At 42.3% G+C, this 72089-nt stretch overlaps 1 protein-coding gene across 1 annotated transcript; it reads right to left on the bottom strand.

The window, feature by feature from the left end:
• Positions 1 to 41721: 41721 nt before the first annotated feature.
• On the bottom strand, positions 41722 to 56714 carry ISOC1 (isochorismatase domain containing 1). The gene is made up of 5 exons (XM_073344872.2): positions 55714 to 56714; positions 49025 to 49144; positions 48644 to 48847; positions 48179 to 48295; positions 41722 to 43253 (listed from the first exon to the last, which is right to left on the bottom strand). The coding sequence occupies exons 1-5, from the start codon at positions 56011 to 56013 to the stop codon at positions 43107 to 43109; spliced, it is 888 nt and encodes a 295-aa protein (XP_073200973.1). The 5' UTR covers positions 56014 to 56714; the 3' UTR covers positions 41722 to 43106.
• Between the last annotated feature and the right edge of the window lie 15375 nt (positions 56715 to 72089).

The following is a 72089-nucleotide window of genomic DNA, read 5'->3' as shown; positions in this document are numbered from 1 at the left end:
CACTCGTAACCCCAAAAAGGCTGGGCCCAGGATTCCTGGGGGCTTGACCCCCAACCCTGCTGTGGTCACCTAGGACAGGTGCTAGGGTGTCCCCACTCCGGGGTACTCTCTCCACACTGGGCACTTCTCTGACCCACTGACCATTACATTCAATTTAAAGCAAATACAAGTTATTTAATCAACAATTAATTTTAAAAAGAATAAGGAAACATGGGAAAGGTTAAAGGAAACACATCAACCCGCTCTGTGGCAGGGAACATCACAAACAGTGTCTCTGGAACGTCAGGGCAGTTCACAGTCTGTTCCTTGTATGTCCCAGGCCTTCTTCTCAGGCCCTGGCTGCATGGATGCTGTGGGTTGGACACTTACTCTGGTGGTGGCCACACACTCTCAGGCTCTAAGTGGTAGGACCCTTCTTCCAAGTGTCGCCCTCGCCCTGTCGGGGTTACAATCCAAGCCTGGCCTGCAGAGCCCCTCAGCTGAGGCGTCTCCCTGAGCTGGGCTTGCTGCCCAGGGTCCCCCGCACTCTCCCTAGCTGCTCACCGCACCCAGCTCCGGACTGCTCCAGCCCCAGCTCCACCACTCTGTCTCTGCACTGCTGCTGCTGCTGCTCTGCCTCCAGCTCCCTGGGCTGCTTCTCTGGCCCCTCTGGCTCTGGCTGCTGCAGCTCTGATCCCAGGGCAAGTCTGCTCTCTCTGGCCTGTGCCTCTGGCTTTGGGGCTGCAGCTCTGCTCCCAGGACAGGGTCTGCGCTCTCTCTGGGCTGCTTTTCTGGTCCCTCTGGATCTGGCACAGCTCTGCTCCGCAGCTCTGCTTGGGCCCCTGCTTTCTCCTTAGCTGGGCCCCACTCTGTCTGACCTAGGCCAATCCAGCTCAAACGGAAGATGGGAGCTCCCTGGCCTCCTGACTCCCTGATTAGCCTGCTTGCCCTGTCATTCAGGCTGAACTGGAGCATTGGCCTCTCCCCATTGTTCCTGGGGACTCAGTCTCAGGGTCCTGATTTCCCATAGACCCATCCCCTTTTAGTACTGGGAGCTAGCCAACCAAAACACCCCCACTGGATGTTAGTAAGGGGGCAACAGTCCCCTTACATTAGTATCCTTTTAAATTGTGAGCCCTCTTGTTGTCCTCACTATCTTCCATATTTCACAAGCCACTAGAACACTGCCTCACCTACGTACTTGTAGCTAGGCCTTTCATGTTTATGTATTGAGTAAAGATGGTTCTTTGGACTCCATTGTGCGATGTCATTCCTTCATATTGTGTATGTTGTGTAAAGATTATTAACTCCAGAGCAAAACAAAAATTACCTGAACTTTTAGACAAAAGCTTTTTGAGGTCTTTCAGGAATCAGAGACAAATAAAAAAAAAATCAGAATATTTTGTTCAGTGAAAGATTTCAAAATATCAAACTTTTCATCTTGATTTGGGACCAAAAAAAACAAAAAATTGAAATACTCTAATTCCAGGGAGCTGAAATTCTGAATTTTGTTCAGCTGTACATTCAGGCAAGAGATTTTAAGGCTCTGATTCACAGTTGTTTACAACAAAGGATTGTAAATTTTCTATTGGGCTATGAGAATGCAGGAGATGCTACTACATGGGCATAGACTACTGGGGTCCTGAAAGGGGGGCTTTAGCCCCACTCCCCTGAAGTAGGGGCTTAATAAATAAAGGCAACACTGAGTTTGGACCAGAAGCTCATTTATCTCACTTGAATAAAAGTGGACAAATTTAGTCATGGTACAAAACTACTCATTAAAGTGATATTCAATAGCTATTTTTTCTTTACTTCTAACTTCCCCAAACAACAAATTGTCTATGACCCTGTAGAGAGGGTTCGTTGGGCTTCATCCCTCTCCGGGGCGACGGGGAATCACACCGCCTCCTTTAGTCCTTGCACGGCCCCTTGGGGAATTGGTTGGGCCGTAGGAGTCCTGGCTCAAGCCGTCTGGCAGGGGGCTGAGCAAACACAGGGAACAATTAGCAGTTAATTAGCAGGCCCTGGGTCAGGGCAGGGCAGTGATGAGTTCAGGGCTCAGGTCCTTAGGCAGGGGCTGAGCAGCAGTTTATATAGTCAACAGGCCTAGGCCTTGAGTCAGGGCAGAGCAGCAGAGTCACAGCTCAGGCCGGGGCTGAGCAAACGTAGGTAACTAGTACACCCAGGCTTCAGGCTCTGAGGGCCTGAGAGAGGGGAGACTGCCACCCACACGTTGGGTGGGGGGGACGCAGGACCTCCCACACCACTGTGTCCCAGCCTGGGGCCCTAGCAGCAGCCAAAGGCCCGCTGCTGTGTCAGTGGAGATCTTAGCTGCAACAAACTAACATGGGTTCCGGCAGTGCTGCAGCCAGACTCTGATCGGCTGCCCCCAGGCTACTTCCCAACTCCCCCTCTGGAGGTACCTGAGTCAAGATGGCGTCCTCAGGCGGGTTGATCACCATTGGATCCTCGGGGTAGCTGGCAAGGGGTAGGCTCCACGACTCTCCCACACGCTGATCCGTGATGAGTACTGGCCAGTCGGGCCAGTCTCCAGGTCCACCGCTGGTTGTTGTAGTCTCCCCAGTGGGAGCTGGGCCGGAGGCATCTGGCCTCTCCAGCAGCTGCCTCTCGAGAGAGCTCTGAGGTTGGGCTCTTATACTTCCTGTCCGGCCTCTGACCCTCTGGGGGTGGGCTTGGAGTGCTCTGGCTCCGCCCACTCTGGTGTCTGGTGGAGCTTGTCCCTCTCCAGGGCACCGGGGAACCACACCACCTCCTTACAGACCCTGTGCTACAAATCAGATGCCAGCAACATTGTTTATGGGAAAAGGTTTCTCCTGGATTTGTTAAATCCAAATCTATAGAGACATGTTCTTAAGACACAGTGTGAGCAAATGACAACAAATAGTTGCACCTTACTGATGTACCTTACTCAAGTTGCAGTGGGGGAGGTTTAGATTGGATATTAGGAAAAACTTTTTCACTAAGAGGGTGGTGAAACACTGGAATGCGTTACCTAGGGAGGTGGTAGAATCTCCTTCCTTAGAGGTTTTTAAGGTCAGGCTTGACAAAGCCCTGGCTGGGATGATTTAACTGGGAATTGGTCCTGCTTCGAGCAGGGGGTTGGATTAGATGACCTTCTGGGGTCCCTTCCAACCCTGATATTCTATTATTCTATGATTCTATGTGGAAGAAAAAAGTCTTAATAACTAAACTACCAAGATAGTCGAGAAAGGGTCTGAAGTAAATAGGATGAAATTCAATAAGGACAAATGCAAAGTACTCCACTTAGGAAGGAACAATCATTGGGCACACACAAAATGGGAAATGACTACTTAGGAAGGAATACTACGGAGAGGAATCTGGCAGTCATAGTAGATCACAAGCTAAATATGAGTCAACAGTCTAACATTGTTGCAAAAAAGAAAACATCATTCTGGGATGTATAAGCAAGAGTGTGGTAAGCAAGACACAAGTAGTAATTCTTCTGCTCTACTTCACGCTGATTAGGCCTCAACTGGAGTATTGTGTCCAGTTCTGGATGGCACATTCAGGAAAGATGTGGACAAATTGGAGAAAGTCCAGAGAAGAGCAACAAAAAATGATTAACGGTCTAGAAAACATGAGCTATGAGGAAAGATTGAAAAAATTGGGTTTGTTTAATCTGGAGAAGAGGAGACTGAGAGGGGACATAACGACAGTTTTCAAGTACATAAAAGGTTGTTATAAGGAGGAGGCAGAAAAATTGTTCTCCTTAACCTCTGAGGATAGGACAAGCAGCAATGGGCTTAAATTGCAGCAAAGGTGGTTTCAGCTGGACATTAGGAAAAACTTCCTGTCAGGTTGGTTAGGCACTGGAATAAATTGCCCAGAGAGGTTGAGGAATCTCCATCATTGGAGATTTCTAAGAGCAAACCACCCATCAGGGATGGTCTAGATAATACTTAGTCCTACCATGAGTTCAGGGGACTGGACTAGATGACCTCTCAAGGTCCCTGCCAGTCCTGTGATTCTATAAGGTGGAGAGACAGGACAGACAAGTTGGATGAAACAGAGTTTTTGTTGGTGTTTTTGAAATACTGGACCCCTAGTTAGTTACAAGCACATGCTTTGGCTGGCAAGTCAACCATGACACCTGCTGGTTGGACCCTGATTCACATACTGGTCAGATATGCCATCTGGTTGGATACTTTCTCCTTATACTATGTTCATCCAAACCTGCCTTGTCTAATTGATTTCAGGATGCAATGAAATGAGAGATAGGAGAGGAGGGGAAAGAGAAGAAAGTGACACAACAAGGGCTGGGAAAACAAACAGGATCTTATTTGTCTGTGTGATGTGGGCAATTAGCTAACCCCACTGATGGGCTGAGGACTGGATGCAGTGGTTCTCAATGCAGTGGTTCTCAAACTAGGGCCGCCGCTTGTTCAGGGAAAGCCCCTGGCAGGCCGGGCTGGTTTATTTACCGGCTGTGTCTGCAGGTTCGGGCAATCGCAGCTCCCCTGGCCGCTGTTCACCACTCCAGGCCAATGGGGACTGCAGAAAGGGTGGCCAGCACATCCCTCAGCCCACGCCGCTTCCCGCAGCCCCCATTGGCCCGGAGCAGTGAACCGCAGCCAGTGGGAGCCATGATAAGCCGAATCTGCAGATGCGGCAGGTAAACAAACTGGTCCGGTCTGCCAGGGGCTTTCCCTGAACAAGCAGCGGCCCTAGTTTGAGATCCACTGTGCTAATGTAATGACTTTCAGTACTGATAGGTGAAAACAAAGTTCATAAAATGAGAGCAAGGCCAGCCAGCCTTCCTTTTGGGAAGGAAGTCCCTTAGCATGGTCTGCTCATTCTGAAATGAGGTTGAGGAAGCTGAGATGAGTCCAGATTAGTTACAGTGTTGGGCAGTCAGAAGATGAGCTGGGCAATGGGGATTATTCTTTCCTCCCCCTCCAAGTCTCTTTTTAAGACCTCCAAAACAGAGTAAAAGTGAGTGGCAATTTTATCCTTATTTTGTTCTCCAATTAAATCCATTTCCACAAGGTCAAGCTTGGCATAGGTAACTTTGTTCTCACATTTTCTTGTTTACCAAGTATGATCTCACCATAGTCCTTGAGCTATATCAGTAGGCCATTTTTGTTTGGACTAATTCAGTTTGTGTCTGGTTTTCTTGCACCTGTTCATAACATGACCTATTTTCCATGGTGATTTTTCAAGCAGGCAAAAAGTCATAGGTTATTGTGACATGTTATGAACTTTCACATACTTTTCTCAGTTGCTTAGGGCAAACTTTTAGATCCAATAATCATCACAGAACCAACACAGGAAACAAATAAAAATGCATAGCATTTAGCTGAAACAGATGTCTGATAAGTACAGGGTGTAGTACTGCACTTCCTGATTTAAGAGACTTAGATATTAGAGGGAAAGGATCTAAAGAGCTTTCAAGATAGTTCCATTTTTAAGGATTAAGTCTGACTTTCTCCACTTGTATTTGTTTCCAACAGTACAAACTAGGTATTTAGACATTGCCAGGGACCTGGCAATGGGAACTGTAAAAACAGTGTATTAAAACATATTAGTGTGAATTACTGCTTTAAAAAACCCAGTCAGAGGCACTGCATCAAATTTATCACCTATTATGATAATGCTGATTTTTGTATGAATATGAATGTTTATACTCTGAGCTGTGAAACTAATAGTTCTGTCACTAAACGTGTTACCCAGTGTATACACATTTTTGTTTTAAGATGTTAAAAAACCAACAAAGCATCAAATGAACAAATCATGTGTTCACCATTCGAGGCACTGATCCTACAAAGGATTCCATGTGGGTTGGCTCTTATGCCCACACAGAGTCTTGCTGATATCAATAGGACTCCATGTAAATCCACAAGAACAAACTCCTTTGTACGAGTGAGTCCTTTGGGCTCAATCCAGCACCCTGTAAAGTCAAGACTTTCACTGACTTCAAATGGAGTAGGATAAGGCACTAAAAACAGAGTGATAGGCAAATGTTGTTGGACCCTCCCACAAGGAGGAGTATCCCAGAGCTCGGACTCCCAAAGCTCGTGTCCCAGAGTTCTGTATTCTCTGCAATTAAATAACCCCTTAGCCTGAGCCCCATGCGCCTGAATCAGCTAGCACAGGCCAGCTGTGGGATTTTAATAGCTGTGTTGACATACCCAGAGAGACTAGATAGATGAACAGGCTATGGCGCATGCACAGATATTCCATACGTTGAACCAAGAGCTAGCTGACGGAAGCTTTCACATCTGTCAGACCAAACTGAATAATATATTTTAATGTGTTTCAATAGCAATAGAAAAGTAATTCAATGTGCTAAGCTACAGTGCTTTCTGCAAAAGCAAGGAAGGAAACAAAAGGGATGTCATGGGAATTCATACTTGATAGGTATATATTTATAAAATCAAGGGCAAAGTTCAGTCCCACTATAAGAAAGAATAATTCCATTGAAGTCAATGAAGTTGCACCCACTTACACCAAGATATAATTTGGCTGTTAAGATGTAACCCATAAGTAAGTGTTACTTTGGTCATGCAAAAGTGGCATATTTACTGTAGTTATGGTGAGTACTATTTTTAATTCAGTGAGGCTTGGAAAGAATAGCTGCCCTGTAGAAGTAGTTAAATAATGTTGCAAAACAAACTGAATTAAACCAAAGAATTTTTTCTTGTGTTTTTGGGGTGATGTTCTGAATTTACTTGAACTGTATATTATATACATATAATGATGGCATCAACAGCAACTCCATAGTTAAGGCTGTGTAGATATTTGCAGTTTTAGCAGGAATCAAACCCACTGTGTCACATTTTATTGACTGAATATTGTCTTTAGATTTAGCACAGTAACTTCTCAGAGGAGAACTGATTTTCCTATAACTATTTTAGTGAAATCTTTACTACCTTACAGAGGAAACAATTAAATGATCCCTTTTGGCCACTTCCCCGTTTTCCTATAATTTCTTTAGGTTTCCCTAGCTAGACAACTGCAGTTCCCACCAATTCCAACCCTCCCCCCCCCCTACACACACACACACACAGTGATAACATCACAGACAAAGGCCAGTTTCAAACTTTTAAAAATTAAATCACATAAGAAGTTAATTATTCCCCATAACCTAACTGAATTTTGCCAAGATTACCTCATGGGACAGCTCAGATTAATCATATACTTCTGTTTTCCCACTCTGCCAACCTTCCTTTGACTAACAGGTAATATTTTGAAAATTTAAAAAAATAAAACCCAAAACATTAGAAAATCTTGATGAAAAACAGAAAGTAAGCAGCTATATCCTAAACTGACTAGCTATTGTCGACACATACCCTGATGAGGAGAGATGGGGCTCTGGGAACATATGGGGGCTAAGCAGGCCTTTTGGAGGTGTGAATGCTGAGCTGAGCTTGGCATGTGAGAGTTAGGGGAGTTGTGGCTGGACAGACAGTTTGGAGTTGAGAGAAGGAGCTCATTGTCTCTGGGCTGAGTCAGAGACTGAATGCCTCCCTCACTTCTACACTGAGTCCACTATATAGTGTTTGTAGGATTAGCTGTACTGCCCAGACCTGTCCCATCATCTTTATGACAACACACTGGCCCCACCCCAAATCTTAACCCCAAAATATATTTTAATCTCACAGATTTCCAGTATATGCGCTGGCATCTGTAAACAAACTAAGTTGTTAAATCTTGTCCTAACTCAAGAGCAGCTGCGATTACTGCCCTGCCTCTATAAAAAGGGTGTTGCAATTACTCTTCCCTGAGTGCAACTGGGGAACTCTAGTAGATGATCCCATATGGCAGTGCAGAGCTTCCCCAATGCAGGGCTGTAGCTAAATGTCACAATCTAGCCCTTATTCAGCAGCTTTCAGACATACAACACAGCCATCCCTATATGTAATTCGGGGAAGAAACAGTTAACTATGAAGCTAATTTAACCCCAAACCTAAGGCCTAATCCTGCAAGCATTTATTCATGAGAAGCTTTATGAGACCACTCTCCACCACAGAGTTCAACAGGTCTACTCACAAGGGTATATTTACTTGTGTATGTGTTTGTGGCCATCCATAAATTATGTGATTATTAGGGGGTGGGCTGATCTTTAATTTTTCATGTTTGTTTCAGGGTTACAACATGCTACAAAGGGTGGGTGGGTCTTGGGGGGGAAAAAATCACCAAAAATGCCATTGTACAAGGCACTGTTAACGCACACCGCACCCTTGGAATATTGCATACAACTCTGGTCACCCATGTTTAAGAAAGATTAATTCAAACTGGAACAGAGAAGAGCTACTAGGATGATCACAGGAATGTAGGGCCTATTTTATGAGACTGGAAGAGTTTGGCTAGTTTAATAGAGCAAAAAGAAGGCTGAGCAGGGATATGATTGCTCTCTGTACATACATTAAGAGTGTAAACAACAAGGAGGGTAAAGAGCTATTAATGTTGACACAAGAACAAATGGCTATTAACTGCCTATGAACATGTTCAGGTTGGAAACAGAAGGTTTCTAACCATCAGAAAGGTGAGGTTCTGGAACAGCCTTTCAATAGGAATTGCGGTAGCAAACAACTTAACTAGTTTTAGGAGACAGCTAGGCAAATTTATGAGTGATTGTATGATAGGGTTGTTTCTGATATCAGGGTACAGTGCTCAACAGCCCTGGGACTTACTTCTGAGTTCTGTCTTATGTTCCTAAAGCTCATGCGTAATGGTCACTAGCAGGCATCAGGAAGGGATTTCTCCTTGCCCCCTGACCTATCCCCAATGTATTCTGGGAAGGTTTTTTGTTTGTTTGTTTTAAACCTGCTTCCTCTGAAGCATCAAGGATGGCCATGGCTAGAAATGAGACATTGGGCAGGGAGGGCCAAGGCTTTCAGGTGGCACCAAGTATTCTTTTTCCCAGGTGTTTGGTTGGCTGGTTCTTGTTCACATACTTAGGATCTAACTGATCACCATATGCGGTGTCAGGAAGGAATTTTCTCCCAGGTCAGATTTGCAGTGACTTGGGGTAATCAGGATCCCAACAAGGGCAGTCATGGACCAGGGCAAACCTAAGGCTAGGAGAAGCTGATGAGTTCATAATCAGTTCCAGGCCATAGTCGATACTGAGGGTCAGAGTCCAAGTCAGGTTTCAGGGTCCAAGTCAGGAGGTGAAGTCCAAAACAACCCAAGGCCAAGATACATGTTCAAGAGCACAGAACAGGAACAGTCATGAAAGCTACAGAAGAGCCACACCATTACATGGCCACTTCCTGGAATGCCCCTTCGGTTAATATAGGGCAGGGAGCTACTACCTGACAAACAATAGCCTATGGTCTTTGTCCACAGCAGGTCATGGGAAGTGGAGCACAGGCTGGTTATAGTTGTCACTGGGTGGCAACCTGGAGCAGTTAACTGGCTGGTACCTCTGCAGGCCTGTGTTCTAGACCTGTGGGGTCTTACAGATTTGGGGGGTTTTGTCTTCCTCTAAAACAGAGGTGGGCAAACTACGACCCATGGGCCACATCCGGCCCACGGGACCGTCCTCCCTGGCCCCTGAGCTCCCGGCCAGGAGGCTAGCCCCCGGCCTCTCCGCTGGTGTCCCCTGTGAGCTGTAATATTTTGGTCTGATTTCGGTTTTGGGGTTTAGTGTGCAGGTGGTGGTGGCCTGCGATATACAGGAGGTCAGATGAGATGATCTAGTGGTCCCTTCTGGCCTTAATCTCTGTGACTGTAAGACACTTTACAGACATTAAGACTCACAGCACACTTGCAAGGGCATTAAGTATAAATATACCAATTTTACATCTCGTTAAACTACCATGGAAAGGGAAAAAATGACTTATACATGGAATCACACAACAAATCAATGGAAGAACCAGGAATAGAACCCAGGAGTCCTGAATCTTAACGCTGTGCGCTAACTACAAAATAAAACTGATAAACAATCCATGCTGTTCATAACACATTTAATGGGTAGTTATGCATTTACAAAGAAATAAATCAAATTCTAGCAGTAACTAAAGCTGTTTTAGTTTAGAGATTAAATATTCTATTTTATAATTTACACACAGTAGGTAAGGTGCTACAGAGTGATTTTCTAGACCAGAAAAGCACATGGCATTAATATTTTTGAAACTGATCCAAGCTCCAAATGTTTATATAGCGGTTGGTAAACTGTAACAGCTGGCTTACTGAACAGGATACCTGGTCTAGACATTTAGACACAGATGACAGAACCCTAAATTATGTAGTACTAGTGTGTATGTTGCATATTTCATATACCTAAAATAGTAAGCAAAAATAGGTAAGCCCAATACACAACTTTTCCAGAGACAAATATATTCTCCTCTGGAACTGGGGAGTTCAAAAATTATCTTCTGTGTTATCAGGTTTAAGAAAAACTGCCACGTCACAAATTTTACCTTACAAGGTAAATTTCTTATTTTTAATTTTATTATTATTACTATTAATGTTTCAATAGCATCTAGAAGCCTCACCCAAGATTATGGCCCCATTATGCTAGACACTGAACAGCCATATTGTAAGAGACAGTCCTCACTCTGAAGATCTAACAATCTAAATAGGCAAGTCATTAAAAAAGGGGAGGGGGAAACAGTTACAAACAGGTACCTAATGTCACACAGCAGAGACAGTGGCAGAGGCAGGAATAGAGTCCTGGTCAATCAAGTTCCAATCCTGTGCCTTACCCACTTTTCCATGCTGCCTCTCTTATAACACTAATCCTTAAAGAAAAATAAAAGCAACAATCCATTCTCAACGACGGACAGGTAATGTATTATATTTTCTAAACTTTCAGCTTAAATATTCAGAATAATTATATTTATTGGGCTTTTACTTAAATATCAGAGGCCTGGTATTACTCTCACTTACACTGCTTTTAAACAATTGTAATTCCACTATTTCATTGGGGTTACTTCTAATTTATAACCATTGTTCACAAGAGGAGAAATAAGCCATGCTTATATAAAATTGCTGAGTAAATATCTCCAGCAACAAATACCTTCAATAGAGAAGCTAAATGTATCTACAGAAATGAAGTAGAGAAATACAAGGAAAAAATTCATCTTCAGAACTGAGATTTCAATTCGTAGAGTTGCATGGCATCTTTAGATCTGCTCTGGATGTTTAAGCAGTCAGCCTGCATGTGACACATGGCATGCATCTCATTTCCTTTCTTCTCACTCACCACCTTGCCCCATACAGGGAAATCACATATTTGAGGCACACACTAGAGTTAGGGGGAATGTAAACAGCTGCAGGGAGTAAACTTGGGCTTCCAGAAATGCCTTTCACCTTCATGTGTAAATAATTTGCAAATTATTATTATTAGAAATATTATAACCTGTTTATCAGTGGTGTCTGAATATACTGATATAGGGCAGAATACCAAACAAAATATTTATAAATTAATGGATTTATAGATTTTAAGGCCAAAAAGGACCATTATGATTATCTAGTCTGACATAGTCATAGACCCTCACACAGTAGTTTCTGAATCAAGCCCATAATTTCTGTTTGAGATATAAAAGTTCAAATTTCTAAAATGTTTTGTTTCCAAAAGCCAAACTGAAACAAAAATATTGATTCAAGTAAAAATAAAAAAAAGTTTGTTAATTTTTTTTCAGGAAAAAAATCCAAGTCTTTTTGACCAGCTCTACTATTTAATGCCTCATAGAAAGTCTCCTATGTGTCAATTGTTACCTGCAAATGAAATGGCAGTGCACTTACTAGAGCTTCCAAACAGCCTCCAAAGTTATCCCTGGGCATGGCTCTTTACAGTAGTCTCTCTCAAGATTAGAGAGGCATGGATGACTAGAATAAGGTCTGCAGCTTAGAGGAATGGGTGCTATTTCTTGATCAGCTAAAGCAGTGGTTCCCAAACTAGGGGCACTGCTTGTTCAGGGAAAGCCCCTGGCGGGCCGGGCCAGTTTGTTTACCTGCCACATCTGCAGGTTCAGCCAATCGCAGCTCCCACTGACCACAGTTCGCTGTTCTCGGCCAATGGGGACTGCGGGAAGCAGCATGGGCCGAGGGAAGTGCTGGCCGCCCTTCCCACAGCCCCCATTGGCCCGGAGCAGTGAACCGCGGCCAGTAGGAGCTGTGATCAGCCGAACCTGCAGATGCAGCAGGTAAACAAACCGGCTTGGCCTGCCAGAGGCTTTCCCTGAACAAGCGGCACCTCTAATTTGGGAACCATTGAGCTAAAGATTCAAGAAATACGCTTCTGGCCAGTGCTGCTATCTGAGTCTAAGTGCAAAGGGAGTTCTAGCAAGTCCTGAAGACTGCAAACCCCTTTAACAATTTGCAGGGAAGCATCCTCAACATTATAGTCAAGGGGTAAAATCCTGGCTCCATCGAAATCAATGGCAAAAATCCCATGCTCCCAGGATTTGACCCAGGCTCTTTGCCCGTTCTTCAATTGGTTTGTCCCTACTAGCCATGATCAGCATCATCTCCATTTTATCCTGGCTGAGCCTAAGCCATCTGGCTTTTGTTCAGTTTCCTGTCTCCACCAGAGATTGGGAAATCAGGGGAACTGTTCCATCTGGGAGTGCTGAGAAAGAGAAAGAACTAACTGGTATTTGTTAGTCATTGTAGCCCAGACTTAATTTCCTCTAGCAGTTTCACATGCACATTGAATAAGAGAGTGACAGGGATGTATACTGTAGGATGCCACAGCTGAGGGCCCTCTTGGAGAAAGAATAGTGCTGCTAATCACTCTGTGTGATCTTTCAAACAAAAGGGTGAAGTCACTTTAGAGGAATTCAGTCAACCCTGCAAGATTCCTCAGTGGAATTAATAGCATCTCCTACTGATGGAGTCAGAAGCTATTGACATATCTAGTAGACTTTTAACCTTTATCCAAGCAGCTAATCAACCACTAAGATTAACTGTGCTTTTGTGCAGCAACCTAGTGAAGTTCTGAGGGAACAGGGCTCAAAATATCTGAGGTGATCATATGCTGCTGGAGTTGGCTTATGGCTAGAACTGGGAGAATAATGTAACAAGAACCAAACAACTATCTTGTATTTTTATTAAATGAAGTATTTGTGAATCTTTGTATATTCTCCCAGCCATAAACCAATTATTTTATGAAGATTCATTATTTATCTGAAAAATATGAAATTCATCAAATAAATCCATGGACAAATATTATACTCCAGCTCTATTCACTGCCATGCTCCCCACAAAAGGGAAGGTAAAGTCTGGGTGATAACTGAGTCGGTCATTATTGACAAGTGTGGAGAGTTTGGTCAAGGTTCATAACACAGCATGTGATAGTGTTTCTCGCAGCATGTTTTTTTTTAAACAAGAAATTAATGACCTCATCAGTAGGACATCCAGTTATTACCAGATCATTATTACTAGCCATGACAGACCGATTTGATTCTCCGTCATCTAGAACCTCAGATTATGAAACAGGATGAAACACATTCTCTCTGGCCTTGACACTGATCCTGCAAGCTCCAGAGGGATTAATGTGGATCAGCTCAATTTTCTTTGGCAAGCTCCTCACAACAAAAGACACTGAGGCCTGATAAAGGCAGTCCACGCACACTGTTCTGTTTCATCACCACTGTTCGGACTTTGGCTTTGGACCATTTATAGTCTCTGCCATTTTTGCTTCATTTGTTGCAATACACCACTCTCTTGTCAACTAAATTAGTACTATAGCATAGGATGGAGCACAGGTACAATAATGCTGGCTCTGAATAACATGGTATTTAGCAAGCAGGGAGGGGTTCTTGTGTGTGTTTTTTGTTAAATTAAATGTATAACACTCACCATTTTCCCTTTCCTCCTCCTCATTCCTCACACAAGACCAGAATCCCACACATGGGAGACCTCCCAACATCTGCCAGTTTTGATTCATTTCACCTTGATTTGAATCCCTGAGTGACTCCTTCTCTTCCCTCCATGCTGCATACAATTTGTTCAAACATAAAAGAGGTGAAATTTTGCCTCCCCCAACAACCAAATCAATGTCCCATTGACTTCAATGGGGCCAGGATTTCACCTGAGGTGTTCACATGTCACGGAAAAATAAGAAGGAAACTACAGCCAGTCAGCAAACCCAAATGGGTGCCAGCATCTGGGGCAGGAGCTACATATGAACAACAGATACTTCCTGGGGGGGGGGGGGGGGAGAGGAAGAAAAGGAGGGTAAAATGACTAGGTAGATTGACTTTGCTGCTTGCTAGGACATGCCTGTTACAGGCTTTTCCTGCCTAAAAGTTCATCCTGGCTCGTTCCTCAGTGGAGGATGGGAGGAGACTCTCATTGTTATGTACAATTAAGTCACTATACTAATGAGGAAAACTGCAACAGTTTTTATTTTCTATTTGAAATGTGATTTTTTTTCTTCCCCTTCAGCACCATTATTCTTTTAAATGGAGGAAGGATGGTCTTTCAACACTATAGTCAAAAGTACATTAGCATTTGTACTGCACGCTGATTCTTGTTGCATTTAAAATTCTTTTAAATACTTTCTCTTGATTTTGTTCTTCACTAAAAACTGATATCACACGTGCTACCATACCAAGGTCACCTCATTGTGCAGTCCGCAGTGCCAGTCAGGGGGGTGAGATGTGCAGCCCTATACAGCGGGACCCTGTAGGGCAGTAAGATCAGTTTACTATTTACTTGGCACTTTTTAATGTGTCTATACGTTTGAGGAGTATGAACAACAACAAAATACAAAAACTTAAGAAAAGAAATTGCAGTGGACAAATAACCCATTAATACTACCATTAACTACCCCCTAAGCACACAAACACCCCTCTCAAAATGGCATCACAGCATTACCTGAAGGTAAGCAGGTTCTGGTTTATTTGCATCGAGGATGGAAATGAGTTATAGAATTGAGACTCCTGCCTCACTAAACACACCCTGCCAGCACAATTAATCCTGGGGGTAGTTTCCTCAAGTACTTTGAAATCCCATTGGGAGAGGAGCTGTCTTTTTAGAAAAATCAAGGCAAAATCTTGGAAACTTGACTTGATCTCTCCTCTCCCCATCACATGCACCTTACCATGCCACTCAATTTTTGTTTACACTTTAGTGTTGGAGGGGGAGGGGGAAACAGGTTCAAGAGATAAATATGCATGGAACTACAGTGTGAAAACAGATTTTCTATCTTTTTGCACAGCTGCACAAAGCCTATTTTGTCAGTTTTGCTTAATGTGTGGAAGTACTTGCAGCACTTTTACCTTGGTCTGAGGGATACAGCAAGCCACTGTGCCATGCTCTTGATCTGAAAACTACCCCCAAGCACTATTAAGTGGAGATGGAAAGTGGTAGAAAGGTAGCAGTGTCATAATCAACACTTGAGACCATCAGTAGTTGTCTGTAAGAGAGAGAGAAGATTCTTTCCCTTCAGTGACTTAAGATATCACTTTATGCATTTTCCTTTTCATTACATACTCTCTGCTTCAGTGGTTCAACTTGTGTTTTGGCTTGTGTCAATGAGTAAGATCTTTGGCTGAACATTAAGTCTGAATGTTTTGCCTACTTTGTAGGAGATGCAACTGCAATCTACACAAATCACCATCTCAACACAAGGCCAGTGGATGTTGTTTTTTATTGTAAACAAGTTACCTAGCAACTGGGGAGCAATAGGAGTCAGATCTTCTTAATTCTGAAGCTCTTACTTTTTTACTATAACAGCTTCAACAGGAGAGACAGAGAGCCCCACCTCAGAATATCCCATAGGAGAGTGCTCTAACCACTGGTCTAAGAGATGGGAGATCTATGGGCGTGGGAACTAGGGTGCAGTGGGTGCTGCAGCACCTCCAGGTTTTACTCAGGTCTCCGTTCCCGGCCCCCCATGCAGGGTCCCAGCTGCCTGCCCCATGCCGGGGGCTCCGCTCCTGGACCCATGCCCACCCCCAGCTGTAGCCCCAGTCTTGGCCCCCTTACCTCTGTCTAAGTCCCCCCCCCCGCCCTTGAAGAGACACAGCCCTGCTCCTGTTCCAGCTCTGGGGGCGGGGGAGAGCACGGATAGGGGTAAGGGGGCTGGCTTTCAGCACCCCCACTATTAAAAGTGTTCCAGCACCACTCTGGAGATCCCTGTTCAAATCCCTTCTCCCCCTCTGCCCAGAAGAGGGGAATTTTGGCTGGTATGTGGGAGGCCCAAGTTCGTGTGCTGAGCACTGGCCTAGAAGTTTAAGGTAGGCCTTCCTCCTCCTCTGTTTGAGTAGGGCTCAAACAGAGCATGGGAGGGAGGAGGTTATAAATACAGGAATTAGAGACACTGCTGTGGATTCAGCAGCTGATTGACACAGGAGCAAGAGATATATCTGCTATGAGGTCTGGGTCCCAATCCCTATACCACTCTGGCTATAGATCAGTGCTATTTTAGCTTTATTTACTAGGGACACACTCCATTAGAATAACATTTGATCCACCATAATGTGTTTTTATGGACCTAGTACAAGAGCTAGAGGGGACATATGTTACCCCTAGAGGCTATAGTGCCTGTGGAAATAATTGTTGATGAACTAGTGATTTGGTTGGAATTGATGAACACCACAAAAGACAGACTAGATCATGTTTCCCAGTGTACAAAAAAAACCCCAAAATGTTAAACTGCTCAGAAACAAGTGTAATTGAATTAAATGATATTAGTTATGTATGATACCAACCCAGTGACAAAGAGTTCAGTTAGACCCAAGAAAAGTAGAAGCAATTGTACAAAATGAAAGACATCCCCCACATACCACAAAACAAGAAGATCTTAAAAAAATCATGGTCTGCTAAAGTATCATTATTTATCCTTATTTTGGCACAATTGAAGCTCCACTCAGAATGCTTCTTGAGGACATCACAGAATGGCATTGGGGTAATTGGCAGGAGAAATGCTTCTGGGAATTAGAAGTTGTCAGAGTGATGAAATATTTTGAGATTAACACAGAACCTATGATCTCAGTTGATACCAAGGGCTGTCCTGCTACAAGATGAGTTCTCAGTGATAAATGCTTCCAAAACTCTGACTGACTAAAAACACAAGAGAACTCTGCTGAGATTGAAAAAGAAATGCTGGCAATTACTTTTGGTTGTGAGTGGAATTCATTTATGGGCAGAATTAGTCAAAGTTGGAACAAACCATAAACCGTTGGAAGCCATTTTGCAGAAACCATAGTGCAAAGCACGGAATTGACTTTAAAAACTATAAAAAGTTTTTAAAAAGTGAATACAAAAAAAGGGGCATCTTAAATGTGAAATATAAGCCTAGTAAGGAGTTTCTTATAGCAGCCATGCTTTCAACGTTACCTATAAATAGTGAAAGCAGAGAGTCTGAAATAAATGACAATGCAAGTGCACTTACAAGAAGAGTTTAAAATAAATGTGACTCAAGGGCTGTTCATTCCAGAAACAGCATTTACAGCCTCAAATGAGAAATCCAAACTGACCAAACCTTACAGGAGTTTGATAGAGTGATGAATGACCACCAGAAAAAGCCCAGACATTTTCAAGCTTAAAATCATACTGGGATTATTGTTCCTAAACAAGTCCAAGCCGTGCTTCTCCCTGCAGCATTAAAAGAGAGTTACAAGGAAAACCAATGGCATGTGCTCAGAAACTAGTAGGAAACAAGTATAAATCAAATAGCAAGACAAATTGCCATTACCTTTCCCACCCGTGATTCAGAGTGTGTGCATGCTCTTATTATGACAAAGAGGAGGTTTCCAGTATTCATGACGCCAATTTATAAAAAAAATATTGTCTCAGGCCCTGATCCAAACCTTTTTGAAGTCAATAGAAGTCTTTCCATGGACTTCAGTGGGCTCTGAAGTGAGCCCTCAATGGAGCTTTATAAGTAAGTAAAGCTGTGATTAGAGGTAAGAGCCCTAAATGGAATTGATTAGGCTGATCATAGAATCATAGAATATCAGGGTTGGAAGGGACCCCAGAAGGTCATCTAGTCCAACCCCCTGCTCGAAGCAGGACCAATTCCCAGTTAAATCATCCCAGCCAGGGCTTTGTCAAGCCTGACCTTAAAAACCTCTAAGGAAGGAGATTCTACCACCTCCCTAGGTAACGCACTGTAGCGGTGCATTGGATTCTTCCGTCCTAAGTGCAGGACCCTGCACTTATCCTTATTGAACCTCATCAGATTTCTTTTGGCCCAATCCTCCAATTTGTCTAGGTCCTTCTGTATCCTATCCCTCCCCTCCAGCGTATCTACCACTCCTCCCAGTTTAGTATCATCCGCAAATTTGCTGAGAGTGCAATCCACACCATCCTCCAGATCATTTATGAAGATATTGAACAAAACCGGCCCCAGGACCGACCCCTGGGGCACTCCACTTGACACTGGCTGCCAACTAGACATGGAGCCATTGATCACTACCCGTTGAGCCCGACAATCTAGCCAGCTTTCTACCCACCTTATAGTGCATTCATCCAGCCCATACTTCCTTAACTTGCTGACAAGAATACTGTGGGAGACCGTGTCAAAAGCTTTGCTAAAGTCAAGAAACAATACATCCACTGCTTTCCCTTCATCCACAGAACCAGTAATCTCATCATAAAAGGCGATTAGATTAGTCAGGCATGACCTTCCCTTGGTGAATCCATGCTGGCTGTTCCTGATCACTTTCCTCTCATGCAAGTGCATCAGGATTGATTCTTTGAGGACCTGCTCCATGATTTTTCCAGGGACTGAGGTGAGGCTGACTGGCCTGTAGTTCCCAGGATCCTCCTTCTTCCCTTTTTTAAAGATTGGCACTACATTAGCCTTTTTCCAGTCATCCGGGACTTCCCCCGTTCGCCACGAGTTTTCAAAGATAATGGCCAATGGCTCTGCAATCACAGCCGCCAATTCCTTCAGCACTCTCGGATGCAACTCGTCCGGCCCCATGGACTTGTGCACGTCCAGCTTTTCTAAATAGTCCCTAACCACCTCTATCTCCACAGAGGGCTGGCCATCTCTTCCCCATTTTGTGATGCCCAGCGCAGCAGTCTGGGAGCTGACCTAGTTAGTGAAGACAGAGGCAAAAAAAGCATTGAGTACATTAGCTTTTTCCACATCCTCTGTCACTAGGTTGCCTCCCTCATTCAGTAAGGGGCCCACACGTTCCTTGGCTTTCTTCTTGTTGCCAACATACCTGAAGAAACCCTTCTTGTTACTATTGACATCTCTTGCTAGCTGCAGCTCCAGGTGCGATTTGGCCCTCCTGATATCATTCCTAGATGCCCAAGCAATATTTTTATACTCTTCCCTGGTCATATGTCCAACCTTCCACTTCTTGTAAGCTTCTTTTTTATGTTTAAGATCCGCTAGGATTTCACCATTAAGCCAAGCTGGTCGCCTGCCATATTTACTATTCTTTCGACTCATCGGGATGGTTTGTCCCTGTAACCTCAACAGGGATTCCTTGAAATACAGCCAGCTCTCCTGGACTCCTTTCCCCTTCAAGTTAGTCCCCCAGGGGATCCTGGCCATCCGTTCCCTGAGGGAGTCGAAGTCTGCTTTCCTGAAGTCCAGGGTCCGTATCCTGCTGCTTACCTTTCTTCCCTGCGTCAGGATCCTGAACTCAACCAACTCATGGTCACTGCCTCCCAGATTCCCATCCACTTTTGCTTCCCCCACTAATTCTACCCGGTTTGTGAGCAGCAGGTCAAGAAAAGCGCCCCCCCTAGTTGGCTCCTCTAGCACTTGCACCAGGAAATTGTCCCCTACGCTTTCCAAAAACTTCCTGGATTGTCTATGCACTGCTGTATTGCTCTCCCAGCAGATATCAGGAAAATTAAAGTCACCCATGAGAATCAGGACATGCGATCTAGTAGCTTCCGTGAGCTGCCGGAAGAAAGCCTCATCTACCTCATCCCCCTGGTCCGGTGGTCTATAGCAGACTCCCACCACTACATCACTGTTGATGACTATGCCCACTATGCTACACATTTATATAGGAGCACCTTTCTCTAATGGCACCATGTGACTATTCACCTATTACATCTTATCATAGTCCTAGATTATGAGCGCTCTGAGGTAGGGACAGGTTTTTTTTTACTCATTTGTACAGCCATCATTCCTGATTGGGCCCTGTAGGTGCGATTGCAATTTAAATAATGAGTTTCACCATACCGTGCAGTATAAGGTGAGAAGTGTTTGGCATTACCCATAGTGTACACCTGTGTGTTGAGAGTGTAAGATCAGAGCCTGAAATATCCTCTTCAGGTGAGGCATGACAGTTTTGCTCAAAGAGAAAGGAATTTAAATAAGAAATTTGAAAAATTCAGGAAACAGGAAGCAGTTGAGCTGTTGCATGTAACAATACATTGCAAATCTGAAGCCACTTTCTATGGGATTCCAAATGAGTTAACAACAGGCAAAAACCAATAATTCATGAATGTCTCATTTCAGCAACTGTCTTTAATATAGTACTTCAAATATGCCATATTGAACTCTTATTATGAGCAGTCAAATGGTTGGCAGTAAATTCAGTCAAATAGCATATAATCTGAATTTTTAAAAAGCTTTGGGTGGTTCAAGAGGTTCATACTTAGCAACGTTAGACTATCATGACCCACTTCACGAAGCTTTGTTAGAATCAGCTGTTCAGAGACTTAAGGCAGAAGGACAAAACCTTGGTGCCAGCAACTAAGAAGCTTCTTTAACCAAAAAACAATTGACTATGAAGTACTTACAAAATAACTATACATCAGTGTCAAGGTTCCTTCCCCACTCTGAACTCTAGGGTACAGATGTGGGGACCTGCATGAAAGACTCCCTAAGCTTATTCTTACCAGCTTAGGTTAAAAACTTCCTCAAGGTACAAACTTTGCCTTGTCCTTGAACCCTATGCTGCCACCACCAAGCGTGTAAAACAAAGAACAGAGAAAGAGCCCACCTGGAGACATCTTCCCCCCAAAATATCCCCGCAAGCCCTACTCCCCCTTTCCTGGGGAAGGCTTGATAAAAATCCTCACCAATTTGCATAGGTGAACACAGACCCAAACCCTTGGATCTTAAGAACAATGAAAAAGCAATCAGATATTTTAATTAAAGAAAAAGTAAAAGAATCACCTCTGTAAAATCAGGATGGTAAATACCTTACAAGGTAATCAGATTCAAAACATAGAGAATCCCTCTAGGCAAAACCTTAAGTTTCAAAAACAGGAATATACATTCCATTCAGCACAACCTATTTTACCAGCCATTTAACAAAAGGAAATCTAACACATTTCTAGCTAGATTACTTACTAACTTAACAGAAGTTCTGAGGAGTTATGAAGAGCATTCCTGATCTGTTCCCGGCAAAAGCATCACACAGACAGAGAGATCCTTTGTCCCTCCGTCCTCCAGCTTTGAAAGTAACTTGTCTCCTCATTGGTCATTTTGGTCAGGTGCCAGCGAGGTTATCCTAGCTTCTTAACCCTTTACAGGTGAAAGGGTTTTGCCTCTGTATACAGAAAGGTGGTTACCCTTCCCTTTATATTTATGATCATCAGGAAACCAAAAGAAATAATACAAGTTATAACTGGGAGAGAATGTTAGATTCCAAACAAGTGCTTGACAACTTGCTCAGGTAACAGCCATAGCATCTGTGCCAAGGCCATACATCACAGCTACCTTTGAGGGACCAAGGACAACACTGGATCTCAGTTTCCTGATGACTGTAGAATGCTAATGACAGTTTTCATGCATTGACAGAAGTAGCACATGCCCAGTCAGGGGAAAATATATGGGGAAATAGACTGGCATAACTATAGTGGAATAACTACTTTGCAATTATTCCAGAATAAAGTTACTTTTATTCCAGAATAGAGTGTAAACACAGGGGAGTTATACTGGAATAGTTTTAGTGGAATAGCTATTCTGCCTAGCTATGCCTGTCAGTTCCCCTGTATAGGCAAGGCCTCAGCCATGGACAAACAAAATCACCAGGAACACCACAGCAGGCAAGCTTATCATAGCCAAAAGAACTGTTTTGAAAGCAAGTGGCTATTTCATCAAAAAGCCAGCATATTTCAGAGACAATATTTACTGACAAGCAACCAACAAGCAGCAGAAACATCTTCTCATTTGTCATCAGGTTCTGGTCAACTCTCCTGACTACCAATCCCCAATATTTCCACTTGCATGTTTTATCATTTGGCTGTATTAGTTTACAGTTGTTTTTAGCTGCTATTAAGTTATTAAATCATTCTCTACTCACTCTAACAACTTTTTCTGCCTTACTTCTTCTCGGATAAGTTTCCTCTCTTCTTATTTCCTATTTCTAGTGCTTAAATTAGAAAAGGAACAGATACTGCTGATTGGGGGAGTAGGGGAGGGAAGAAAAAGTTCTGCATATCATCACTTTTTTACAGGATGGGGAATATTATAACTTGACTTTCTATATCCTACACTCATTATACTACAATTGTCATCTTCCCCATTGTTGAAATATTCTACTTGTGAGAGATATTAAAATGGAAGATACAGCTGGAATCAGTGTTTCAGAACTAAAGAAACTTTTGACCACTGTATCATGAAGTTTACACTATGGCCAATATGCTTTGTTGCTATGGCCACTATGCTAAATTGTCTTGCTAATATTTACAAGGATGTTGCTGATTGATGAAACAATCCAGCTGAGAAGTACTAAATGCAACCTTTTAAAACCCTTAGATTTAGGGGAGATCTAGGTTCTGTCCTCCAATTAAGACTTGGTGAAACCTGATTACATACTCCAGTAATTTAAGCATGATTTATATTTTAATTAATATTCTCATTGGATCATTAATGTCGGGATTATCCAGTGCTGCATGAGACTACTTTTTTGTTTATTTAACACACACACGATCACCTATTAAAACATTACTTTTTATTCCATCACAGTGTTGGTATGCCCCCTGCTTTTCTTTTTTGACAGGAAATTGGCCCACTTGGGCATCCTTTTGAACTAAACCTGGCCATGTTGGACATTATCAATTGGGACCACATGGTTCACACCTTTAAACCTTCCTTCAATACAAATGTCGTCCTTCATTTCAAATCCAAATTTACTTTCATGCCACACTAACCTAAAGTTCTTATTTTTAATCACTTAATTATTAATCTCAGATGTGTAAAATAATGTAAATAAATTGGTGGAAATGGTGCTTCCACCTACTGTGCACTTTAAGAGTACAATGAAGGAAACTCATTAAAGCCAGAGGACAGGAATAAAGTAGAGATGGGTCTAAAGCAAAACCTCTAATATAAACTCCACCAAACTTTGGACATCTCTAAAATCAGATCCAGGTTTAGCAAATGGAGTCTCTCTCTAGGTTAGAAGGAAAAGTTGGGGTGTGGAAAGAATTAAAAATACAATTTTAAAAAAACAACAACAGTGAGTGACTCTGCTAAATCTGAATTTAGTTCAATTTCAGCCAATAATTCATCCAAAGCTAAAAACACCAAGCCACATTCTGCCACTTTAGGATAGGGTTACACTACACAACAGTGGCACATAGAGTATGTGTAGCTTCATGCCACAGTAAAAAGCAAGCTGGGTCCGCACTGCAGCATGTAACTACACATCTCAGTGAAAGTCTCTGGCAGGGGTGAGGCAGAGGAAAGGCTTCAGCAGCTCCTGGCTGCCAGATCCTTTCACTGTAGCAAGGAAAGACTCTGGCAGGGAGGAGGCAGCAGGGAAAGACTGAGCTGGCAGAGCCTTTTCCCCACTGCCAGAATCTTGACCTACAGCTGGGAAAGGCTCAAGCACTGGGGAGCTGCTGGAATCTTTCCCTCCAATGAGTAAATGCTCCAGCACCAGGGAGCTGGCAGAGCCTTTCCCCACTGCTTAAGTCTTTTTCTGCAGTGTCTCTAGCAACTGGGAGGCAGTGAGACACTCCATGGCTAAAAATACCAGTGTATATAGGAAGGTACAGCTTGGGTGAGTATAGAGCAATGTAGGGTATGTACTTGGGTATATATAGACACCCTTCAGGTGTGTCTGTACTCTACTCACCTAAGCCATGCCTCATCATCAACACTGCTACTTAATCCCATGTGGGGGGGGGGGGGCAACCCAAGTACATACTCTACATACCACTGAAAGAAGCATGCAGTGTAAAGATAGCCTTACTTAGGCGAAGCAGTCTCTTACTTGTGAGTAGTGCCAGTGATCTCACAAAGTAAGTCACTACTCAGCAAGTGTAAACATGGCAATATTTGCCCCATGGAAGTAATCTCTTACAGGCAGTGAACATGCATTATCTGTGTTCTGTCAAATAACAAGCACATTTATGCTGCACCATCAGTTATAGACTAGTTCTGTATTTGTTAAACACTGCTACCACCTGCTGGTTAATTCATTGTGTGATAATTGCTACACTAGTCTAACAAGGAAGGAGAAAAGAAAAAAAAACAATACTAGACAATGTTGTTCAGAGTGAAGTGTCTAGCAAAGCCAGCTGATCTAAATAAATTCGCAAATCCCCTCCTTTCTATTGCCATTTGAAAGGCAGCATTAATATGACAGATACTTCTATTTATGACAGGTTTCAGAGTAGCAGCCGTGTTAGTCTGTATCCGCAAAAAGAAAAGGAGGACTTGTGGCACCTTAGAGACTAACAAATTTATTTGAGCATAAGCTTTCGTGAGTTACAGCTCACTTCATTGGATGCATTCAGTGGAAAATACAGTGGGGAGATTTATATACACAGAGAACATGAAACAATGGGTGTTACCATACACATTGTAAGGAGAGTGATCGGGTAAGGTGAGCTATTACCAGCAGGAGAGCGGGCGGGTGGTGGGAAGAACCTTTTGTAGTGATACTCAAGGTGGGCCATTTCCAGCAGTTGACAAGAACGTCTGAGGAACAGCAGCCGGGGGGGAGATAAACATGGGGAAATAGTTTTACTTTGTGTAATGACCCATCCACCCCCAGTCTTTATTCAAGCCTAAATTAATTGTATCCAATTTGCAAATTATTTCCAATTCAGCAGTCTCTCGTTGGAGTCGGGTTTTGAAGTTTTTTTGTTGAAGAATTGCCACTTTTAGGTCTGTAATCAAGTGACCAAAGAGATTGAAGTGTTCTCCAACTGGTTTTTGAATGTTATAATTCTTGACGTCTGATTTGTGTCCCATTCATTCTTTTACGCAGAGACTGTCCAGTTTGGCCAATGTACATGGCAGAGGGGCATTGCTGGCACATGATGTAATATATCACATTGGTAGTGTGCAAGTGAACGAGCCTCTGATAGCATGGCTGGTGTGATTAGGCCCTATGATGGTGTCCCCTGAATAGATATGTGGACACAGTTGGCAACGGGCTTTGTTGCAAGGGTAGGTTCCTGGGTTAGTGATTCTGTTGTGTGGTGTGTGATTGCTGGTGAGTATTTGCTTCGGGTTGGGGGGCTGTCTGTAAGCAAGGACTGGCCTGTCTCCCAAGATCTATTTATGGAGCTATTCAGGTGGGAGTCAGGTAGAGATTATTGCAAGCAGGAGGGAGTGGCCTGTAGTATTACTTTCCTTTTTTACTTATTATACTACCATTTATAACTAGGTCACTCTTGCCTACTTTCTAGCCTCTTCTAAGCTGGAAGAGGGAAACTATGCAAATACCATATATTATTGCTTTAGCAGCCAAGATGGTGTTGAATCCACTTTTATAGTGTGTCATTTATACAGGAAGCCAAAAATCAAAACAAACAAATCAACTGCTTGTCTTGTGGAAAGCTGTACAAAAATGTCTGAAATAAGTGCTCTCTATTAAAAAGTTATACATCCAGTAGTTGCTATGGAAACTGAAGCTTTAAGAGTCATAGCAAAGAAAAATGTCTTACACCACAATGTTACAATGGATTAATTAATAAATTAAATGTATATCAAAAGAACTGACTACAGTTGCTAGGGAAAGTATTGTGTCCAAATAACCAATATACAAAACTGTGTTATGGAGGTGCTCTGTTAAAGAACAATACATAAGCAACAGAAATCTTGACTAAACGATCTGCTTGGAAAACATTAGAGCAGCCGTGTCTAGCAGTTTAATTCCAATGGACAGGCACCAAAGATCGATCCAAGCCGGGAAGTTTGGATCAAGATCTACATTACCTCGTGGTATAGGTGTTTTCAAATCTAGGGTTATAATTTGTCCCAGTGTATATATAGGGCCCAAACTTGAAGTTTGGATTTGGACTTCCTCAAAGATCATGTGCATTTAGATCTGGGGTATTAGTCTATCACTAGCCAGTACCAAAAGGAGTAGTAGGCTAAAGATTAGTAAACTTGACATGATTGGCTCAAGGATGCTGCTGCATTGTTTGTCTCATTCTTCCTGTTTATGTGATAGGGTCATTGACCAACACAAGCTGGTCAAAACAGCAGGCCCCAACTTGATTAATTATACCTGGGGAGGGGCACTACATTGCCCTCCCCCTGCTCTCATAGACCAGGCATTTAATTGGTTCCAGTGTGGGTTACAGGGCTCCGACCATGAACCAAACAATAACTTGGGGTAGAACCTTCCCATGGACTCAGCTCAGCTGTGAAAACACTACACCCTCAACCATCCTAGGTAAGGGGGTGTAGAATGACAGAGGCCAGAAAACTGGGTGGGAAGACCCTCCTACCCCCAGGGAGTGCAAAGTCTAGCTACACGATCCCAGGTCTCATTTACCTGTGGGAGTTTGCCCTTTAAGCTTTGACCTGTACTGGATGCCAGCTGCAGGTTGCAACAAGTCAACAATCATAACAGCATTATATGAGCTTCAAATCTTGCTTCTAACCCATCTGTGCAACCAGGAAACTGCAAGGAAGGGAACAAAACCCACCCAACTACATGCCAGTTTGGCCCAATGGGAAAAATTCCTTCCTGACCCCTAAAAACGAGCAATCGGTTAAATCCATAACATCATAAGTGGCAGAACTCCTAATCTACAAAAAAGGGAAGGATAGTTAACATGACAGTAAGGGTTCTGAAAAGCTGGACATAGCTTAAGAAGGCAAGGAGTTAGGGACCCGGCAGCCAGTCAGCTGGCCCCACCCGCTTTGCCCAGCCAAGAGAACTGAAGGGGAAGAAAGGCACCCCCTACCCTGCCACACATGTATTTTGAATTTTTGATTCCCTGCTGTCCAGTTAAAGGAGCTTCATGCTAAAGATGGTAAGAGGGTACTGCAAACAATAGCTGACCTTTAAAGTAAATACTGTAAGCAGAGTGTAGTGTTCAGACAAACTTCTTGAATCAAGTTTTTTGGAGTGGTGGACTCTGGCATCACTCTGGTGATGGACTTATCCCAGGAGCGTGATCATGACGTGGCCTGACTTTTGTGCCCCTTTTCTCTATCTTCTTGCCATACTAACTTGCAGGAGATAAACTGTTCTGTGCCAAATTCTGCTCTCATTTTCTCCAGTGTAAATCCACTGATTTTAATGGAGTTACTCCCGCTTTAGACTTGTGTGAATGTAGAATTTGGCCCTTTCAGGGTTCACTCCCCACTCTGAACTCTGGGGTACAGATGTGGGGACCCGCATGAAAGATCCCCTATGCTTATTTCTACCATCTTAGGTTAAAAACTTCCCCAAGGCACAAATCCTTCCTTGTCCTGGGACAGTACTGCTGCCACCATCAAGTGAGTTAGACAAAGATTCAGGAAAAGAACCACTTGGAGTTCCTGTTTCCTCCAAAATATTCACCCCCCCCCCAAGCCCCTTCACCCCCTTTCCTGGGGAGGCTTGAGAATAATATACCAACCAAATAGGTAAAGAAGGTGAGCATAGATCAGACCGTTGGGTTTTTAGGACACTAAAAACCAATCAGGTTCTTAAAAGTAGAGTTTTATTATAAAGAAAAACATAAAAGAAGCACCTCTGTAAAATCAGGATGGAAGGTAATTTTACAGGGTAATAAGATTTAAAACAACAGAGGATTCCCCTCTTGGCAAAACTTCAAAGTTACAAAAAACAGGAATAAACCTCCTTCTTAGCACAGGGAAAATTCACAAGCTAAAACAAAACATAATCTAACGCCTTTCCTGGCTTTACTTACAATTTTTAGAGTAACAGCCGTGTTAGTCTGTATTCGCAAAAAGAAAAGGAGTACTTGTGGCACCTTAGAGACTAACCAATTTATTTGAGCATGAGCTTTCGTGAGCTACAGCTCACTTCATCGGATGCATCCGATGAAGTGAGCTGTAGCTCACGAAAGCTCATGCTCAAATAAATTGGTTAGTCTCTAAGGTGCCACAAGTACTCCTTTTCTTCTTACAATTTTTGTAATCTTAGATGCTTATTTCAGGCAGGGTTTTAGGAAATGTTTTTTTCCTACCCTAGCCCCTCTCTGTCCCAAGAGAGAACTAAAACAAAGAGCACAAACAAAACTCCCCCACTTGCCCCCGCCCCCAGATTTGAAAGTATCTTCTTTCCCCTTTGGTCCTTCTGGTCAGATGCCAACTAGGTTAATGGAACTGATTAACTCCTTACAGGTAAAGGAGAGATTTTATGCTACCCTTAGCTGTATGTTTATGACAGGCCCCCAATTTTATTTTATTTTCAGTCTGTAAAATTGTGAGGTTGCATTATATTGTGGGTACATGAACAAGTTCAGATAAGAACAGATCTGAAGAAAATTTCATCCAAACTTTCAAGATTCAAAAATGTTTAGTGTTTCCTGGTTTCTGTGTTTCCTGGTTTCAGCTGGAAAAGGAATTATTGGCCAAATAAATAAATAAATGTGTTTGTAAGGGTATGATGTCGTGGTCATTCCAGTTGGGCTAAAAATCAAGGTGCAATTGGCAATCTCACACATTCCTCCCTCTGATCTGAAGAAGCCACTGCAAAGAGGTTAGTTATATGGGTGAAAAGAAAACAGCTCAAGTAACAATGGGTTCTTAGGGCTCATAGCAGGGTTGGAGAAGAGATTCCGACCACAAAAAACAACAACAGAGTGAGGGTAAGATTTTCAAAAGTGCTCTGCTTTGGCCTAACTCTGCTTTGATTGACTTCAGTGGGAACAGTGAAAAGCCAGTTCTCAGTGCTTTTGTAAAAATCCCTTAAAGATTCCAATAAACTTTTAAGATTGTACCTAAAGCTAATTGTATTGTCCTCCATTTAAGGCAATTCCAAAACAATGGTTTAAAGAAGTAATTGAGGTCACTATTCAATTAGCATATGAAAAATACTTTTGCTGTGATTTCATTCTCTGTAGTCTTGACTGGCACATGCTGATTCTGAAATGAGAAGCTGCCTGTGTTTTATTCCACACATATATCTAGTTAAGGGGTATGGGACTACACAGGGCAGAAAGGGGTGCAGAACACAGAATTGTTTAAAAAGCCTGGTACTTTGCAGAAACAGCATTAAAGGAGTTACAGTTTTCCCAGTAGAAGAGTTTATTACATCAAATCCCTGCCTCAGTCTGGCTCCTCTCAGCTCAGTCCCATGGGATATTAGTAATAATAAAAATCAGTTTGCATTTCAACTATCCAAGTATTTCACATAGGTTTATTTATATACTTTTTTTTAAAAATGAGTCTATTACATTAGTTAGATTGTTTAGCTTTGCTTATTAAGTAGGGAAGTTGGAAATCGTTTCAACACATAAATACTGTTATTTTATTGATCCCAAACTGTTCAACACCTGAATCACTTTTTAAAATAAATCTCTATTTGGCCCATTTGTGCATATCAGAAAACTTCCACAGAATTTGGCACCATACAAGACAGTTGGAAGTCTTTGCTTAAGAGAGATCCAGAAATGGAGTGAGTAGAGACACCACAAGCCAGGCCTGAGGTATATTAACAGAGCTACACAGGAAAGATTTCATAGCAGTTGCTTACACTGTGTCTGATCGAAGCCAATGTTACTAGTCTCATTTTCAGGAACACTAAATTCACACAAAATATTTTTTTTAAAAAAGCCTTCCTCATTTCAGTCAGTACTATTTCCTCCATCTCCATCTCAGCTAAATTAAGAATTAGGAATAACAATTCCCTAAAAAAAGGGTTTTCAGAAGTATAACCTACCAAATGCAATGACTTTACTATTTGCATATCGCACATATAGGCATTTGCCATTTGAAAATTTTGCTCATGCATCCATGAGAACCAATCTGAATAAAATTCCATCTGACGGTCATTTTCTTGGTTACACCAGCAAAAAAAATAAAAAATAAAAAAGATTCCAAGACATAGAAAGAAGCTCCTAGGCTGAAAAAAACATTTCTACATTTTTCACTATATGGTTCATCTGTTGCTATATGAAAAATTACAGAGTTACCAGAGATTAAAAATACTGTTGAATAGCCAATATAGGAAAAGGGTATCACTTCTTTGACCATAATTAGTTCACTCATGAGGGAAGAGACCAAAAACCAGAGCATTTTGTGAATTATAGCATGAGTACAAGTGAATCAATGAGTGCTACATTAGTACCCCAGCACCACCAGTTGTTCATGTGTGTATGTATCGTTAAAGGTCTCTAACTCATACAAACAGAGGGTGATGGTACTGCCATACAATAGGGTATTGTGAAGTACTTTCATTCTCTGAGCAATACTCAAAACTCATGTATAGTTCACAGCATTTAGTATGACCCAAGGGCCTCACTAGACTGCATTACAATTCCCAAAAAACACCTGAGGGAAAAGAACACTTAGATAGTATATTCCCACTACAGGCACTACCTGCTGCTCACATATTTATAATTCACAAAAGAAACAAGGCAGGAGTGTCCTTATAGAGTGAACTTGTGAGCTGTTTAGGAAAAATGAAATTCTATGCATTACTTCAAGGGTGCTGGAACAATTTTTATAGTGGGGTGCTGATGATGGAAACCATAGAAACCATGTATTTGGTGTTTGTTATTACTACTTCAAGCTAGCGGGTTTGGCAGCACCCCCAGCATCCTTAGTTCCAGTACCACTGCCCAGACTGATTGTTGGTATTACCCAGACATCTAATGAAAATACTTCATAATAACCCAAAACAGACAGGCAGAAAACTCAGATAGAAGTTGGTGCACTATAATGTTTATAGACAACGGTTAACATGTTATCCTTGAGTCTCCATTCTGGAGTATGATGAAGGGGACTTCTGTCCCACAGGAACAACCTAGAGAGTTTTAAAACACATTTTAAAACATTAATGCAAACATTTCTCCACAGGAATTCAGTGGAGTACAGTGAAACTATATACAAGAATGGGTGCAATCTGCTTAAACAGGCCCTTTATACTTTATAATGGAACCACTGTAGCATCAATCAGCAGAGGGAGCTCTAAGATTGAGTATAAAGTATTTTTCCCCTCCCAGATTCTTACGTGGATGAGTGCTACAGAAATGTCTATGAATACACTAAAATATTCTCTGATTTATTTAATATAATTTTATTTATGGTTTCTGTGTTAATTGATTTGTCTTTAAATAGTAGTTAGAACTACAGATTGGCCCAAACACCTACAGTGTGATCCAGATCTGACATCATTGATTTTAAATCTGAAATAAGGGCAGAAACTGTCAGTTTTCAAACTTGGCTTCAGAAAGCAAGATTCCCCTCACTCTCAGGCCCCTGCTGACACACAAGAGGAGAGTGTCATGTAGACAGGAAGAAAAAGGACAGCATAAATGCACACTCCCTGCTTTTGTGTGTACATGGGAGAAGTTGGGTTCCTTGTTTTTCTGTGCACTCACTAAGGAGGGGGTGGATTTTAATACTGTTACTTGCAGTTCTTTTATTGCAGACCAGTTTTGCCCCATCTCAAAGGCATTATATGCAAAGAGGCTAGATTTTCAGAAATAGCTGGACTAGTCAGTTGTCCATGCTAATCTATAAATGGGCATGCTAATACGTGGAACTAGAGAAGCAGCCTATTTTAATTCAGTGGAGTAGTTATGTGTTCTTCTTGAAGACGATGCCATTTTGCTTCATCAAGATTTGTTTGTGGGGCAAACAAACAAAAAAATACCTCACTTCAGAACAGCCAATAACCCAATGGTCAGGGCACTCACATGGAAAGTAGGAGATCTCGGTTTGAGTCTCTACCCTGGATTTTGGCTATTCTGAGGTACGAGTCTCTCCCTCTTTCCTGAGGAAAGTTTCAAAAAAGTTTCAGTATTGTCAAATCAACACTTTGCCAGTGAAAGACATTTAGTCAAAAAATTTCTTATCAGCTCTAGCAGACAGGTCCTGTCACCTCACTCTGCTTGAAGTTTTGTAAACTGAACCCTATACTGTGCTATCACTGTACTCAATATATTTAAGGAATGGAGTATGAGTATCCCCATCTAAGTGTGATTTAATATACATAACAGGTTTCATTTCCAAATGATAATGGAAGTTCCTCCTTTGCGGTGGTTATAAGAGTGATTTTATGTTAATGCAAATACAAACATCCAGTCCCTCTCTTCTTTTCTCAAAAAAGCACATGCTCCTCAGGTACATTGTTTGTCACAGATTGAAGGTGGTGTTAGGGGTGCAGGGGGGGAAAAAGAGAGAGATTTGTGGCATAGTTTGTTAGATACTGTATTTGCAGTGCATCCCTGAGCTAGGAGACAGGTCAGAACAGGGTGCAAGGAACAGGTATTAGCAGTTAGGTATGGAGAAGAGCCAGGTGTCTGGAGAAGGGTCTGGCAGCTAGCAATGTGCTGAGGGGCATGCCAAGTGCATTCACCAGCGCCAGGGGCAAGGACAACAGTTAGGAATACACATACATGGAGTGTTTGTTTACAAAGTTGAAAAGTTAAATTCTTCTAGACTACATCTGCTGGTCATAAATTAACCAGAGAGAACCTCATCACCCTTGAAATCTGGGATTCAAAACCTCTAAAAAATGCAGCATATTGCCTTGGCACCCAAGTTTCCTCTCCTCTCCTGTTCTATTCCATCTAAGCATACAAGTATCTTATTAACATAACCTAACATCCCCTGACCCATTGTCATTTTCCCAGAGAGTGTGGGTGGTTAGGCAGTTTTGGTTTTTTTAAAGCAAGAGGATATGCTGAACTAAGCCAATAATATAAATAAATAAGAATAATAAAACTTCCTGCCTTCCACACCTTCTTTCTACATTGGAGAGAGGACTAATTATATTTTAAAGGATTATAGAAGGCGTAGTAGATAATCAAGTTATTACAGATGCTATTAATGTATAGCACATTTAAAGGCTATCCTTGTGAGAAAATCCTACTACTATCAGCCTTAAGTCTTGAAGAGTCTCCCTCTATGTCTCCTTATCTCAGGAGGCAGCCACTTTCTTCAGAGTTTCTGCAGAGTTTATGTGGAAGGCCTCCTTTGGGGCTAGCTATTGCCTGATGATGGGTCCAAAGCTTCTTCCTTACAGCACACTGTAAATCTCACCACTTGTGTTTAAAGTCATACTGTAGCCTAAAGTATTCACAGAGAACAGGATGTGATTCCAAACCTAGGCCTTCCTGAAAAGGTCAGTTTTAAGAACACTGACTAAAAAGGATGTCAGAATGGTCAGTAATCATGCCTCCTATATTAATGAATCAATCATATTAATTGGGTTTCCATATCTAATCGGTTTGACTTTCTCCTCCTTTGTAAGGAAGATCCATTGCTACCCTTTCTAGCAGAATCATAATGGCAGGAAAGCATTACCTTTAGATAAGCTATTACCAGCAGGACAGTGGGGTAGGAGGAGGTATTGTTTCATGATTTCTGTGTGTATATAAAGTCTGCTGCAGTTTCCACGGTAAACATCTGATGAAGTGAGCTGTAGCTCACGAAAGCTCATGCTCAAATAAATTGGTTAGTCTCTAAGGTGCCACAAGTACTCCTTTTCTTTTTGCGAATACAGACTAACACGGCTGTTCCTCTGAAACCTGTCATTACCTTTAGTGTGGACTTAAATAGACCCTGTGAAACATCATTCTCTGAATCAAAATGTAGTAGTATATGGGAAGTAATATGTGGCTTAGCTATTGTTTTGCCTACATACCTTGCAATGCTTGTAATATGCCAAAGTACCTTCTCTCTGTCTCTCTCTCAATGTATATACACAACATTCCTGTTCTTTCATTCACGTGGTTACTGATTAGTCTCTAAGTAAGATTAGAAGATTATGCTGAGTTAAAACTCAAAGTGTATGTGGTCTTATTAACTCACTGCGGCCCTTTAAATATTGTGATCCTAATCAAGTCAATTAAATGTGTGAGTATAGCATAGATCTGAAATTATAAGTGGATCTTTGTTGGGTTCTTTTTTCTCATTTTATTTCAGTTAGTTTTTGTGGCTTTGTGTATATTCTGCTACACCATACAAGGGATACTTCTGTCATAATGAAATGTACTGTTGTACTTCACTGTTGTGAGTAAAGGGGTCATAATCTGCACTTTAGGATGGGATTTTCAAAAGCATTCAGCGTGGACCTAACTCCTCTTCTTTTGAAGTCAATGGGGGTTTTATCACTGACTTCAATGGGAGCACAGTTAGGCCAATGCTGAGTACTTTGGAAATCCCACACTCAACTTCTATATTACCCTAAACATATTTGTTGTTCACATTTGACTGTTACCATTTTCAAAAGCACCGATGAGAATTAGGAGTGCCTTTCTGTGGCTCAGTTTCCCCATCTCTAAAATGGGGGAAATGGTACCTGCCACCTTTACAAAAGCACTTTGAGATCAATGTATGGAGAGTGCTATGAAGCAACTATTAGTTATTATTATTATTATTGCCTTACAATTGGACTTAGGAGTCTATCTCCCTTAGTTGATTTAGAAATATGTATCCTAATATTTTTTTTTATCCTGTGACTGGATTGTGAATATTCAGAAATCAATTTGCAATGTGATTGGTCACATAAGTCATATGTCTTTGTATCTATTTCCTGCCTGGATGAATGGGCAAGCACTTCTGACATTAATACTTCTATGTGCAAATTTTAAATTTGGTTTCCACAATTACTGCTTCATACAATATGAAATTTGATTTTAATAAGTTTGCCAGTAAAATCTGGCCACTTTACTGTTCTCGACAAGTGCACACAAAAGAGAGATGAGCCAATTAATTAAAAAATTGATTGGACTTTATCTTTTGCATTACTTCCACAACTCTAGTGATAACATTTACAGCGATGATGCATTAGGACTCTATTTTGTGTTGATGCCACTGCATATTAGTCTTTACCCTGTATTTTGTTCCTTGCATTGGCACTCCATCTAAGACAGAATCTAGATTCATTGGGAGTCAGAGTCACCTTTGCAGTTTTCTTTTGGGGTCGTGCACTGTTTCTCACTGTCAGGCACCCTTAGGGCTGCTACGCTTTAAATCCTGAAATATCTACTTAAGCAATGTTTACACATATGGGGTGAAATCCTGCCCCTGTTAAAGTTAATGGCAAAGCTTCCATTGACTTCAGTAGGCTCAGGATTCACCCCGAAGAATAGAATAGAATAGTATATAATTCAACATTCATACTCTTGTACAGTTCATATTTTAGCATTTAGTTAAAGCTTTAGCTTCAAAAGTCCTGTTTTAGCACTAGATGTCTTTTTAAAAACTGAACACCGAGTCTAAAACCCTTTCCCACACGCTTTAGACTGTACATGTTTTATTGTGGCAGAGTACACAGAGCCCATCCAGTGATTATTTAAAGAACAGGGGTAATACTGTTACCCCTTTTAGCTGAGCAATTAATATCATTATTTAGTGTCAGAAAGGGTAGGGGAATCCTTCTCCTTGGACAATTAAAAAATTAATGAAAAATTTTCTAAAAAGTTTTATTTAAAAAGGGAACAAAAGTGTTATTTTAAAAGGTCCTAATAAAAGAATGACAAAGACATGGAATACTGTGATCTAACCAACTGTTGTAACACTTCACTATGTAGAGACGGATATGTTTGTAAATGATCCAGCATCTTAGATATTCTACTACAAAAGCGGAATACTGAATAAAAAGAGAAGTTACTTATTTTTCATTAACACTTTGCCATATATCCTCTATTAACTGTTCTCTTCATTTGTTTGCTGTGTCTTTCTCCTGAGCAAATGAAAAGGTTTCATTAAAGCAAAGCCAAATACTGTCAGTGGCAAGAGGGCTGCCAACCTTGGCTGTGTTAGCAAGTCAGTTAAGCTGATTTGAATATTAATACTTCATAAATTCCAGCTATTTGTAGCAGCCCTTTTCCAATAGCTCTTTATTGCCTATGAAAAGGTAGGTTATACAATTCCAGCCAGTAATCAAAAGGCAGAGCAATCACCCATCTTTATCTTTATAAATAGCACAGTCCTGTGAGACACTGGAGCCTCCATCTATAATAGCCTCCTCTTAAATTTACAGAAGCTGCTCTTGAGATTCCAGAAAGGTCAGTCTTTAACTTCATCAAACTCCCATGTCCTGAAGATTTTATTATAAGAACACTAACCATGAACACATAAAATAGAGCTTTCTTGTTGGGTCTGTACAAGATTGTCAGAACCCTTTTTTCAGAACAGATGTTCTGAACCTGTGTGAGACATCTGTTGTGCACATCTAGAATAGTTTATCCTCTGTACTTTATCATAAGGTGTGAAACAAATGCCTCTGATCACTGAGTCCTGCTGTTGCTGCCACGGCAGTAAGTACTGTGGAAAATTCTCAGAGTGGTATTTATCCATAGGCTAAGTACAGTTCTGGGTAACATCAAAGTTTATCAAGTGGGTAAGTTTTTACCCTCCATAGTTTCCATTGCCTTTCTGAGCAAGTCTGTAGCATTAGCAACTCATGATTAACTGAAAGACTATGAAATTACAGTGTATTGAAATTTTTTTTACTGTATCCTTAAAATAATGAGACCATGGTCATAGAAAAAAAGAAAAAAAGAATGATCCTGACTCTTACTTCCTAAAAGTTTGACTTACATCATTGGTTAAATAATGGCAGACATATTAAGAGAAACAAATCACTCATCATCTAGAGGAGGATGGAATCATGAATAAGGCTACATTTGTCATGGAACTCATGACTTCCAGAAAACTCCGTTACATTCTCTGCTTCAGCCCCAGGAGCTGCCAGACTCTGGAGCTGGCAGCCAGCGGGGCCTGGCAGGGTTTCAGTGACAGGTGACAGAAGCAACAAGTAACAGGGGCCCCCCTGCAAAGTTCCAGCAACAGGTGACAGACTCCTGAGGGGGCCCTCCTCAGGGTTTCAGTAACGGGTGACAGCCTCGCACGGAGGGAGGAGGAACGCCTCGGGCAAGGGGTTGGGGGTGTCCCATTTTCTCTTTGGAAATATGGTCACCCTGCAGCTCCCAGCTACCGTGGGCAGAGGGGGAAACCATGGAGCTGAAGCAGCAAAACCCACAGACTGGTAACTGCTTCCATGAATTTTTGTTTATTGCCTGTGACCTGTTTGTGACTTTTACTAAAAATAACCATGACAAAACCTTAATCATGAGCAATAAGATATTTTTCATAAAGAACAGATTTTTCCAGAAAAAAATTGCTTTTTTGGAAAGGATGAAGGGAATGCAGTCTATTTAGTAGTGTATATTTGGACTAGAGAAAAGCATTTGTTACAGTATTCTAACAAAAGCTTACTTTTAAAATGAACTCAAATTAGTTTGGATATGTCATGTGCCCTAAAAACGGTGCACAGATTATTACCGTACACAGTAATGCATTAAGTTGGGGTGGGGTATGTTAGGGCTCAAGAAGGATCAGTGTCAAGTATAGCCTTGTTTAGCATCCTCACTATCTTGAGGAGAGTAAAGAGCATGGGCTACATCTTGATCTCCTGTTCCACAACAAAGCCCTACTCTTGCATAGGCAGGGTCTGCCTCACTGATCTTGAGGATAGCCAGAAGTTTAGAAAAGGTGCAGAGAGATTCCACAGCATCTCTGCATTAGGGACCTGCGGAGTTGTTGATTAATTCCTTGACCACTACAACTGTTCTTCCACTTATCCTGCACCACCACTCAGGCTTTGTAGAGGTTATTTCGAACCGGGTCTGCATTAACACATCAAAACTGCCACATGGGGAGAGGACCAGGAATTGGAGTACTGTTAATGGGCAGAATCGCAACTCCATCCTCAAAGCAGCAAAAAGATTCTAAGATAGCATACAAACTCATCCTTCTAAGGGTTTAGCTTGTTGGTAACAAAAACAAAAAACAGAACATAAACCTCAGCCTAAAATTTCCTCCACTGAGCCTCACTGTCCCTAAGGATTGTCTCCAGGACCTTCTTTATCCCATTTCCTTTAAGCCCTAGAACCCAACTACCTTCATCTGGGTGGAGTTTATAAGCAAAACCGACCACAGTGAGTCAGCAGAACTTCAGCAGCTTTATACAGGGTTACAGGAACTGACCAGTGTGTCAACAAATGAACCCCCTACTACAAGGACAAAACTGCCCTTTCTCCTGTTGTCTATGCAGTCTTTTTTTTTCTGCTCCCACTTTGCTAGGCCAGAGGTTCAAGCCCCACTGAAACCATCTGCAGGGGCTAATAGCTTTATTTCAGAGCTATCAATCATTTCCTCAAGGGGGTGTCTGTTTGGAACCTTTGCTGACTCAGCTGTCAGTTAGCGAGACACCAACCCCATGCTGGGTGAACTGTTGCGTACGCTTCCTCCAGTCACTCCATAAAGGGCACAACAACCGCCACATAAGGGAATGGAGCAGAAGCAAGCTACAAGACTCCAGGCAGTTCATCCATAGGCCAAAATAAATGTATGAAACCGATTATAAAACCTAGTTGCAGAATAATTTCAAACACTAAATACAGTAGTAAAAATCAAAGCTCGTTTATGAAAACGAGGGCTAAATTCTTCAGACAAATTGGTCATCATGACTAGTTTGCACAGTTCTGAAACAAAACATTAACTGATTTTGAATTAGACTGGGATGGGTTTGTATGAAACCCAGGGCATTAGATTTGTTCACAATCTACTGCAGTTGAGTATAACAAACTATTTTTTCAGTTCTACTCAGTTTGCTTGCTTCCTTCTTATGAGCAGACAGATATATCCTGCTGCCAGTGAGACTAACTCACAACAGATTATTCAGAATGCAGGAATGGAAGGTTATACACTTCTGATCCAAACTCCAGTTGATAGGGATAATTTTAGCTCTACCAAATTTAACAAGTATCTTCTCCATTTTTTATTAAATGTAGATATCAAGTGGTGAGGGTAGGAGAATATTGAAAAAGTTGTGATTCTTCAACATCCCTAAAAGAACAAAAAGATGAGCTTTGGAAACAAAACGTGCATATAAATATACTTGTATTGATATTACAATAGTTATATTGATAAGAGTATTTCCTTTACTTCCTGCTAGTAAATGGGAGAAAGAAGCAAGATGACTGTTGCCCAATGTTACTGGCTGAGACCATACAATACACTAAAGACCCAGATCCTCAAACGGTATGTGGGAACCTAAATCTCATTGAAATCACTAATTCAGTTTTTTTGGGTGACGTTCTCTTCTGCCAGCAAAACACAAGCTATGGGAATTTTGTAGCAGAAAGCCCACCTGCAAACTCTGTTGTCTGCATGAAGCCAGTTAACTGGAGTTTAAAGCTGCTCACACAGTCTGTGGTGTACGCACCTAGTGGTGAATTTGCATCAGACATAGGGGGTACACACTACACACTCTGCCCAAGGGATCAAATCAAGCCTTGAGAATCGTTATGGTAGCAGATTTATTGAATATGTATTGGTGTGTAAGCTCATCAGGGTAGGGACCACATTACTATGAAATGTTTTCATATATATTATTCAGATTTCCAGGTCTGTCCACCAGTAAGGCCACTTACTACAATCCTATACATTGGCTCAGATGTACAGTTTATGTAATGCTTAGAATAATGGTATTATCCAGCCAGATAAAGGAACAGGTTAGGAAGGTAGTTTTGTGTAGCCACACACTCCAATTGGTTCATGGTCATTTATTTAGGTAAAGCCGTAACTTTTTATGACTACTTAGATTGTGGGAACTTTTTATTTCAGAAGATAGCAGTATTAGGTCAGTATAGACTTGTTTTAAAGAAAAAGATTAGGCTAAAGGATCGTGTGTTATTTTTACATATCTAATACAAGGACCATTAGAAAATTATGAAGTGAGCTTTAAAAAGCCTGGACTGTGATTAGCTTTTATAGTTCCATGACTATGCTTTAGCCTTATGACACAGTTCAGTCTTTTCAAGTAGGTGATTTCCTCTCATGGCTTGACTCTTCCATTTCACACTGATAGCTGTGCTAGAAATATCTTAGATTAAATAGCTGGGCAAGTATCATTTTGTGAACAGCAGTAAACAGCTTGGGCTGGAAGATTTCAGTTACAAAAATAATCTGACAAATCATTTGGGGAGGAGAGAAGATAAATGAATGGCAATAAAACATTGCATTTGAAAGAAGGGAGGAAGTAACATTTAAAAACCATACAGTTTATCAAGCTTTTAAAACTAAAATCAAAGGTGACATTTTCGTTGTGCATCCCTGCCAGAGGTGTAGAGCCCGATTTTTGGAGTGTTGAGATCAAAGGTAACTGCAGAAGCTCAGCACCTCTGAAAATAAAGCACTTTGACTTCCTTTCCTACTCTCACCTTTGAAATTTTACTCTACAAATATGTCCATTAATGTCAACCAACAATCCACAGATGCATGGAGAACAGAATAGTGCAGTTGAGTAAAAGCATGAAGAAATTAGGGCAAAATTTTCTTCTCATTTTTGTTCCCCTAGGCACAAAATTGGATAATTAATTTTTAATCAGTTTTAGAATCTCACTAAACATACCAGACAATCCAATTGTGCTGATTAACAAGTCTCAAGTGAAAGACAGCAATTTGATTCACCTTGTGCCTCACTTCACATGCAAGCACTCATTTATATGACACTATCTCTCAGTATGCTTTGGGGTGTTTTTTTTAAACTTAGGAAAAAACATAAGTGGGTTTTTTAAAAAAATTAACATTTTTAAAGGCAAAATCTATAAATTCAGCAAGTATATACTAGGTACAAATAGGCATCATTGGTAATATGAATAAGTTTATAAGGATCCTCTATAGTGTTTTCTTTTATTATTCCTGATTGACCTCTCTTGTGGTAAAATCATTGGGATGGACCCATTGAAGGGAAATCTCTGTGGAGTTCTCATAGTGTTTCCTCCAATATTTTTCCCTATCTGTGGGAAGGGGACAGGGTTTAGTTTTCCCCAAACCCTGGCAGTACAAACAATGGATCCAGTCCACAAACCTTATGGTTCTCTGGGATCTGCTGGAGGTTGAGGAGACACTGCTCAGGCTCTCGGGTCCCTATGGCTTAACCTGGCAGTGTGGCTCCAATGGTTTGATTTTACTAACACTCAATCAACTCCAAAAATGTATATGCATAAAAGATATTGTTGGAAATTTCCCCCTCCTCACTATTGCAGCTAATATAAATGTATAAATATTGAAGAAACAGAATAATATTTCATGAGATATTTATAGCACTTTTGTGCACAGTTGTTGATTTATATAAGTGGACTTTACTCTGCTAGACAGCATGATTAACATAGCAGCCTCTTCCCTCGCCTCCCCCTCAAAAAAGGGTAAAAATAGGTCAGTGATGTGGGACAATGGCTTCTTAAACTCTTCCTTTCCTGCCCCGAGCCACAAGCGTGGTGATCATTCTTCAAATTTTAGAGCACAAAGTAAGTTCTCTCAAAAACATAAGCAAATTGGGCCATACTCTGCCCTTAATCTTGGCACCAAATTTCCATGACATCTATGGGAATTTCACAGGCAGCAAAAGCTAGAGTAAGAGCTATGGTAAATAATAGCTTTTAGGATTCTCCATTCCACAAATACCACAAGAGTAAGAGAGACAGTAAATGTTAACATTTTATTTGCTTTAAACATATAAAGGTTATACAATTCTTTTAGAGCCATCTTGTGGGGAAAATAAATCATTTCAAACAATACATTTACTGTAATTTTTATTCCTAAAAGATCAGTATTTTATACCTAAAAGATCAGTGTTCAATAATTTTTTCATCTCCTAAAAAAAAAACAAAAACCAACAACAAAAAACCAAAGGTTCTAAAGTTACATTCTTGTTGTAAACGTTATATAACAAATTTTAACCCATTTGAACATGAAGACAGTGCCTTCAAGAAGAACAATCGTGTTAAAGTTTAGTTCCAGCTACAAAATATATAGCAACAAATTACAGATGTTCCTTTTTAAATTACGCTTTTAGGCTAGATTCCAATCAAATTCCAACATCAGTGCTGCAGAAGTTTGCAACACACCTGAAAAGTTTTTTCAGGGCTTGCTTGGCTTAATGCAGAAACCAGATGGAGTTTATTAAATCTAGTCATAAAAGGATTAAAAAAATCTGAGGACATTTCTAGAAATAATTAGCCTTCAGTAATCGAAACTGAAAGAGTTTAAGATTTTTTTTTCCAATTTTAAATGCTGGTAGTCTCCCACTAGCTGTGAATTACTGTAAACCAATCTTTTAGATCATCTCATTAACAAATTGACAGATTTCTTTATAATTTTGAAAGGAGCAGTGACCCAATGATTGCTTCCATCTGGAACTTGTAGTTGAAGTACAGAACATTAAAACAGGATTAGGGAGTCAAAAGTCTGGAATAATCAAGAATCAACGTAGTCCACTTCAGCTACACAAAATAATTAAGCCTAGATTGTTGCTTGAGCTACTTGGTTTGTCTACTGAATAAGACAAGCATTTAGCTTTTATTCTAAAAGACAAAGAATGTAAACATGTAGTCCATCTATTTTATACTACTGAAATTCTCTATTAAAATAGTTTAATTTATGCACAAAGTTAAAGCATATTATCACATCACATTTACCTCAATCAATACAAAAGTGAAGCAAAATATCACAGTACTCTTTTACAAAGTGAACAATCAAGAGATTTCACAGAAATGTGCACTTTTTGGAGAAGTGTAACAATCAGTGGATATAGTACAGACTAACAGGCACCTCTGTTAAGTTTTTTTTTTTAAATAAATAATAGAGCATCTGACAATAAAAGCATCTGATGGTACTCAAGGTCTTTGACAGCTGTGATTAAACAGAACACACTGGCACCCAGACAAATTTTGCTAAGGCAAGCACAAATACGCCAACTTTTAGTTTTATAGTTCTACTGAAGTTAGTGTGAGAGTGTGCACGCATGTCTGCTTACAACTTTAGTTCTTCCTTAAAGATGACAATGTGCTGCTCTTTCAAAAAGCCCTCTTTATACTTTGGAAAGGAGCCCTGATTCTGGAGCACTTGCCTTAATGATGTTTTGAATTTCTTTGAATTTTGGATGGTCTTTATCAGCTACCAGCTGCAGCAAGATGGCCTCACTAGTGGTAACTATTATTCCAGTGCGAGCAAGACGCTAAAAGAGAAAAGAACAGAGACAGGAAAAGGTGACACCCTTGCAACTGTGGATAAGCACATACAGTATACCAAATAGAGAACACTTTTAAAATATTCACTAAACAAACAATAAAACCTGTGCTGTTTTGCCCCCAGTATTTACGGATGGGAAGGATAAAACCAGGAGGCCAGTGAGAATTAAGAGCGGTGCGGGGAGGAAAAAGTCAATTCCATTTTGTTATGGAATATTAAGGGGAAGGACAGTCTTGGATTAAAGAAAAGGCATGGTACTCAGAAGGGTTTCTTTCTCCAGTTCAGATCTTCTATGTGAATTTAAGCATGTCACTTCCCTCTACGTGAATGTTTTTCCATACATAAAGTGAGGATTATACTCCTCCCACAACACAGCAGTTTTGAAAAGCTTATCTCATCCAGTGTTTAAAAATTTGAGATCCTCAGATAAAAGATGCTATGTAGGTAAGACGCATTATTATAAAGAAAATAAGTTAGCTGCTACTGACGCTGAATTTCCTTTTTCAGAGGTTGTTAGATACCATCCAATACCCTGTTCATGAGATTATACAGTGCCCTGGAACCAGCAGTCTTGTGAAAGTAAGAGAGGAAGACTCTTTTACAAGCCTTAGCTGTTGACTGTAATTCACTCATATTAGTCAGACAGCAATAATTTTTATTAACAATGCAAAGATTATACTTAGCCTGTAATGGGACATTTACACAAAGAACTCTTCTGAAAGACTATAAAATGTTCTCAAGATAAAAGTTAAAATTGTTAGGATTAAAAGAAACCACCTATATTTTAAGTTATTTCATACAAATACAATTAAATTCAGTAATGTTCTGTCTAGCTCCAAACATCTTGCAGTGCATGCAAACCCTGGAAGGCTACAATTGCTGTCTGTAACAGCAGGATATTCTAATGTATCCTGGAGAGAGGCTGGCTCCCTCTGCTAGGCCAAAGCTCCACAGCAAAGAGTTATTCAGCTGTTTGGTGACTACATCAGATCCCTGCCTCACTGATATTGTAGATCCCTATTCTGGGTCCTGTCTACCTCCCATGCCCACTATCCCCATGGAGGGGACAGTGGGTAGGAGAGGAAATGCAAAGGAAGTGGACTTTCCAGGCTTGGTCTCTATTGTGAGCAGTGGAGGAAAAAAGTACCCTAACCTGTTATGAGGGGTTGGGATCTTTACCCCTTGGTAGCTAGTTTAGGCAGTTGTGGGATACGCATCCCTATATTCATATCCCCCACATTATTGTCGTAATCTTTGTACAGGGGAAAATCACTATTTTTAGCTAAGTGTCTTACCTTATACAGTAAGCATGTAGTTTGTAAAACAACAAACAAATGCAGATTGTTTCCTTCAAGTTAACACTTTCTGCACGAGAGCATGGCTGTAGGTTTTAATCTTAAATTGCAAAAAAGAAGTGCATTCTCCAGCACTGTAGTGAATAAGTAATCCACATGAAGGTCACACATATTTTTCAGTTAAAGATTTTAAAATATATTGCCGGTAACGTTTCATAGAGTATTTCTCGGTGGAAATGTTCATTATCTAACAACAACAGATACATTTTCCCTGGGTCATATACTTAAACAGATACAAGCAGCAAATGAAATAGCCGAATTTAAGTACCAAACATGTGGACTTGAGGCTCCCGTTAGAATTCCCAAAATGATTATCAGAGCACTAACTATTAGGAGAGAGTTACAAATCGGAGCTGGAATGGAATGAAAACTGGTTAGGGAAAAACAAGAGACTCACTCACACTTAAAAGCAAAAACAAAAATCCTTATCCAAAAAATGCAAATGATAAAGCACTACCAGAAATACATTTCAGAAGTATAGCTGAAATCTGTGTTCATGTCAGTAATGCATGTGTCATTAAAACAAACAGAGAGTGGGCTGTTAAAGAAATACATTTAAGAGAAGAAAACGCTGAGGGTAAAATTCACCCTGTGAAGAGGTGAGACATAATGGTCACTATCTTGTGGGCTTAAATGGTTCTGAAAGTAGCATACGCAAAGGTATATGCCTCTTCTCTATAATGGCTAGTAAAAGTGTAAATGACCTAGCTTTGCATTAGCTTTGCAGATCTGCTTTAGGAAACCATTAACCTCTTCAGCCCAAGAGGCAAAACTGTTTTTCCACAGAATGGGCTATTAAATGTCTTAGGAAAAGACTTGGGCACATCTACATGTACAGCGCTGCAGCTTCGCTGCTGCAGCGTGTCCAGTGAAGACACTGTATGCCGACAGGAGAGAGTTCTCCCACTGGCATGATAAAACCATTTCCACAGGCTCTCCCACTGACATAGCGCTGTCCACACCATCGCTTATGTTGGTGTAATTTATGTCACTCAGGTGGTGGTTTATTCACACCCCTGAATAACATAAGTTTTGCTGACATAAGCTATAGTGTAGACATAGCCTTAGGGCTTGTTCACACTACCACTTATGTCAGCAACTGAGGAAACTAACAGGAGCCTCAAGATAGCTTGAGTTAGCATTCAAAAATTTTGCTGCTTAACTGATTACTTATACTTGTTCAAGCATAACAAAAATCTAACTTATTGTAAAACAAATGTCTTTTAGAGCTTTCTTCATGATGGCAAAAAAAAATCTCAACATGCAGGACTGAATTCTAAATGGGGCTACATAGATTTGTATATATCTAAAAAGTAACAACAAAAGAGGAGACCACAGGATGAAAGTTGTCTTCTTCAGCTTTGACTACACTCACGTTTCATGCAGGATTCTCCTTGATCAGAATCTAAACATTACAGGGCAGTCACCCCATCATGTGGAAGGAGTAATCTGCACAGAGTAGAGCAATGAAGACAGGGCTGAGGGCAGCAGAAAAAAAGGCTGACACTAACATTGGATAGAGTGAAGACCTATTCCTGTTTTGTGCCAGAATGTGTCTCATTATACAGAGTACAATCATTCTGACGTGTACATGGGTCTAATTTGAAAATTTTAAATGCACTGTACACCAATAATTTAGAATCAAATTGTGTTAAAGTGTCTACATAATAGCTTGTAGTTCTACAGTACCCTCTACTAGAGGATCTCAAAGACTTGCGAGCATATCTGAAGTAACACATATTAATGAATTAAATCTACACCACCCCATGGGATAGGTAAATTTAACCTGTAAATCCAGTGAAAGGGAAAAAAATTGAAGGCTTTAAATATTTCTTCTTATGGTGTATTTAGCCTAAACCAGAGGTTATCAAATGTTCTGAAATCATGGAACACATCTTAAGACAATCAGTCCCTTGATCATACAACATTCCTGTATATGCCTTCCTGTTTCCTGGTCCCCATTTCCCCAGCCATGGTCCCTGAAGACAGCATTCAATTCCTCTCCCCTATAATATTAAGCAGCAGCCCTAATATAGGCTCTTCGTTGCACAAAGGAAACTAGAAGCTTGTAGAGGTGGCTGGAAGTGGAGCCAGTAACATGTAACCTGTAGGCTCTCCACAAAGAGCCAGGAAGTGCTCTCTGAACTACATTTTGAGAACCACTGACATTTACCCCAAACTCCTCAAATAAAGAAAAGTTATCTAGAACCAATTAATTTGTCTGAAGTGCCCTTCTAGGAGCTTTGAGTGAGTGCAGCTATCTACTTTTTTATAATTATAATGGATCTATTCTGACTGAACAAAATCCAGGACTTGTCCAGGGCGATTCAAAATCTATCACAATACACAGAACTGTGATTTGTGTGTGCATGCGCGCATGAAAGATATGTGCTGTTTGTTCTAAGCAAATGTACAGAAACAGCAAAACCACCAAAATTTTGGTTTTTTCTGTTGCCGTACATATTAAGTAATAGTAATACTGCATTAGTTTCCAGATGAGTCTGTGACTTATTTTTCTGATAGTAGTCCTTGTGCATCATATGCATTATGTGGCAGATTTCATTAAGCTCGCACTTAATCAAAAAGATACTGCATTTTTATCAAATGCTCAATACTGCTGACTTTACTTAAGCTCTGAGGTTCTAGGAGACATAGAATAAAAAAAGGAGTTGCACACCTTCTAGGTGACTGGCACAAAGTTATGGAATTATTGTTCGTTTTAAGAGTTTAATTTTCAACTATTCTGCTAAAATCCAGAGCAAAAATTCCCATGTTCAGTGCAGATACAGTTCTCTTTTCCATCCTGGATTTTTAACACAACAGTGAAGCTTGCAAGCTAGTTAGAGTACATTGTTTTCAATAAAACCACCATGAAGTTGTGTATGAAATGTAGCTGCACTTTTAAAATTTTCTAGCTTTATGTACTGTCACTTCTGCAACATTTGTAACATATTCAGTTGGACTACCAGAATTTTTCTAATTGTGATGATGAAACTTTTTAAAAATCTGGACTTTAAATCTTTTTAGCTCCTTAGAGGCAAGTAGGAGTTTTACTGAATTTGCTGCCTTTTTTATTTTATTTTTTTTGCACATTAGAAGGCACTTCAGAACTGGAGCCCCTTTATACTTTGAAGTGAAGTGTTTAACGGCAGTAGCATGCCGAGCAAAATACCATTCTGAACTATAAAAAGTTGTATAGTATTTTTATACAGTTTCATAGAGAATTCTGTCTTACGAGGTCACCCAAGGGGCCACGAAAAGTCAGTAGTTTTTTAAAATATCCAACATTTCATGATAAGCTCCCAAATTCTGACCTGATGTCCCCAACCCTGTGCTCTGCATATAGACACGTCACCAAAATGTTTACGTTTTTTAAAAAATCCTGGCCCTCCTGTTGCATGGTGACCTATTCTGTGGATGACTACATGACTAACACCTCTCACTGAGTTAGTCACTTGCTGTAATGCTTGTGACTTTCTCAATGGTTTGTAACAATAAGAGAACCAAACATAGAACCAAGATGTAGAAGAAAGTCTGCCTAAATTATGCATGTTACCTCAAGGGCAAACATTCTGTCCATCATACTTCTTGATGAGGTAGCATCTGCTACAATGTGAACTTCCAGACCTCTGCCAACCAATTCCAATGCTGTTTGCTGGATGCACACGTGAGTCTGTCAGAAAAATACCAGCATTATAAAAGTATTTACAGGATTACCTGGAACTACAGTACAAGATTAAATTAGGGATCAATCCTATAATTTTCCCAAACATTAAATTAATAATTAATTCAATGGGAGTTCTGAATGCAAACTGCATAATTGCAGGATCTGGCCTTGTAAACTCGATTTATATCTAAGTATCTTATGAGATTATCCGCTCTGAACAACTGAAATGATCACAACTTAACCTTTAAGTGGTATCTGGACTATAACACTGATTTGCGCAAAGACATCAATATATAAACACGTTTTCAACCATACTATAGTAATAATACAGTACTATAACAAACAAGTACATACTTCTACTCCAAACAAGACAACACTGCGGACTCCAGGAATATCTGCTAATGCAGCTTCTACTTCTGGCAATACCATAGAAAATTTTGTTTTTGGAAGCACAAGTTTAACTCCTGTTAAATCAATTTCTTGCACGGTGCTTCCAAGGCCTTTGGGATACTGTTCTGTCACAATGACTGGAATTCCTAAAATCCGTGCACCCTGGAGCTGCAAGGAAAAAAAAATCCACAAGAATAAAAAAGTTATTTAAGCATGAGAGGAGTGAACGTACAATATTTAAATCTGGACTGTATAAGACACCAGTCACTGGTAGTATCTGTGCATTGATGATAATTTGCAAATATTTTTGTAGTGCAGGGGGAGGGGGAAAATCAGTAAACCTACCAAACGTTGTCCTACACTGATGATATCACCAAAATATTTGATAGCAGGTCTGAATCTTTCTTGCATATCACAACAGAAGAATACAGTGCTTGAAGGTGTCAGGTTGCCCAATGTAGTTATCTGAAAACAAAAATACAGATTTAACATCACCGTTTTAATTCAATTAAATTTTTAAATGATTAGTAAAAAAAAAAAGGAGGAGATTTCTGGAATGAAAAATAGTTTTTTTAAAACTATCAGCATATGGGTTGAATGCATACTGAAGAACAAGAAAATTAGGGGGGAAAAAGGACCTTTAAGAATTTTATTTTATTTTGTTCATTTGTTTTTAAAACTAACATGTGGCAATCAATTAAATATTGACCCAGACATGCAGCAGTGTTGCAGTAACCAACAGGAATCCACAGTTTTATCAAGTGAGAGATGCACTCAGAAAAGTTTAAATACACAACAAGACTTGTATACTTTAAAATATAACTGCCAGTCACCGGATTTAACCTTTTGACAAAAATACATCCAATTCTGCAGCCACAACTAAAGGGACATTACTTAAACAAACTTCTCACAAAACTGTTTTACCTACTAATGTTACAAAGTAAAACTTAAAAGCGGTATAACTGAAAGTTTAAAATAAAATTCTCTTTCTATATACTTTGTATGAACTCATTTTCTTTGGTTCCACAGTATAGTCAATGTCTCCTGTTTGTGTGGTCCTTTCACCTTTCAGATAGTTTACTTTTGGGTTTGCTTTGCTGTTCACCTTTACAAAACTTGTAGGCATCCTTTCTGCTTCTTTATGATTCTAAAAATGGCTTCAAGCTTTTTCTAAATATTTTTCTATTTCATCTTTCAAATATGAAATATCAAGGCTGTTTGGTCCTCAATTCCTTCTCTTTGCTGGAGAATCTTGGCCAGATGTTTGTAAGAGGAATGGTGATGTTACTGGGGCAGTACCTCAGAGGCCACACTCATCATACCTTCCCCCTCCCCAGTTTCCTCCATAAAAGGGGTAGATATACTGATTCTTAATGGTAATATTCTAAATGTATAAGGATTCCCTAAAGTTGATTTTGAAATGGAATATATGGTGACCTTTGTGAAATTAATGTGCCGTCTTAGTGCAGTCCACAGTGACCATAACATTTTGTACAAACAGCAGTCTTATGGTATGTCTAAGCTGCAATAAAATGCCCACGGTTGGCCCAAGACAGCTGACCCAGGCCAGTCAGGGCTGTTTTATTGCAGTGGAGACATACCCTCGGAGGCCAAAGCTTGAATCAATCTGAAAAACCAACTACTCCCTAATACTTAGGTTTTGTCTAGACTAGGATTTAAAGGTGTGTGTAATTTGGTAATCTAACCATTTTAAATCCTATTCTAGGCAGGGCTCTAGAGGTGGCTATTCTAGATGGGCAGAGAGAGCTGCATCAGGTTACAGTGTCATGTGACATAAGGTCTTTTCAAGATCTTGCTGGGGACCATCTCCACCAAGACAGCAGCAAGGGCCTGATATTCCTAAAGGGGATCAGGAGAGGGAGATGGAATCAAGAATTAAAAAGGTTTATTGGTTTATTTGTTTGGCATTTTTTCCCTTACAGTTCAGCTTTTAAAAGAGCGTATTTTAGTGCTGATAAAACTTGACAGTATGGTGGCTGGAGCCTTCAAACAACTGAACATGTATTTCATGATTAGCAGCAGTGTAAATTTGGCCACTTGCATTGGAATCCAGAGTTGGAAGGATCACCTCTAGGAGCAAGATGATAGCTTGTTTTACACGTCAATTTACTCTTTGTCCTCTGAGGCTTTTAATAGCACCAGTAGTGTAATGGACACTAAGGGCTGCACTAAGGTGATATGCTAATTTCGCATAGGTCACTATAATAATGAGTTTTTAAGTCTATTTTTGAGATACTGTAAAGCACTGTGACGTATAGAGTACTTGATTTGGTTATGAAAGAGAATAATGTTACAAAATAATGGTTTCCACATAAATGTTAAGACAAAAACCAAAACATTTTGCCAGCAGAAGACATTACTCATGACAATGTTCTGTTATACATACTTTGTTTCTGTTATTACCATTTATAAAACTGGAAAGTCAAACATCCAAAAGCTAGGAAATGCAGAATGAAGGTTGCTTGTGCATAGACAGTATGATGGAGTCTTTAACTGTATAGTCACACTATTTCACCTTCCAGGACCCCCACATCCATCAGTGCATATAATGGACAGTGCTCAGGGAATGAGGCAGTTGTTCAGTATTTCATTTTATCCTCTTCATACAATGTGTGGTCCCAAGCTTTGTTTACTGCACACCATGCAAATTCTTCACTGAATACAGCATTATTAATTTCCTCACAGGCTTTTCTATTATACTCACCACACAGAAACATTATTGAATTTACCTTGACAACTTCCCTGTGAAATAGGAAAGTAGTAGCTCCATTTTACAGACAGGGAATTAAAAGATAAAATTGAAGCTGGAGAGGGGAAGGCTGGCAGAGCAGGCAGAGCAGGCAGGGCTGGCAGAGCAACCCAGCTCCACGTCCCTGCAGCTCCTAGGTGGCGGAGAGGCACAAGCGCCAGCTGCTGCAGCTCCCATTGGCCAGGAAGCACAGCTAATAGGAGTTGTGGGGGTGGGGCCTGCAGGTGCAGGCAGCATTGACCTCCCCCCCCTCAACCCCTCTGCCACCTAGGAGCTGCAGGGCCATGACAGTGGGAGCACCCCACCCCGAGGTAAACATCCTCCCACACTCCCAACCCTCTGCCTCTAGCCCTGACCTCACACACCCAAACTGCTGCTGCTGGCCCAGGGGCTGCCTGAGTCGGGCAGTCCCTGAGCCAGCACCAGCCACTACAGAAGTCATGGAAAGTCACAGAATCCATGACTTCTGTAAGACTTGCAGCCTTGTGTATAACTACTGGTAGACAATTAAGAATTTGACTGGCTGACACCCTGTATTGCAACAATGCAGCATGTCTACATTAAGAATTTACATCAGTGTATGTATACCAGTGTAAGTAAATGCAAGTTTCCCTGATAGACATATCCTAATCTGAAGTGTGTAAAGTAGCTTTCAGAAAAGACCATACAGAGACAAAATTAATACAGAGCGAGGTTACAACCCTTCTGAACTTCGGAGGGATGGAGGAAGGAATTGAATATTTCAGTAGAAGAAACCAGGCAGTGCTGTCCCTTTCTGAGCATTAACTGGTACAGTAATCAAATTTCTCTTCCTTTCCCGATGTCTAAATATCTATCACAATTACAATGAGTTTATGGAAGGAGATATCTGAATGGCTGATGATTAGGCTATGCGTATGATAAAACTATACAAGTTAAGGGGTCAGCAATTTGTTGTTATTGGGTTTTTTTAAATCATTTTATTAAAAAAAATTAGGTATCTAGTGCAACCGCCCTCCCTATCACACTCGTGCAGATGAAGGACTTTTTTCTTTGACTAACATTTCCCAGTTAATCCGAAACATGCAATTATGACTGTATTAGACCAGAGGTTCCCAACCTGAGATCTGGGAACACTGGCTGCTGGTTCAAGGTGAGCTGGCTGGTCACATGGTGATCTTTCCACCTCATTACCAGCTGCTAAATTACATTCAGAAACAGCTAAGATACATTAAAGATGTATCTAATAATGTATCTAATCTGCTCTAATTTTACCTTTTCATCTAAACAATTACATGAAAAACCTCAGAGATGTAATGGCATCACCAATGAGAGGGCAGGCTGCCCACGAGACTGCTGCTGTACTAAAATGTGATCCACACAATGACAGCGTTTGGCAAGTCTGTATTAGACTAAAATGGAGTAATATGTATATGAGGTTTAACAAGAATGTATTACCAGATATCACAATACTGACTTTTCAAGGTCAAGATAAAAATTATGGCCCAGTTCTTCAAAGAGATGTGTGCAGGGATGTCAAGTTCAAGATAAAAGATATGCCCTGGCCCTGCTAAGAAGTGAGTGTGGGGGATCCCACTGAAGTCAATGGTTTCAACATAGGGAACAACCAGCAGAAGTCTTTGCAGAAGTGAGGCCTGTACTTGCGGTGGAAGGAGTCTTATCTGTGTCATTAATGACACTTTAAATTATTTAAACTAATCTTAAAATCCTGTAGTTTTCTTGTCACAATTTAGCTGCCTATTTTGTCTTTAACTCAACTCAGAAAGGCCTCACTGGTCAGTTTCATGGAGGGGACCTCATCTTTTCATGTTTCCAACTCAGCAGTATAATGTCACTTTAAATTAACAATGGCTAGATGACTGAAGTCTTTTTCTATCCCCAAACACACAGTAAATTTGAGGATGGAAAATAATTCAGACCTCTAGACATTCCTTCTGTTAATGTTTGTTCCACATAGTATGTTTTCTTGCCTAGTTCTGACTATACCAAATGATGAGGTTTCCATCACTTCCTTGGGAGACTTGGTAAACAAAGGAACAGATACTAAGAGGGGTCTTTGACACATGAGCAAAGGAAATAACAAAAAATACATAACATTCTGGGTGTAGGGAACAGTATTTAGTCGTAAAGCAGTGGTTGTCAACCAGGGGTGCATGTACCCCTGGGGGTACATCAACTCATCTCGATAATTGCCTAGTTTTACAGCAGGCTACATAAAAAAGCATTAACAAAGTCAGTACAAACTAAAATGTCATACAGACAATAACTTGTTTATACTGCTCTATATACTATACACTGAAATTAAGTAAAATATTTATATTCCAATTCACTTATTTTATAATTATATGGTAAAAATAAGTATGCCATTTTTCAGTAATAGTGTATTGTGACACTATTTGTATTTTTATGTATGACTTTGTAAGCAAGTAGTCTTTAAGTGAGGTGAAACTTGGGGGTACACAAGACAAATCAGACTCCTGACAGAGGTACAGAAATCTGGAAAGTTTGAGAGTCACTGAGAAAGAGGGAGTCTGACCTGATAACCTGCTAGGGCACAGGACTCTATTAAGGCTAATTTATGAATAACATCCCAAAAAGTATTTTCTGGTGATACAAAGAATAGCCATATTCCAAATAATAAAAATTATTCATTTTTTACATTGCATTTCCAACTCATCCAGAATTTCTGCCTGACAGAGAAAAATTAATTGACTGCAGCTAAAACGTGAACATTCCTCTCCATATAAAATTCAATTTTCATTACTGAAAAATGGTTGACTTTTAAAACTCCCTACACTGGAAAAAGAGAAAAGTGATGCAATTTTGTTCTGAATGCAGTCATTACAGCACGACTGGCATAAATCTCTGGTATGCATGAAGATATCTTACTATGAAAAACACGTACTATATCTGTCTAGCAGTCTGCTATGAAGCCAGTGAGTTACTATCCTATAATTTATCAGAAGCAGGACTGAATATAAAACTGGGGACATATAATGCATGGTACAAAGCTCTGGCACAATAAAATTTGTAATTAAAGATTAATCTTTGTTTTCAATGTTGAACCCTGACCCCAACCTCAACTCCACCTTAGCACAAATTAAGTTGAAAGAAAAGAAAAGAAAAGAAAAGAAAAGAAAAGAAAAGAAAAGAAAAGAAAAGAAAAGAAAAGAAAAGAAAAGAAAAGAAAAGAAAAGAAAGCACAGGTTGTCTATTTCAAATGACAAATGTTTACTGTTTTATGTACTGTACCACCTTTGGGGAAAATATGGTCTGATTCAATGACAATAAAACCAAGATTCAAGCGTGGCTGTAAGATACATGTGTTTCTGTGAAGTGCATTAGGTTACGGGCTTAATAAGATAAATGTATCCATATAATATGAAATGTAGGTTTGCTGTATTGCTTCCTCACAGATTTAGATTTTGCCTGGTCCGTTCTTTACTCTGCACTGAAGTTTCCCTCAGACATTGCAATTACAACGCTAGTCAGAAAACATGGCACTCACAGACACTGCTATGCAATCCTTTTTATAATCTGTCTTCTATATTGCGTCATATTTAAAACGAAGACATTTATTGCAACATGTGGAAGCTCTGAGATTTCTTGAGGATAACTGTATTTATCATTTAACTATTTGGGAAATAATAAAAGTGATAACTAATAAATCCTCTCTCTAAACTCTGGTCACAACTGTAAACATAGAATTCTACATGCGCATGTAAAGAGAAATTGGGGTTATATTCCTTCAACATTCATTTTCCAACAGAAATTTTAGAACAGGTTACATAAGAGAGGGTGGCTACAGGAGGGGGTTTCAACAGCCTGTGTGGACTTTAGAGGGAAGCAGGCAGTGGGTGTGAAAAGGGGTGTGTGCCTGAGAGAGAGGTGGCTGGGGGCTGTGGCACTGGAACAGTTTTTACAATGAGGATGCTGGATGCCATTGAAAAAAAACTGTGAAGCCTGTATATAAGGGAAACCACTTCAGCACCCCCGGGGGGTGTGTCTTAAGGAGACCTGAAGCGCGCTGGGAAAGTCTTAGTTTAAAGGAATGGGGGGTGAGGGGAAACCAAGGCAGGGCCCCTGCAGGCTGAGAGATGCCGGGAGCGCACTCATGCAGACAGGGTGCGAGGCGTGCGCTTCAGAGGAGCGAAGGAGTGTGAGTCACCCCCATGTGCTTCAGGGAGCCCATAACTCCGAGCGAGGCAGGCACAGGGAGGGCGGGAAGCTGTGGGACGGGAGCTGGCCCTGGGGTCGCTCTCACCTGTATCTGCAGCGGCACCAGGCGCACCTTGCAGCGCTCGCTGACCAGGAAGCCCTTGGGCAGGTCGATGTACTGGCTCCACTCCTCGGCGAAGAGCTGCACCACGAACTTGCGGTGCATGTCGAGCTGGTCCCCGTAGAGGCTCAGGAACTTCTGGATCAGCAGCTCGTAGCCGGCGCCGTGCGGCACGGTCGAGGGCCGGGCGAAGACCGAGAAGCAGAAGAGCACGGGCACCGAGCCGCCGCCAGACCCGGCCGGGCAGCAGCCCCCGCCGCCCGCGGGAGGAGCAGCCGCCGCCATGTTCAGGGGCAGCCGCTCAGGCGCCTCCCTGCGGCCCAAGCTGCCGCAACTGCTGCTCCGCCAGCCGCTCCCGCTCCCGCCCCCAGGCAGACGGGCGGCCCCAAATCCCGGCTCCTGCTCCGCCTCCTCACCATGAGGCCCAGCCCAGGTGCCCCGCTCCCAGCCCAGCGGCGTTTCCCCCGGCTCAAGGGCTCTTCACCCTCAGCCCGGCTCGCTCCCCGCCTGCTAGGAGGAGCCGAGGCCCCGGCCTGGCCGCGCCGCCCCGCTGCTGAGGCAGGCCCTCTGCACGGGGCTGGATGAGCGCCCGAGGACCGGGCCCTGCCGCTGCACGGCCCCAGAGGGTCCCCTGGGGCGGCGCCGCGCTCACCTCAGCTGGGCTGCCCTGGCGTCCACGCCTCAGATCCGAGTGCAGGATCGGGGCCTCGTACTGCAGCGCCGGGCCCCACCATTAGCACTGAGAGGACGACGCAGATAGCAACCTTCCCCTTTTGCAACTAGGTGCAGTCTCCGCCACGCAAACGTGACCATCTTGGCTACTGCTCAGGACTTGCTACCGCCTGCCAGGGTTGCAAATCAGGAGGGATGGGGGTTTGGTCGAAAACGCTCACGGTTTGCTTCCTCCTTGCTAATGTGCCAAATTGATTGTACTGCCTGGTCCAGGGGTTGTGAATCAGGAGGGATGGGGTTTTGTGGTCGAAAAGACTCACAATTCCCTCCCTCCTTGCTAACGTGCACAGTTGATGTATTTGATGATTGAGAGGTGCGTGAAAAGGGAGGCAAGGTTTGGGGTTTCGGAGCATGCCCATGAGCCCAAGGTAATACCAGAGTGGCCCCTTTGATTTTTTTCACTGGCTTCATCCTTGGTTATTTCCAATTACTTGGCTGCCCATGCACCTATCACTGGTCCAGGGATGGTTGCGAATCAGGAGGGATGGGGGTTTTGGTCGAAAACACTCACAATTTGCTTCCTCCTTGCTGCTTTTATAATTTGCATTGTACACATGGACACAAATACCGAGAATAATTTTTTTCAAATAAAAAACATTTATTATAATCTGATATATAAATAAAAAATATTTTGGTTGCATTATGTTTGAACAAGAGGCATTTAAATATAATGGGTTTTTTGTTGTGTTTTGTTTTTTTTGGTAAAGAAGGGAACTATGCACATTTTTTGCAGTTGTACTCTTTCTTCTCATCAGTCAGGTAGTCTTGATTGGTTCCTTCTGTAATGCATGGTATAGATGCCCACCTCTCGCAAGAATCACACTTGAGCTTTGATAAGTAACCGTTGATTAAATTTAATCACAAAAGTTATAATAACAGGTTTCAGAGTAGCAGCCGTGTTAGTCTGTATCCGCAAAAAGAAAAGGAGTACTTGTAGCACCTTAGAGACTAACAAATTTATTTGAGCATAAGCTTTTGTGAGCTACAGCTCACTTCATCGGATGCACATACTTTGCATTCACTCATGCTATTCCTTCCATATGTCAGCATTACCTAACATATATGCCTGTCAGCATGATGAAAATGTTTACTGATGTGGAATTTTTATGGCATTTATTTCTCATACAATCCTATGTTTCTTGCCATCGTGCAATCCTCACTTTCCTTTTCACAGTTGACAAGGTTGCGGTATATGCAGTTGTCCTCCACGCTTTCTTAAAAATAAATATATGAAATGATGAATATGTTACAACCAACACTGAAAATGCAAATCTTGATTTATTAATTAATGTCAATGTTAATTTATTTTTTAATGTCAATATTTTAATCCAGTCACTGGTTTGAACATATCTTTTTCTTTTTTGTGAGTCATATTTTCTCAAATTTTTACCGCACCTGTATATAAAACTACAAATTTAATTCAACTGGTCAATCAATAACAACCATTCACCCCATTCAAATTTTTGTGTACTTAAAGATATTATTGATTCATAGTCATCATTACAGAACCAAACCTGTGAGATATCCCACTTTAGGGGTATTAAGATAACTGTCTGCTATGTGACATAATTCCACTCTTCCTGTTATCTTCACATGTGCCTCATGAGTCCACAGTATATGGTAGAAAGTAATTACCTGACTCCTACAACACATGATGAAAGAAAAGGCACAATTTCAATAATATTTGATGAATCAATCCCATTAACAAATACATGTTTAGTGGTACTTAAATATACCTCATCACTTATCCAGCTTCTCGGTTTCAGGCAATGAAAGGAAGAGCCATACACTTTTATGTTTCTCACTTTGGCCTCCAGTCTCTCTGTGTGTTTGGTGATCATTATAAATTTGACTAGAAAAAAATATTAACACATATTACATGCATGGTAATACAGTTTCCTTTTTCTCTGTTTTACTACTGTGAATGCCGCCACTTTGTACATGAAAACCTTTAACAGTTCCATTTCTGAAGTATGTTAATCTGTTTAAGAGTATGTCTACACTACGAAATTAGGTCGAATTTATAGAAGTCGGTTTTTTTGAAATCGGTTTTATATATTCGAGTGTGTGTGTCCCCACAGAAAATGCTCTAAGTGCATTAACTCGGCGGAGCGCTTCCACAGTACCGAGGCAAGCGTCGACTTCCGGAGCGTTGCACTGTGGGTAGCTATCCCACAGTTCCCGCAGTCTCCGCTGCCCATTGGAATTCTGGGTTGATATCCCAATGCCTGATGGGGCTAAAACATTGTCGCGGGTGGTTCTGGGTACATATCGTCAGGACCCCGTTCCCACCCTCCCTCCCCCCATGAAAGCAAGGGCAGACAATCATTTCGCGCCTTTTTTCCTGAGTTACCTGTGCAGACGCCATACCACGGCAAGCATGGAGCCCGCTCAGGTAACCGTCACCCTATGTCTCCTGGGTGCTGGCAGACGCGGTACGGCTTTGCTGCACAGTAGCAGCAACCCATTGCCTTCTGGCAGCAGACGGTGCAATACGACTGGTAGTCGTCCTCGTCGTGTCCGAGGTGCTCCTGGCCACGTCGGCTGGGAGCGCCTGGGCAGACATGGGCGCAGGGACTAAATTTGGAGTGACTTGACCAGGTCATTCTCTTTAGTCCTGCAGTCCTATTGAACCGTCTTATGGTGAGCGGGCAGGCGATACGGACTGCAAGCAGTCGTACTGTACCATCTTCTGCCAGGCAGGCAAGAGATGAGGATTGCTAGCAGTCGTATTGTACCATCTTATGCCAGGCAGGCAAGAGATGAAGATGGCTAGCAGTCGTACTGTACCATCTTCTGCCAAGCAGCCATGAGATGTGGATGGCATGCAGTCCTTCTGCACCGTCTGCTGCCAGCCAAAGATGTAAAGGATAGATGGAGTGGGTCAGAACAAGAAATAGACCAGATTTGTTTTGTACTCATTTTCCTCCTCCCCTGTCTAGATCACACTGCAGTCACTCACAGAGAAGGCGCAGCGAGGTTAATCTAGCCATGTATCAATCAGAGGCCAGGCTAACCTCCTTGTTCCAATAACAACGATAACTTTGGTGCACCATTTCTTATTGGAACCCTCCGTGCAGTCCTGCCTGAAATACTCCTTGATGTACAGGCACACCCTTTGTTGATTTTAGCTCCCTGAAGCCAACCCTGTAAGCCGTGTCGTCAGTCGCCCCTCCCTCCGTTAGAGCAACGGCAGACAATCGTTCCGCGCCTTTTTCTGTGCGGACGCCATACCAAGGCAAGCATGGAGGCCGCTGAGCTCATTTTGGCAATTAGGAGCACATCAACCACCACACGCATTATCCAGCAGTATATGCAGCACCAGAACATGGCAACGCGATACCGGGCGAGGAGGCGACGTCAGCGCGGTCCCGTGAGTGATCAGGACATGGACACAGATTTCTCTGAAAGCATGGGCCCTGCCAATGCATGCATCATGGTGCTAATGGGGCAGGTTCATGCTGTGGAACGCCGATTCTGGGCTCGGGAAACAAGCACAGACTGGTGGGACGGCATAGTGTTGCAGGTCTGGGACGATTCCCAGTGGCTGCGAAACTTTCGCATGCGTAAGGGCACTTTCATGGAACTTTGTGACTTGCTTTCCCCTGCCCTGAAGCGCATGAATACCAGGATGAGAGCAGCCCTCACAGTTGAGAAGCGAGTGGCGATAGCCCTGTGGAAGCTTGCAACGCCAGACAGCTACCGGTCAGTTGGGAATCAATTTGGAGTGGGCAAATCTACTGTGGGGGCTGCTGTGATGCAAGTAGCTCACGCAATCAAAGATCTGCTGATATCAAGGGTAGTGACCCTGGGAAATGTGCAGGTCATAGTGGATGGCTTTGCTGCAATGGGATTCCCTAACTGTGGTGGGGCTATAGACGGAACCCATATCCCTATCTTGGCACCAGAGCACCAAGCCGGCGAGTACATAAACCGCAAGGGGTACTTTTCGATAGTGCTGCAAGCTCTGGTGGATCACAAGGGACGTTTCACCAACATCAACGTGGGATGGCCGGGAAAGGTGCATGACGCTCGCATCTTCAGGAACTCTGGTCTGTTTCAAAAGCTGCAGGAAGGGACTTTCTTCCCAGACCAGAAAATAACTGTTGGGGATGTTGAAATGCCTATATGTATCCTTGGGGACCCAGCCTACCCCTTAATGCCATGGCTCATGAAGCCGTACACAGGCAGCCTGGACAGTGGTCAGGAGCTGTTCAACTACAAGCTGAGCAAGTGCAGAATGGTGGTAGAATGTGCATTTGGACGTTTAAAGGCGCGCTGGCGCAGTTTACTGACTCGCTTAGACCTCAGCGAAACCAATATTCCCACTGTTATTACTGCTTTCTGTGTGCTCCACAATATCTGTGAGAGTAAGGGGGAGACGTTTATGGCGGGGTGGGAGGCTGAGGCAAATCGCCTAGCTGCTGGTTACGCGCAGCCAGACACCAGGGCGGTTAGAAGAGCACAGGAGGGCGCGGTACGCATCAGAGAAGCTTTGAAAACCAGTTTCATGACTGGCCAGGCTACAGTGTGAAAGTTCTGTTTGTTTCTCCTTGATGAAACCCCCCGTCCCTTGGTTCACTCTACTTCCCTGTAAGCTAACCACCCTCCCCTCCTCCCTTTAATCACCGCTTGCAGAGGCAATAAAGTCATTGCTGCTTCACAGTCATGCATTCGTTATTCATTCATCACACAAATAGGGAGATGACTACCAAGGTATCCCAGGAGGGGTGGTGGAGGAGGGAAGGAAAATGCCACACAGCACTTTAAGCACAGCACTTTAAAAGTTTACAACTTTAAAATTTATTGAATGACAGCCTTCTTTTTTTTGGGCAATCCTCTGTGGTGGAGTGGCTGGTTGGCCGGAGGCCCCCCCACCGCGTTCTTGGGCGTCTGGGTGTGGAGGCTATGGAACTTGGGGAGGAGGGCGGTTGGTTACAGAGGGGCAGCAGTGGCAGTCTGTGCTCCAGCTGCCTTTGCTGCAGCTCAACCATACACTGGAGCATTCTGGTTTGGTCCTGCAGCAGCCTCAGCATTGAATCCTGCCTCCTCTCATCACGCTGCCGCCACATTTGAGCTTCAGCCCTGTCTTCAGCCCGCCACTTACTCTCTTCAGCCCGCCACTTACTCTCTTCAGCCCTCCACCTCTCCTCCCGGTCATTTTGTGCTTTCCTGCACTCTGACATTATTTGCCTCCACGCATTCGTCTGTGCTCTGTCAGTGTGGGAGGACAGCATGAGCTCGGAGAACATTTCATCGCGAGTGCGTTTTTTTTTCTTTCTAAGCTTCACTAGCCTCTGGGAAGGAGAAGATCCTGTGATCATTGAAACACATGCAGCTGGTGGAGAAAAAAAAAGGGACAGCGGTATTTAAAAAGACACATTTTATAAAACAGTCGCTACACTCTTTCAGGGTAAACCTTGCTGTTAACATTACATACATAGCACATGTGCTTTCGTTACAAGGTCGCATTTTGCCTCCTCCCACCGCGTGACTACCCCCTCAACCTTCCCCCCTCCCTGTGGCTAACAGCGGCGAACATTTCTGTTCAGCCACAGGCAAACAGCCCAGCAGGAATGGGCTATACTGAGTGTCCCTGAAGAAAAGCACCCTATTTCAACCAGGTGACCATGAATTATATCTCACTCTCCTGAGGATAACACAGAGAGATAAAGAACAGATTTTGGTTGAATGCCAGCAAACATACACTGCAATGCTTTGTTCTACAGTGATTCCCGAGTATGTGTTACTGGCCTGGAGTGATAAAGTGTCCTACCATGAAGGACGAAATAAGGCTGCCCTCCCCAGAAACCTTTTGCAAAGGCTTTAGGACTACATCTAGGAGAACCGCAAATGCCAGGGCAAAGTAATCCTTTCACATGCTTGCTTTTAAACCATGTATAGCATTTTAAAAGGTACACTCACCAGAGGTCCCTTCTCCGCCTGCTGGGTCCAGGAGGCAGCCTTGGGTGGGTTCGGGGGGTACTGGCTCCAGGTCTAGGGTGAGAAACAGTTCCTGGCTGTCGGGAAAACCGGTTTCTCCGCTTGCTTGCTGTGAGCTATCTACAACCTCCTCCTCATCATCATCTTCTTCGTCCCCAAAACCTGCTTCCGTATTGCCTCCATCTCCATTGAAGGAGTCAAACAACACGGCTGGGGTAGTGGTGGCTGAACCCCCTAAAATGGCATGCAGCTCATCATAGGAGCGGCATGTTTGGGGCTCTGACCCAGAGCGGCTGTTCGCCTCTCTGGTTTTCTGGTAGGCTTGCCTCAGCTCCTTCAGTTTCACGCGGCACTGCTTCGGGTCCCTGTTATGGCCTCTGTCCTTCATGCCCTGGGAGATTTTCACAAAGGTTTTGGCATTTCGAAAACTGGAACGGAGTTCTGATAGCACGGATTCCTCTCCCCAAACAGCGATCAGATCCCGTACCTCCCGTTCGGTCCATGCTGGAGCTCTTTTGCGATTCTGGGACTCCATCATGGTCACCTGTGCTGATGAGCTCTGCATGGTCACCTGCAGCTTGCCACGCTGGCCAAACAGGAAATGAGATTCAAAAGTTTGCGGTTCTTTTCCTGTCTACCTGGCCAGTGCATCTGAGTTGAGAGTGCTGTCCAGAGCGGTCAGAATGGAGCACTCTGGGATAGCTCCCGGAGGCCAATACCATCGAATTGTGTCCACAGTACCCCAAATTCGAGCTGGGAACGTCGATTTAAGTGCTAATCCACTTGTCAGGGGTGGAGTAAGGAAATCGATTTTAAGAGCCCTTTAAGTCGAAATAAAGGGCTTCACTGTGTGGACGGGTGCAGGTTTAAATCGATTTAACGTTGCTAAATTCGACCTAAAGTCCTAGTGTAGACCAGGGCTAAGAAAGGTGTGGTAACCAGTTACCTTTCAGAATCCATTGCTTGTCTTCCACCTCCTCCAAAGCATGTCATCAAAATTGTCATCAGCATCACTTGAATCATTGTTTGAAACATCTTGCCCTACATACTTCTCTTCTTCCATTGCTGTGACCTCTATGTTTTTCACTGTGCTGTCATGGGATACAGTGCCATCCACTTTTCTAAAGTCTTCTGTGGGTGTTTCTGGTTCAGTGTCACTAACTGCAATTTCAGTTCCGATTTTTCCCTCTGATGTGCCTGCAGCAGCTAATGTTGGTGGCTCTTTAAATGGTTTTAAGTGTGCCATACTGTACATGGTTCCTAACCGTTTCCCTAAGATGGTTTGTAATTTCACTCTCTTACCCTCAACAGCCGTAATTTTGTATGGTCCAATATACCTAGGTTCCAGTACTCCTCCTTTTCTTGTTCTCTTTCTAGCATTCAGTAACAGAACAGAGTCCCCAACATCAAATGTTATTTCCCCATATTTAGAATTCTTTCTTTTAGCATAATGTCTTTGTCGTTTTTCTTGTGCTTTAGAAATGTTATTTAGGGCCAGTGCAATGTCAGGATCATGTCTCGATTTCATATTTATGCTGTACTCTTTGCAGAAATCTTCCCCAAACATATTCATATCTGGGATCTTTGTAAACAAATGGAGAAGGGATTGTATTTGTAAAATGAAGACACACTGAATGCCATGTATACATGAAAGGTGCTGGTAATAACATACACTTACCGTGTAATTCTCTGAGACTTCTTCTTGAAACACTAGGTCAGCACAAAACATTAGTCAAAAGGGTGAAATTTTTGTTGTTGCGTGTACTTTAGTTTGCAAAGAAAACAAAATAGGGTCAAGTAATTCATCCCAATTACTCCCATTGTCATCAACCATCTTCAGCAGTGCTCTGTAACAAATGCTCATTGATTGATTGGTTTGTTTAAAAAAAGAAAGTCATATGTGCGGTCTTGACTGAAACAGATCAAACATAATCAAAAAGGTGTAATACATAATGAAAAAGACTTTCCATGTAACACATTGCTTTTGAAGATTTTTTTGTGAGTTACATCTTCTTGCATAGCACACTCTACTTACCATTAATACTGTAATATTCCCACCCCTTCACTTACCTTTTTATGGATTTATTAGCGTTTTCAGCCAAGCCATTGGTTTATGCGTGGTACGGGCTGGTGAAGCTACGTTCTATTCTCAATCTTTCACAAATATACAGGTTAAACTGAAAGAAAATAAGTTACACCATAAACTTACATATAGACTTGTGTTAAGGAATGTTCCTTTGTGTATTTGCTGTACTTTTATGTGTAATTAGCAACAGGAATAGCCCATCTTTTAATATTTGTTTTGGAAACAAGTCGTTGCGCATTTCTTTGTTAGATATGAAGACACCGAAAAATAATTTTATAGAAACACTGACGGTGACCAACAGCAGTTTATTTAAAAAAAAAAAGTATGGTGATTGTTTGAGATCAATGGGTGACCTGAGAGTTAGTTTGACTACATAGTACAAATAACCAGAAAAAAACCAGTCATTACCTTATTATTGAATTCCGGACCAAGATCTGTCAGTATCCGCTTTGGGCATCCACGTCGAACAATCATTTTGTACATGCCCTTTGCCACTTCAGATGCTGACTTACTTCTAAGTGGAAAGGCTTCCACCCATATGTCGTAAGCAGAGAATGTAAAACCCACTTTTAAATACAGAAGAAAAACCAAACAAACAAAAAGAAGTACAGGAATGGGTTATGGAAAACCATCCAAGAGTAAAGCTGAAGAAATATCCCCAGCCAGTGCAAAGACACAATAGCGGTAATTGCTGCAGTATGCTGTGCCACTTGTATGCATTGGACTCATTTCAAAATCAAAGCCTCATTGTATCGCAGAAATAACAATGGATAATGATAAACAACAATGTGTCTGATTCCAAAATTCACCTTTATGCTTTTCAATTTAATTCCTTTCTCTCTTTCTGGCAAGTCAGACATCGTGCAACCTGGTTTTGATAGAACAATATGATGATATTAACATTTCGTCATGGAAATAGTATTGCAAGGGAACAGAGTTCACATTTGCACACCAAATATATTTTTATATTTCTTTTATACATTTTGAACTTCTATTTCAATTGTAAATAGCGTTCTTCAGGATTTAGTTTCATTACTTTACATACCCAATTGGCAATGTCTTTTGTCATCCCTGGCCAATAGTATTTTGATGTCAGCATATTCCTCATTTGGAATATTCCTAGATGTCCACCCAATAGACTGTCATGATATCTTTCAAAGAGTTGTAGGGTAACCTTTCTTCCTTTTGCAGAATGGAACAATGTCCCCTCTGTTGATCATAGAAGATGGAGCACGGAGGATGATTAAGGTTTCTCGGGGCCCTGAGCCAGAGCAATTGTTGGGCCCCTACCACCCTGTCCACTGGCTGCACCACCTATGGCCCTATCCCTTTCGTCCTCTTCCTCAGGATCTCAGCCATGTTCCACCTAGGCTCCCCACCATTTTGCCTGCCACTTCATCAGATGCATGTAGTGGAAATTCCCAGAGGCAGGTATAAATATACAAGCAAGAATCAGGCTAGGGATAACGAGGTTAGTTCAATCAGGGAGGATGAGGCCCTCTTCTAGCAGTTGAGGTGTGTACACCAAGGGAGGAGAAACTCCTTTTCTAGTTGGCTAGCCATTCACAGTCTTTGTTTAATCCTGAGCTGATAATGTCAAATTTGCAAATGAACTGAAGCTCAGCAGTTTCTCGTTGAAGTCTGGTCCTGAAGTTTTTTTAGCTGCAGGATGGCTACCATTAAATCTGCTATTGTGTGTTCAGGGAGGTTGAAGTGTTCTCCTACAGGTTTTTGTATATTGCCATTCCTAATATCTGATTTGTGTCCATTTATCCTTTTATGTAGGGACTGTCCAGTTCGGCCGATGTACATAGCAGAGGGGCATTGCTGGCATATGATGGCGTATATTACATTGGTGGATGTGCAGGTGAATGAACCAGTGATGGTGTGGCTGATCTGGTTAGGTCTTGTGATGGTGTCGCTGGTGTAGATATGTGGGTGGAGTTGGCGTCGAGGTTTGTTGCATGGATTCATTTCTAAGTTAGAGTTACTATGGTGCGGTGTGTAGTTGCTGGTGAGAATATGCTTCAGGCTGGCGGGTTGTCTGTGGGCAAGGACTGACCTGCCTCCCAAGGCCTGTGAAAGTGACAGAGGCATGTAGGTAGGAATAGCAGTCAGTAGGTTTCCGGTATAGGGTGGTGTTTATGTGACCATTGTTTATTAGCACTGTAGTGTCCAGGGATCAGGAGAGTGAGTTTGTGTGTGTGTGTCCCTGGGAAAAAAAGGGTGGGGGGTGAGAGAGCCTGGATTTGTGCTGGACATGGCCCACCTTGATTATCATGCACATTGTAGGGAGAGTGGTCACTTTGGATGAGCTATTACCAGCAGGATAGTGAGTTTGTGTGTGTGTTTTTTGGAGGGGGGTGAGGGGGTGAGAGAACCTGGATTTGTGCAGGAAATGGCCCAACTTGATTATCATGCACATTGTGTAGAGAGTTGTCACTTTGGATGGGCTATTACCAGCAGGAGAGTGAATTTGTGTGTGGGGGCGGGGGTGGAGGGTGAGAAAACCTGGATTTGTGCTGGAAATGGCCCAACTTGATGATCACTTTAGATAAGCTATTACAAGCAGGACAGTGGGGTGGGAGGAGGTATTGTTTCATATTCTCTGTGTGTATATAAAGTCTGCTGCAGTTTCCACGGTATGCATCCGATGAAGTGAGCTGTAGCTCACGAAAGCTCATGCTCAAATAAATTGGTTAGTCTCTAAGGTGCCACAAGTACTCCTTTTTTGCGAATACAGACTAACACGGCTGTTACTCTGAATACTGATGAGTGTAATATAAGTGCCTCGCTAGTTAGACTGTCATGAAGAAAGAGTTAACAGGATAAAGAAAGCAGAATGCTTGTTTACTTAAACATAAAGGTTTATATAGACATAAAGGTATTTAAAAGATACAGAAAGGTATATCATCTTGGTACATTACTAGGAAGTAATTGCTACTAATCTCAAGATATTATCATTGAAATCCAAACACCACTAATGAGATCACCAATTATATGTGCAGCCTTCGTAGCAATCTAGCTTGAGGATTTATCTGCATAAGGCTCTTTGTGCAAAAAGATGTTGGGATAGTTGTGGATGCACTGACTTATGTTGTTGAGACAATTGTAATAGTGGTAAAATGTTGCAGGTATTCCTACGAAATGTCAGGAAAGGCCCAATAGAAGGGATATTTAAAGGGATATGAAGAAGCAGATTTGAAAATTAAAAGGCAGAGACGTTTTTATTTTCAATGTTTTGCTCCTAAATTCCTGTATTTAGGACTATTACAGTAAATAGAAGGGAGTAGAATGTACCCATAACAGGTATGCAGGGGATTAAGAATGAAATGGAAGTATATCAAGCTGGGAGGAATTGCAAATTCTTTGGAGGATAGGATTGAAATTCAAAATTATCTGAACAAACTGGAGACATGGTCTGATGTAAATGGGATGAAATTCAATAAGGACAAATGCAAAGTACTCCACTTAGGAAGGAACAATTAATTGCACACATACAAAAATGGAAAATGGCTGCCTAGGAAGAAGTACTGTGGAAAGGAGTCTGGTTGTTATAGTGTATCACAAGCTAAATATGAGTCAACAGTGTAAGACTGTTACTAAAAAAAGCAAACAGAATTCTGAGATGTATTAGGAGGAGTGTTGCAAGTAAGACAGGGGATGTAATTCTTCCGCTGTACTCCATGATGATTAGGCCTCAGGTGGAGTACTGTGTTCCGTTCTGGGTGCCACATTTCAGGAAAGATGTGGACAAACTGGAGGAAGTCCAGAGAAGAGCAACAAAAATGATTAAAGGTCTAGAAAACACGACCTATGAGGAAAGATTGGAAAAAAATGGGTTTGTTTTGTTTGGAGAAGAGAAGACTAAAGGGGTCATGATAACAGTTTTCAAGTACATAAAAGGTTATTAAAAGAAGGATCTGTAGCTTAGGTAAAAGAAGCATTGCTGCAGAATAAATGTGGAAGATGCAAACACAAGAGTAAAGTTATTTATGGACTAATAGTGATAACTACTCAAGGAGAGCCTAAACAAAATAAGTTACATTATTAAAGGTTAATACCTGAGGTAGAAAAGGAAACAGAGAGGGAAAATGAGGGATCTCACCCACTCCAGAAGCTTGAACTTGTGAGGCTTCCCAGGCAATGGTGATAGCTCAGAGTCTTGTATCAGTCAGGAGTAGATGAAACCCCAGTGGAAATGAGGCAGAATTTGGGTCTATGCACGCATCAGAAAACTTACTGGAGGGTGAGTAGATGGTTTTGTAGAGAAAATACAATGGTTCAAGGGAGGACACTAGATTTGTTTATGGGTACACTGATGACTCAAGGAATTTCTTTAGGCTAGACAATAGGAGCTGATCACTTTTAACTATGGCTGGTGTTCCTTCAGGGGGTTAACAATGAAATTGGGCTGCTTCAGTATTTTGGATATCAATCAAAGTTTCGCTACTAGAATTGGTTTAACTGCTGAGCTGGGTGTGTGCAGCATAGGTTCATTAACATCTGGAGCAAAGATCTCCCATGATGCCATTGTTCCCTGCTTTTTTGGTCCCAGAGTACTGTGCGGTTCTCTTTTTTCCCATTCTATATGCTAATGTGATGTCTGGTTGTTCCATCTTTCATGCAGATGAGGATAGGGGAGTGGCCTCTGTTCTCCATTCTGTATGCTAATTGAGATGAGTCTGTCACATCTTTAATGCAGGTGAGGATAGGGGAGCTGCCTGAACTTGTCACCAGGGATCTAGGTGTGTCTTACACCGCCATTCACTGCTCTGTGCAAGTTTTTTCTCTGATCAGTTTTGGTGGGGGAGCGTCCTTTCATGAGTCAGACAGAGTGGATACTGTGCCCTGGTTCCCAAGAAGACAGGTATTATCTGTGACATAATTGAGGGCGTTGAGCATGAAATGATCTTTAACAATATGTTGTGACTACTTACATTAAAGAAATCCATTCCACCTTGGTTTAGGAGAGAGACCACTCACTGACCAATAAGAATCTGGTGTTGCAGATCCCCATAGTGCAATTATTTTTTCTTCTCCATTATAAGTACAGCTTTTAATTTGGTGAGTTTTGCACACAGATGCAGAAATGTGGACTTGCGCATCCAAAATTTCTGCAGCTGCTGCTCATGACCCCAAGCCTTCATTGTTGCAAAATTTCCAGTAAATTTCTGCCCCCTGCTCACCTCCGCCCCTCCCCCACACACACACTGCGATTTGTGCAAAAGATTTTTGCTCTTGGGAAGGATGTAAGATGACAGCATATGATACACTTACTGAATATTTGTGAATCAGCTTCTACACACAAGCAATGACATGTGAACATGGGATTGTAAGGGCTGGAGTCACTTGCGAGATAAATGCAGCAAAAGGCAATCCTAAAATTTGTGAAGTTATGAGACTTCACGTAGACAAATAGTGATGAGACTCTTTTAAATACTCAGAATGTGTGATGCAGAGTTTGATGGAATGTAGGGAAATTATTTCACTGCATCAGGTCTCGTGTAGCAGTAAAGTAGCACCAGGGCAGCATATTTTTATATTTTTGGTGGCATCCAGAAAAGGTCCAAAAGAGCATTGCTGTGGGAGTGGATTTGGGGTCAGTACCAGGTTTACAATGGTGCGAATGGCACATAGCCAGGTCTGGCCCCTCACCTGGGGAAGTCTAGCACACAGGCCTTGCTATGTGAGCAGCTCTCAGCCAGCAGGTTCCACTCGCCTGTAGGAGGCTCATCACCTAGCAGCTGGGGACCACTATGCGGGCTCGGCAGGGCTGCTGGCCACAGGGCCAATGGGTGTGGGTGGGCTGGGTGAGATCTCAGGAGTCACGTCCCAGAAACCTGCCCCGCTCCCCAGCATTGCTCCAGCTCTGAGCTGTCTCTGCTGCCTGGGACCTGTGGGGCCCCACCTTCCTTCCCAGGGGAAGAGCCACCTGGGACTGGTGCAGAGGCTGGGCCAGTCTCAGCCAGTCACAGGGGACAGTGCGGTGGGGCTCAGCTGGGTGGGTCCTGCCAGGCATATGGGACCTGAGGGAACCTGGCCCAGGTAGGCTCTGCTCCTGCTCCAGCTTGGCTGATTGCACCCTCCCAAGGGGCCGGAGTTATCCTGCCCCAGGACCAGCTCTGGCTGCGCTGCCAGCTCAGCCTAGCGGACACAGTCACCTCCCATCAGGGCCAGCTATTGTGGCTGGGGGTCAGGGTGTGGGAGAGTAGGTTTCTAGTGGGTGTGCGGGGGTGCTGGGCAGTGGGGGGTGGGAAGATCTGTGTGTGTTGGGTGCTGGGAAGTGTGGGGGGTCTGGGCGGGACACTGTGCAGTTGTGGCGGTGGGGGGCACTGGGCAGTGAGGGGATCTGTGGGGGAGGCTCTGGGCAGGGAGGTGCAGGGTGCTGTGCAGTTGTGGGAGGGCTGTGGGGGGTGATCAGCTAGGGGGGCACTGGGCAGTGAGAGGAGCTATGGGGGAGTTCTGGGGGGGGCTGTGCTGGGCATAGTGGTCTGTGGGAGGGCACTGGGGATGGGGGTTTGTGGGGGTCTCTGAGTGGCGTGGCACTGGGTGTAGGGAGTCAGAGGGATGCTGGGCAGGGGGGGTCGCATGATGGCAGCGCAGGGCCGGGCTGGCCAGTGTGCATCTGGCAATTCCCAGTTTGTAAACAGTGCCCTTGTACTGGGCTGTGGGGAGCGGGGCTGTCCCTGCTGTGCCATGACCCGTCTCCCATTGCCCCCGGCCAACTCCTCGCTCTGAGGACTCTGTGGGGGCCCACAAATATGTTTAGCACTGGGCCCACAAAAGGTTAATCTGACCCTTTTTGGGGTGCAGGCTCTGGGATGGAGTTGGGGTGCAGGAGGGTTGCAGGCTGTGCAGCGTTTGAGTGAGGGATGCAGGCTCTGACCTGGGGCAGGGGATTGGGGTACAGGAGCGGGTCCAGACATGGGCTCTGGGAGGGAGTTAGCAACTCAGCATGTTATATAAGAGAAAGGAGCTGCAGTGATTTCATATAGACATAGAAACTGATAGAAGACTCTTTTACATATTCAAATGTGAGGTACAGAGTTTCCGGGGGTGGGGGGGTGTCTATACAATATTTCACAGCATTCCGTCTCCTGGCTGTAGCAGTAACCTAGCCCTGCAGCTGCGGTGTCTGAGCATTGACAGTCTAGGCACTGGGAGGCCTGGGCCTTTAAGAACCCGGCCCCAGGAACCGCCCCACCGCCTGACATGCAGCCTCCTGTGAGGAGAACGAAACACGCCTCTGCACCCCCCACGCCCCTAGATTTGCGAGCACAGCACGCGGCTCAATCCCACGGGGCCACTGTTCCCCTCTCCCCCCCAAACGGGGGTTCTGTCCCTCCATAGGGTCCGGCAGCGTCTCCCCCCGGGCTTAAACCCGGCCCCCACCCCCGATTTTCCCCTTCAGCCCCTCTCCTGCAGCTACCTACAGTAGCTTGAGCCCCGCGGCCAGTAAATTTCTGCTTCCTGCTCAGCTACTGACTGACACACACACACGCTGTGATTTGCCCCCCCACCCCCATCCTCTTTAACTCCTCCAAAGAGGAGGCAGCAAATCACAAGTAGAAGTAAGGGCAGAGAGAGGGCAGTGGCA

Source organism: Lepidochelys kempii, chromosome 5, assembly GCF_965140285.1.
Source record: "Lepidochelys kempii isolate rLepKem1 chromosome 5, rLepKem1.hap1, whole genome shotgun sequence".
NCBI lineage: Eukaryota > Metazoa > Chordata > Testudines > Cheloniidae > Lepidochelys > Lepidochelys kempii.
Note: the sequence above shows the minus strand (reverse complement) of the source record. Positions and strands in the feature narration are given on the sequence as shown.

Coding starts and splice junctions, on each gene's coding strand:
- ISOC1 (XM_073344872.2), bottom strand. CDS start 56,013: ATGGCGGCGGCTGCTCCTCCCGCGGGCGGCGGGGGCTGCTGCCCGGCC. Junction 48,848..49,024: donor TCAGTGTAGGACAACGTTTG/GTAGGTTTACTG, acceptor TTTTCCTTGCAG/CTCCAGGGTGCACGGATTTT. Junction 43,254..48,178: donor ACAGAATGTTTGCCCTTGAG/GTAACATGCATA, acceptor TTTCTCTTTTAG/CGTCTTGCTCGCACTGGAAT.